General features: G+C 40.0%; 2 protein-coding genes and 1 long non-coding RNA gene across 10 annotated transcripts in view; all 3 read left to right on the top strand.

Moving 5' to 3' along the window:
- The first annotated feature begins 13,107 nt into the window (after positions 1-13,107).
- lnx1 (ligand of numb-protein X 1) lies at positions 13,108-57,083 on the top strand. 7 transcript variants are annotated; one of them, XM_077606721.1, is made up of 13 exons: positions 13,108-13,125; positions 13,191-13,315; positions 19,759-20,100; positions 21,463-21,897; positions 40,677-40,930; positions 43,649-43,780; positions 46,684-46,892; positions 47,872-48,267; positions 51,667-51,801; positions 52,205-52,382; positions 55,128-55,374; positions 56,067-56,225; positions 56,284-56,857. In XM_077606721.1, exons 3-13 carry the CDS (start codon positions 19,823-19,825, stop codon positions 56,417-56,419), a joined length of 2,559 nt encoding a protein of 852 aa, XP_077462847.1. In that variant the 5' UTR covers positions 13,108-13,125; positions 13,191-13,315; positions 19,759-19,822; the 3' UTR covers positions 56,420-56,857. The 7 variants fall into 7 exon arrangements, 6 of the variants coding, with proteins under 6 accessions (XP_077462847.1, XP_077462848.1, XP_077462846.1 ...); XR_013301250.1 differs by lacking the exon at positions 13,108-13,125 and adding an exon at positions 57,013-57,083 and having other exon boundaries at positions 13,179-13,315; positions 56,284-56,502; XM_077606722.1 differs by lacking the exon at positions 13,108-13,125 and having other exon boundaries at positions 13,179-13,315; positions 40,677-40,924.
- An 835-nt stretch (positions 57,084-57,918) lies between these two features.
- On the top strand, positions 57,919-66,281 carry LOC144078563 (uncharacterized). The gene is made up of 3 exons (XR_013301251.1): positions 57,919-58,242; positions 59,283-61,721; positions 62,375-66,281. It is a non-coding gene; the product is annotated as an uncharacterized LOC144078563 (long non-coding RNA).
- Positions 66,282-71,778: 5,497 nt separating this feature from the next.
- Positions 71,779-72,089, top strand: part of scfd2 (sec1 family domain containing 2) — a 105,877-nt gene continuing 105,566 nt past the window's right edge. The window contains exon 1 of one of the 2 annotated variants that reach the window (XM_077606789.1): positions 71,779-72,089. This exon is cut by the window's right edge and continues 23 nt beyond it. In XM_077606789.1, the coding sequence (XP_077462915.1) occupies positions 71,891-72,089 (199 nt within the window). In that variant the 5' untranslated portion in view covers positions 71,779-71,890. The other variant, XM_077606787.1, reaches the window with a different exon arrangement.

Below are 72,089 nucleotides of genomic sequence, written 5' to 3'. Positions count from 1 at the left end.
AAAAATTAAAAAAATTGTTTCACAATACGGCTTTTTAGCTCACATGCATGCCAGAATTTGTTTTTAAATTTAAAAGCATAGAATTATGACCTTTACTAGATTATGTGGGTATAAAATTGTCTTTTTTTCAGTCAAATATTTGTTTTTTTCAACGGATAAAAACAGGTTTTGCAGTAACCGTTATTGAAGAAAAAGCAACAACTGCATGAAACGTTTAGAAAATACATTAATTGATATTTATTTTTATTTTAAAAGCATAGAATTATGACCTTTAGTGGATTAGGTAGTTATAAAATTGTCTTTTTTTTCAGTCAAATATGTTTTTAAAACGGATAAAAACAGGTTTTGCAGTAACCTTATTGTAGAGAAAGCAACAACTGCATGAAACGTTTAGAAAATAAATTGATAGATTTTTTTTAATTTTATCTTTTATATACTGTATTTTCCAGACTATAAGTCGCTTACTTTTTAATAGCTTGTCTGAGCCTGCGACTAATACTGAAGTGCGTTTTTTTTTTCTCTTGTTTTTTAGGCTACAGTTATCTGAAAAACTGTTATTTTAAGAGATGCCTAACTACCCATTTGTTCTTCATTTTACTATTCTTACATTTAAAATAAAGAAATTGCCCACCCAAAAATGCGACTTATACTCCAAAAAATACGGTCATTAAAATTGACATACTGCATCAAAGTTTGATATCTTTCAAAATGTGCATTTATACTAGTAAATATGTTTTTTAAATAGAAAAATGAACATAGTAGTTAGCAATAATACTCTAATAAAAAACCCTGAAACTCACACACTATAAAGTGGCCCAAAATCAACGATCATTTACCAACCAGCACAAATGTCAAGATACCAAAACGAGTCATATATTTACCATTTTTTTTCTTACGACAAACAATAATTTCTTCTTTCCTTCCCATTTTAAAAACTAAATGCAATTTTAAAGCACGTCAAGGATGTACCGAGCAGACCCCGTCACCTCCCTTTTTGCTACTGTGGGAACAGACTCGCCCTTTGACCCTAACCCTCACCGCCGTCCATCTCATCCTCTCGACGTGCGGCCCCTTCATAAACACTCACCTCAAATGCACGGATCGCGTGACGGACCCTCGGTCGCAGGTTGCCCTTTCGGCCAGGCCGGCGCCGGCGCCGCCGCGTAACCCCCCCACGTGACCTGCGACGTGACCCCTCACGTTTACGATGCCGCTCATTAATACCCATCAAGTTTACGTCTGCATTCGGTGGCAACTCATTTGTGTCCATCTATTCAATTTCCTGTCACCTGAAGATAGAATATATTATTCTTAGTAAGATTCAGCCATTGACTGCACAGTCAGGTATTGCTTAGCAACCAGACCACCTTGCCTGTGTTCCATTTGATGGAAATGCTTCCTTCTCCGTGCATGTTGATGCATATATATGTCCATATATACCAGGGGTGGCGAACACTGTCTTTGCTTCTCGTCATATTTTGTATATACCGTATTTTCTCGCATATTAGCCGCCTCTGCGTATAAGCTGTACCCTTAAAATGGCCTTAAAATCATTGAATTTTACAATTTCCCTCGTATAAGCCGCCTCCTGATTCACAATTTTCACCTCCATATTCATGGTTTTAATAGGGAGTACAAATGTGTTACTTTGAAGGGAAAATTTTAAGAAAAATCATCGCACCTGCTATTTCTAAGATACTGTATGAATTGTACGTAGCCTGCACGTAGAAAAATTCAAAAAGAAAGTCATGTGAGCAGTACAACCAGAAAGTGTGTCCGTAGCGGTCAACTTTTCACCAAGTCTCTAGGTGCAATAATAGCATGAGATACACATTACGCAGGTATCAAGGCTGATATTTTAATGATTGACCGCAAGGCCTTCGATTAGTCTTAGCAACTATTGGGATGTGCTGACATGGTAAACACTACGGTCACATGTAGCTACTCGCGTCTGGCTAAGTAAGTGAGTTTTTTTCACGTTTTATGCAAAGTATGGCTTTTTTCTTGAATTTCATTCATAGACGTCAAAAGAAATTTTGTTCAGCGTTTTATCTATTTATCTGTTTCTTTATTTTAATGAAGTAAATGACCGCATTGTCTTGCGTTATGGCGTTTCGTCTTTGTGACCTTGCAGTTTCGTGCATGTCAAGTCTAATTTATGCGCGTATAAGCCGTACCCTTGATTAAGTCAACATTTTTTTACGCATATGCGAGAAAATTGTGGCTCTTAGCCTCGTTTACTTTTTCTTGTATTTTTATTCTCTCTTAAACACACTCAAATTCAACAGGGACCATTAAACACAAACAATAGATTATATTGTAAAAAATAATTTGGCCACCCTTGATATATACAATTAAGTCATGTCCACTTTTTTGGTGTCTTCTTGTTCTGGGGATATCAAAATAAAAGCTGATATCTCCTGGGGAAATGTGGCAAAAAGAGCAAATACTATTTAGGTGATCATGTCATTTGAAATGTGTTGTTTAGTGGTTCTAGTATTTGTTTACTTAAAAAAGTTTCCGCTGTGATGAATAATTTTATTTCTATTTCTCGCGTTGCCTTTTAATTTGTTTGCACGACACATAAATCACTAGCCGTCCCCGAGCGAGTGCGTTGTTCTTACTGGATGCTTGTCATCTTGCTTCTGCGCTTTAAGATGTTATCCTCACGGCGTCGTCTGAGCTATCAATTGATGCGCTTCCATGTATCCCTTGAGTGGGGTTATGCAACTAAACACCCCCCACAAAATCCACAAAGCGAGGGAGGTAGATAGGGGAATTTTAATCAGTGAGGAGGTTGGGATCAACATAGTAAGCCGAAGAAATATTAGCCTGTTAGGAGGATCAAAATTGCACTTAAGGATGGAAAAAATGGAGTTGAATATAAATGTTAATAATATGAATTCATAATTTTTGCTCAGAATAGATCCAAATACAAAAATCATATATATATATATATATATATATATATATATATATATATATATATATATATATATATATACATATACATACACATACACATACACATACACATACACATACACATACACATACACATACACATACACATACACATACACAAACACATACACATACACATACACATACACATACACATACACATACACATACACATACACATACACATACACATACACATACACATACACATACACATACACATACACATACACATACACATACACATACACATACACATACACATACACATACACATACACATACACATACACATACCGTAATTACTCGAATATAACACGCAGGTTTTTGCAAAATAATTAATTCCAATAGTTGGGGGTGCGTGTTATAATCAAAAACTAATTTTTTTTTTTTTTTTTTTTTTTTTTTTGTGTCTTGTTACATGGCCCTTAGCCTGGTGCTTTTTCTTGCCAAATAAATTGAATTGAAATTGAATTGAATAAAATAAATTACAAATTTTCGATCGAAAAAAGCATTGTCAAACTCACTTTGACGCACGGATTTTACGTCATCTCGTAGAGCCGAGACCACCACTGCCCCCCTCTAGCCTCGTACCCGTCTCAGTTCACCCTCTCTCAGTTCAGTGTTATAATCAATAACTAAAATAAATTACAAATTTTCGATCGAAAAAAGCATTGTCAAACTCACTTTGACGCACGGATTTTACGTCATCTCGTAAAGCCAATCGGATGATGTGTTGTGGGAGGAAGAGGAAGTGGATGAAGGAAGCGTGGACGTTGATAGGATTCTCAACGAAGAGATGTATGAGAGGACAGACAAAGAGAGAGAGGAACTTTTCATTTGAAGGATTCTAATGAATAAATTTGTTTGAACAAAACAATCGTGAAACGAAGAAAAAAAGGTAAGATTTCTGATTTTCGTCAGCGGGAAATTTTAGGTGCGCACTATATTCGAGTACTGCGTTTTTCCAGATTTTTTTGGCCCAAAGTTATACCTGCGTGTTATTTTCGAGTGCGCGTTATATTCGAGTAATTACGGTACACATACACATACACATACACATACACATACACATACACATACACATACACATACACATACACATACACATACACATACACACACATTCACACACACACACACACATACACATTCACATACACACACATACACATACACCCACACCCGCACTCACGCACCCACACACACACCCACACACACACAAACACACACACGTGTGTATATATATATACACATATATATACACATATATATATATATATACATACATATACATATGTGAATATATATACATACATATACATGTGTATATATATACATAAGCATATATGTGTATATATAGACATATATATATATAGACACATATATATATATACATACATAAGCATATATGTGTATATATAGACATATATATATATATAATATATATCTAGACATACAAATACATACATCATATATTCATATCAGTCTCAGTCTGCAGAAGGTCCCCACCTTACTGTGTGTGGCTCTAGTTTTTTTAACTAGGTCTACAATGTCTTGTGTGTCTTGTGTCTTTCTCGTTACTGCAACCAAGAAATTTCCTGAATACGGGATGAAATAAAGTTCTAATCTAATCTAATATTTGGTCTGTTTAGTACCAATTCATGTTTTAATGTTCAATTCTATATTTTTAAAGAGATTTACGACAGTTTTAATGCTTTTGCCCGTTGTTAATAAAACTCGCCGTCAGTTCTGATGCTCATTGATGTGCTTCAAAGACACACTCATCAGCAATAGATAACAAGTCGGTGCCTTTCCCGCGTTAAACGAATCCCCAGAAGCGGTCATTGTCTCAGCGACCGGCCTCAATGTTATTGAGCGGTCATTGACGCTAATTGATCAGTCCCTCACGCTTTCGACTGCCAATGCTAACGACCTAGCGCCTCACTTGGCAATAAAACGACACCGTCGATACGTCAGAACCTTTTGACAAGGAAAAGCGAAAACAATTACCTCTCCATAAAGATGATTTTCACACTAAATGAATCACTCCGACGAGACATTACAAATAATGACGACGTGCGCGCCATTTGTTACCTTTTCACCGCCCGCCGTGTTACGTAACGGCTTTGTCGCCGGCCGTTTTTATTTGAATAATTTAGCATAATGATTAGGGCTTTGATGAAAATGACACAGAGGGAATGAATAATGCCGTATTTTACCGTCGCTTTTGACTTGAACTCATCCGTCCGTCTGTTGAATTGTTAATGCAATCTGTGTGCACACGTCCAGGTTCGTAAGGCCGCCCTCTTCTTTCTCCTACCATTGATTTATCGATCCGCTTTATGTCTTCATTTGCGCTTCATCGTAAGCGTGGAGTCCTCTTGGATTAGGGAGGCCTCCAAAGGGATTAGCACATGTTTAAGGCCCTTTTTAATTAGTTAGTCACGGATCCTAATGATGAAGTCCTTATTGAAAGACCCAGGTACTAAATGCACTGCACGCCATTGATGATTAGTCTCAAATACACACGAGCAATGGCTGCCTATTGGCTCATTTTAGAGAACATCGTTTCTTTGGATTCTACGGTTGGCAAATTGATCAAAAAGCGTCATTATGCACTGGAGTATCGATTAATTACAAAAGATTGATTGTTTTTTGAGACACTACGACTCTTGGTACTAATTTTTACTTTTTTTTTGTTCACTTATTGGCTGCCATTGATGATGCTACTAGACGTCCAAGCCATTTGAAGTCGGAATGATGGCAGCAAATGAAGGAATGTTCAAATGGATCGGGCGTCTACCATCGATAAATTCATTTAAACAGTTTTAAGTTGAATTTTAAGAACGACATGATGAATTCGAGAGTTTTTGATTTCATTCGTAAGAACCACATCGCTTATCCGCTTGTCAATGGCACGGAAAAGTTCATTAAAAATATATTATTTCATTTGATATTGAGTATAGAGTTGAATATTTTAGGGCACATGTGTCAAAGTGGCGGCCCGGGGGCCAAATCTGGCCCGCCGCATCATTTTTTGTGGCCCGGGAAAGTAAATCATGAGTGCCAACTTTCTGTTTTAGGATCAAATTAAAATGAGAGTATAGATGTATATTAAATTTCCTGATTTTGCCCCTTTTAAATCAATAATTGTAATTTTTTAATCCATTTTTGCTGTGTTTTTAGTTGAAAAATCATTTTGTAAAATCTAAAAATATATTTAAAAAGCTAAAATAAACATTGTTTTAGATCTATAAAAAGACAGAATATTCATGGCTTTTAATCCAGTTCTTTTAATCCATTTGTTTAAAAAAAAATCTAAATATTATATCTAAAATGGTCCGACCCACATGAAATCCAGTTGACGTTAATGCGGCCCGCGAACCAACCCGAGTCTGACACCCCTGTTTTAGGGTGATGACAACAATACTGGAATCACGGTTTAATTTTTTTCCGAACAATTCGACAAAATATACTTGAGATCACGTTCATGCGGTCTAGTTAGTATTTTGTATGCGTCTATTTATGTCCACCGTCCACGTCCGACTGCCGCAGGCAAGATAGAGGAAGGGTGATGGAGCAAGACCCACCTGACCGAATCTAGCGTCCGTTTGGTTTCTTGGAATTAACCAGACTTTCAAAGCTGTTCACTTTTCATTCTGTTTATGTGCTGCTTATTAAGTCACGGTCTCACCAGGCCCTCAGGTTACAGCAAGATTGTTTCAGATGGGTAGTGACGCAACCACATGAAATGGCTGCAGCGAGCTAATTAACTCATTGGCTGCCGGTCAGTTGAGCATGAGCCCCAAAATTGGCAGAAAATGACCCGAAGGTGCCCCGAAATCCACAGGACGTGACCCAGATGGGCCTCTAACATAGAAAATGAATGCCAGAAATGACTTGAGGGTCCCGCTAAATCAAGGGTGTCAAACTCGGGTTGGTTCGCGGGCCTCATTAACGTCAACTTGATTTCATGCGGGCCGGACCATTTTAGATATAATATTTAGATTTTTTTTTTAATAAATGTATTAAAAGAACTGAATTAAAAGCCCTGAATATTCCGTTTTTTTATAGATCTAAAACAATGTTTATTTGAGCTTTTTATATATTTTCAGATTTTCCAAAATCATTTTTGAACTAAAAATACAGAAAAAAATTGATTAAAAAAATTACAATTATTGATTTAAAAGGGGGAAAATCAGGAAATTTAATATACATCTATACTCTTCATTTTAATTTGATCCTAAAACCGAAAGTCGGCACTCGTGATTTACTTTCCCGGGCCACACAAAATGATGCGGCGGGCCAGATTTGGCCCACAGGCCGCCACTTTGACAGGTGCGCTAAATGAACAGAAAGTTTAATTCCCTCAACTGAATTGAATCAACAGAAAAGTATTCCAAAACAATAGGAAATGCTGCTACGTGAAATAAAAGTAACCCAAATCAATAAGAATGTAATAGAACTGACCCAAAATCAACAGAGAATGCAGAAATGGCGATGAACCTTCTTTTGTAAACCATTCGACACGGTTAAACGTTAATTTCAGTGCCGTCTGATGTCATCCGCACTTTTTTTTCCCAGGTGTTCCAGATGTGATGGCAGGCTACCCCGAGGCGTTGCTTCACATCAAAGACGGCACCGTTATTCACAGGTGGCCGTCTTCGGAAGGCGCAGCGAGGACAAAGAACACGAACGCAGCGTCACCGGGTTGCCTTGGAGATACGTGGAAATAATGCCCTCACCACGGCGACTCACACACGGTAATAATCAGTGTTGTCGTTGAATGACTCAAGCAAACGTCACCTTAACGTTTAAACACGGGTGTCTAGCTCACGGCCCGTGGGTTGGATGCAACCCACTAGGGCACCCGATCCCAGAAAAGAAATTTGCAGCTCAATCATACTCACTTTTTGCACGGCGTTCGTAACATAACATGAACTAATTTAAATGAACCCTTCAAAATATTCCCAAAATGATGCACACAAATGTCCTTACAATAGGATAACGCACGACCACTTGCTAACGAGAAGTAGCATATACTCCTCTCGTATTAGCGAACAAGCTCCGCCATTCGCACTGACTAACAGGGAAAAAAAACACTGAAAAAATGCAACGCTCCGCCCAGTGCTCGTACAGTGGTACCTCGACATACGATCTTAATCCGTTCCGGGACTGAGATCGTATGTCGAGCTTTTCGTAACTCGAGCAGACGTTTCCCATTGAAATGAACTAAAAACAAATTAATTAGTTCCAACCCTCTGAAAAAACACCAAAAACAGGATATTGGATTGGATTTTTTTTAATTTCTTCTAATTCGCCATCTATTAACAAAGTAACACATAACTAGTGGATTAATAGTAATAAAATGTGTTTAATATAACTAAAATTAGGCGGTGTTGTGTGCACAAGTATACTTCATTACCCAGAAAGCCCTCTTTTTGCCCGCGCATGCGCGTTGTGCGTTTCCTGGTCGAAACTCGTCTGAATAAATCGTTCAGTGCTTGTAGATATTTGTTATTGGATTGGATAACTTTATTCATCCCGTATCCGGGAAATTTCATTGTGACAGTAGCTAGAAAAGGCATAGTTATAAGTTAGACAGTACAGTTGCAAAGGCCGCAGAACAACAAAGCAAAAACACAAAGTACAAAGCAAATCAAAGTCAATGGGATCATTAAGAATCACCAAATCAAATCATTAAGACCGAAAAGCAGCAAAAACACAAAACGAGCAAGAGTGGACGGAGCTACCGCTACACACGAAAGATATACACGAAAGAGATGCGGCAAAAAATACAATGATAAACAGCCTCTCATGTCATGGCCACCTGGCTTGGTCGCATCTCGAAATTTTGATCGTATCGCGGGCGAATTATCCGATGGAAATTTTCGTCATACCACGAGCTGATCGTAGGTCGAGGTACCACTACATGGAAAAAAAATTGAAAAGTTGAAAGTTTTCGTTTCTGACTTACATTTCAAAATGCGAGGTTGTGTTCTAAATAACAAGCACGTTCCATTATTTTGAAATTAGCGTGCTCACTACCTTTTTTAAAGACAGGTGTGCATACCTGTCAACCTGGGCCAATTCCTCCCCGTATTAATGATTGGAATTCCCTGTATTAAGCAATAGAAAACCGTACAAATGCAACGCGGCACATATTTACTCACATAGGGTGCACGTAAAAGTGTTATGGTCGCGCCGCGTTGTCGTGACGCGACCGTGAATGTATTCGGACCCAAGCGCTATGACTCATAGCTGCTTAAATAACGAAACAGGAAATGATTTAATCATTTCCTGTTTCGTGTGAAAGGGGAATGCGTGTGCGCATATCATGCTTAAAGCATGACAATATTAGCAGTTGACGATGACCTTTTCGTCTGCTACCAGTGACCGAGACGATCCGGATTAGAGCCGAAATGCGTAAAACGAGATCCGTTTTACAAAAAACGTACTTAAAAAAAATCCCGTACAAAAGTTGTTGTACGGCGTACACAATTTGAAATGATCAAAAAACGTATAAAATACGGGAAAAACGTATAAGTTGACAGGTATGGGTGTGCGTTCTCATCATGTCAACAGGTGTTAGCTAAAAAACGGAACTGGAGTGATAATTGATTGATTGGCTGTTTTTGTTTGTTATTTCTTGGCAAGAATATCCTATTGAAAAAAGCAAACTATTTGAAAAGCATTTTTTGGGGGTCAGAAAATCTGAAAATTGTCTTTACCAACTTTGAAAGAGGATTTTGATCGTATCGCGGGCGAATTATTCGATTGAAATTTTTGTCGTACCACGAGCATGTCGTACCACCAGCTGATGATAAACAGCTTTTTATCTCAAGATAAATATTTGCCCGAAATTTTACTCGTATCTCAAATTGCTCGTATATCGAGGCAAACATTGCATGCATGTCTTATTCCAAGTTGTCTGTACTAAATCACTCGCTTTTGGATCGAAAACCGGGACCCTTTGCTTCTGACAAGATGCAAAAATAGCTGGATTCATCTTCATTTGCCACTTGTCCTTAGTTGCGTCTCTGGAGTCGTGGTGACTACCGTTAAATACTCAAATTCCGATCTGGACACCCAAGGGTCTTTCTTTGAGCTTCCGACGCTACTTTCCCTCCTGTTCTTAGCCGCGACAGGTGACAAATTGCCAAATAAGTGGCAGTGGCCATGCGTGACCGTGTTCACAAGCAGGAATTCGGACACTCCTCCCTGGGTGGAAAGTCGACAGCAGACTGATAAATCTTTCAATAAACACGTTAGTACCACGAGAGTGTAAAATGGATTGGCCTAGTTTATCACCGTCATGCAAATGAGATGATAAGAGAGAAAGAGGGTTTATTAATAACTGGGAATAAACATGGGAAGTGTATGGAATGTTAAAGGAGCGCAAATAAATGGGCGGATACCAATTAATTAGGAATGTATTGGAATTAAGTGAGATTTTTTTTCCTCGAAATTATACTGATGTGATCACAATTGAAATTGATTGGATTCAAAAGGGAAGTGTTTTTTGTTTGAGTTATTTATTACATAATAATGAGGGAGGGGACTCGATTATATAAATGATTTAATTAATTAGCAACTTTGTGATTCATTCATTTTATTTTTCCGCAAAGTATATTTTTAGAAAATTTAAACCAATTTTAATGAAAGACTGAATCATCAAATATACACCGGCGAGAAAAATGTTAACACTTAAAAATGCATGCATCAGATTTCATTTAGTGAAATTATTATTATTATTTTTTTAAGTAAACATCCCTGGCAAAATCTGTTTTTTTTTCCAACTGTGCAAAATTATTATAAAATAACTTATATTATAACAAGAAATGTATCAAGTTTGAATGACTATTTAAAAACTTTATGTTGTGAAATTCATCACATTACAAAATAAAATGCGTCATTGATTTAACACGTTGAAATTGTGAAATATATCGCTATAAAACAAGATTTTGAGTGTTTACATAAATAATATTCCTATAAATTGCATAAATGTTAAAGTTATCCATTCATCACTTCAATTTTTAAGTATTATTACATAATAATGTGAAATTTGCTGTATTGAAATGAGTTTTTTTACATTGTAAAGGGAAATTTATTAAGGCAAATTAATTTGCTTAAAAACTCTCATGCAAACAAGATGATAAGCCAATTTTATGAGCTCATTGGCTGCCATTGACGGCCATATACATCCAAGACATGTTTTCTGGGATCAGGGAGCAAATATTCAAAACAGTTTGGACATCTATCGCCGCCATTGGAATCGATAGCCAAAACAGCAACCAAAACCGACGACATAAATCAAAATTGCACTGCCCCAAATGCGTGATTTCTATTCATACATCAGATATTTTTTCATCTTTTTCAATCTTCTTTATCACTCCCTTCGCAGAGATGGACAATGTTTATTTACTCTCTATCTTTTTATGAAAACTTTTTATCGTTTGCTTTCCTGCCTCCTCGGACAAAAAAAAAGATTTTTATCACAACGTGACCTTGAATGATTTAACAAAAAAAAAATGCTTGCTGCATTCAAAGTGATAAAAGGACACAAAACAATTGATAAGCGAATTAGGTGAAGTGGCATACTAAGCGTCATTTTAGAAATGGCATAAAGATGAGTAATGCAACGCTGTTGTGGTCCCGATTGCCGTTTCCAGATGGGAAACATTTGTCAATTTGTCACTTTTATGAGCCTTGGGTGCCCGCCTATCGTTTTGGATGCACATTTGGACTCAAAAACCACATTACTGACGTTATGTAGACAACATTTGTCCTGTGAAATGCCTTGTAAGCAGATCAGCCGCAATTGCGTTTGCAAACAAATAGTCATAAAATACAAGTATGTTTATTTCTGGCAGAAAGAAATGATAAATGTCCAGAAATATAAATGGGATTTTTAACCAATGAATTCAAATTACACGCCAAGTGAATTAAGATGGAACACGTTTTGTACATTTTGAATTTGTTACGAGTTGTCTGTCACTGTCAAAGGCAGCCAATGTTGTGTTTTTTTAAAGATATGATTATTTTTATTATTATTGTTATTATTAATTTCATTATTATTATCATTATGATGATGATGATGCTGCTGTTGATGAGGAGGATGATGATGAGGAAAATGAGGACGATGATGATGACGATTGATGATGATGATGATGATCATTATTATGATTATTATTGTTATTATTAATTTTATTATTATCATTATGATGATGATGTTGATGCTGCTGCTGATGATGATTATGTTGATGAGGATGATGATGATGATGATGATTATTATTATTGTTATTATTATTATTAGGATCATGATTATGATTAGTATTATTTTTTTATAATCAGGATTATGATTATTATTAATTGTATTATTATCATTATTCTTATTAATACTATTATTATTAATTTTATTATTATCATTATTATTATTATTATTATTACCATTATTATTATCATCATCATTATTATTATCCTCATCATTATTTTTATTATTATTATTTTGATCATTATTATTTTTGTCATTATTATTATCATTATTACTATTATTATTATTATCATTATTATTCTTATTATTACCATTATCATTATTATTATCATTATCATTATTATCATCATTATCATTTTTTATTATTATAATCATTATTTTTATTATTATTATTATTTTTGTTAATATTATTATTAATAAGAATAATAATAGTAATAATAATAAGATTACAGTGTTGCATCCTGCAATTGGTTAACCCCTGATTCAGGGTGTCCCCCTGGTGCCCATAGTTGGCTAGGATAGGCTCCAGCACCCCCCGCGATGCTTGTAAGTAAAAGCAATTTACGGCAGTCTGGGTTCGATCCCCAATCGGTTTCCACGTGGTTGCGAGCTTGAGTGAGTTTTAAAAAATACTTTCAAACAGAAAACAACCTGATAATTTTTGGGGGACTTTTAACATTTCAACTTTTTCACCCCCCTAAAAAAATAATGTTTGACTTTCCCAACATTCCTCAAATTCACCGTTGTTCCATTTTTCTTTTGTCTTCTATCTCTCCCCCGCTGGGCAATCAGGTCGGTCCAGTTCTCTTCTCGCCAACAGTATCACTAGCCCCGCCCCTTCAGCGCTTCTCTTCCTGCTTCGCACTCACCTTTCCAAGTCGCAGGTGAGCCGCCGCCTACGAAGTTTCTGCCGTTTTGACAATCCAGCCCCCCCCCCCCCCCCCCCCAGCTGCACCGTCGGGATAAAGTTTCTCATCCGCGACGGCCGGACTGGGACAAAGTCCTCCCTTTCTTCCGTGGTTTTGTGTTACAACTTTTACCTGTCCAGGTGAACCACCTTGCTCATGAAGTCATGTAAGTAGACTTTTTTTTGTTGTTGTTGCCTGTTCTTGACCATGACAGCGTTTCCGTTCATATTTGAGTTGTATTAAATCATTCTAAACGGTCTGAGTTGTAATGGCGTCTTGACATACTAAAATATTTGTAATTTTTTTGCCGTTTGTTGAGCCCAAAAAAGCAATGTTTCTGCTCAGAAATCATCTGTTTGAAATGGGTGGGTCGGCAGTATTCGTTCTAAGGAGTTTGCCGGGAGGAGACGTCTAATCCGTTTGAACTGGGGAGGGTTGGCAGCGATCATTTGAATGAGTTTGTCGATAGGAGATGTCCAATCTGTTTGGAAGTGGAACAGTGAATGAAGATTTGTTCTTGAAGTGCCAATCCTCCCTTTTTGAATGGATTGGACGCCTGTTGCTGTCACTTGCAGCTAATATGTTAGCATGATTGCTTCAATTATTTCTTGGGCTATTTTGACAAAAAAAAAACAGTTTTTAATGAAAAATAAGGTGTTCTCATTCTAAGTCACGTGTCAAAGTGGCGGCCCGGGGGCCAAATCTGACCCGCCGCATCATTTTGTGTGGCCCGGGAAAGTAAATCATGAGTGCCGACTTTCTGTTTTAGGACCATATTTAAAATGAAGAGTATAGATGTATATTAAATTTCCTGATTTTCCCCCTTTTAAATCAATAATTGTAATTTTTTAATCATTTTTTTCTGTGTTTTTTAGTTCAAAAATCATTTTGTAAAATCTAAAAATATTTTTTTTAAAAAAGCTAAAATAAATATGGTTTTAGATCTAGAAAAAGACTCAATATTCAGGGTTTTTAATCCAGTTCTTTTAATCGATTTATAAAAAAAAAATCTAAATACTATATCTATAATGGTCCGGCCCACGTGAAATCAAGCTGACGCTAAAGCGGCCCGCGAACCAACCCGAGTCTGACACCCTTGTTCTTAGGAGTCTGAATTATTTTGTTATAATAGATGACCAATCCGTTTGAACTGGGAGGTTTGGCAGCGAGTTTGTCATTAGAAGATGTCCAATCTTTTGGAAATGGGATGGTGACAGCGAATGAACATTTGTGCCTTAAAATGGATTGGACGTCTGCCGCTACCACTTGCAGCTAATGAGTTAGCATGATTGCTTCGGATAATTTTTTCCAGTTTTGACCACCAAAAAAACTACATTTTTGTTCAAAAATAAGATGTGCTCATTTTAAATACGCTGAATTATGGTGTTCACATCCAATCTATTTGAACTGGGAGGGCTGGCAGCGATTGTTTTTATTACCAGTTGACTTCCAATCCATTTGAACAGGGATTGTTCATTCGCTGCCTACCCTCCCTCCCACTTCCAATTGATTGGACGTCCTTCGCCATGGAGTTCATTTGTGAGATTTTTAGGTCTGCTTCTAATTTATGGGAAAGAAAAGAAAGGAGAAAATCAAGTGTGCTTTCCTGGAATTTTCCGTGATCCAAAAACATGCCCGGACAAAAGCGACTTGATTGCGTTTTGGCTCGCTCCACGTTCATTTGTCGCCGCGAGTAAATGTTTAGTTACTCATGCATCAAATAAACTGCCAGGTACTCCAAAAATGTACTTTTGCAAAATCCAATCTAGGGCAGCCATCTTGTTATCTTGTTGCAATTTTGAAGACTTTCTGCAATGATCTTGTTAGTTTCTCCTTGCAGTAAATAGCTTTCCAAAATGGGCTGCTCGCAATGTTTTCATCACGCGTCATTTTGCGTCCCCGTGGAAAAGAAATGGGGACCATAATACCGCAGATTTTTCTGGAAGGACGGCAAATTGTACCTTTTTATGTGCCTAGATAAAAGGTGTATTTTCCAGCCGCCACTTCTATTTTAGGAAACGGATTACGGCTCACGGGTTTGAAGTAGAGAGGTGTTTTCACATGCGTGTGTTGTGAAGAAGTAAAGCATAAAAAAAGGTGTTACTTAATTGACATATGATTAACTTGTCAGGTCGTTTCAGTTCACGAAAACATGGTTGACTTAATGTCCACATTAATGCCAACTATACGATTATGATTTATCAGTATGCTCACCACATTATGTCCTCCTGTAGTTCAAATTTCTCCTCTGTAGAGGACATTTGTAAACCTAAATATCATCCAATCGCATAACTCCTTTTGTGCTCTATAGAGGACATTCAAAGCTTTCCAATGATACCAAATTTCTTTGGCAGTATTCCAATTATACTTGGATTGGGGAATTTCAAAATAAATGTGATTGGACAACATTCGTCAGGAGGATAGTTGTTGTTACAATTGTAACTTCTTACACATCACATGATAATCACATCATGGTAATCATAAAGTTATACCAGAGAGCAAAAGCACCATATTTTGTACTTTGTTTCCATTTCTGTATAATATATAACTTGAATCTGCTATTCCCAAATCCACATTTGCACCCTCCACAACATTTATTAGTGTATTTCTTTGCATATACAGTGGTACCTCGACATACGATCTTAATCCATTCCGGGACTGAGATCGTATGTCGAGCTTTTCGTAACTCGAGCGAACGTTTCCCATTGAAATGAATTAAAAACAAATTCGGGGGGACTTCCCACGACAACGCACTTGTAACGCAACAAACAAATTTAAATTAACTTGGATTAATATATACAGACACACTCGAACATACGTTTAATGTAACTTTACACAAAACAGAATTCTAATTTTGTTTTAATTTTTTTTACCTAGGCGGTTTAGCTGTTTGCCACGCCTCCACCCTCACGTTCGCTATCGATGGGCTGTTTGCTGTTGTATTCCCTTCAAAATATTCCGAAAATGATGCACACAAATGTCCTCACAATAGGATAACGCACGACCACTTGCCAACGAGAAGTAGTCTTGAATGAGCGATCGCGGGAGCTAGCAGGCTAAGGAAGGAATAAAAGCCTACCCACGTATTGATTGTGGGTAATGAAGTTTTATTCTGAGAAAGGGTGCCATTGGCTATCGGTGTTGTGTGCACGAGTATACTTCATTAAAAAGACAATGATAAACAGCCTCTCATGTCATGGCCACCTGGCTTGGTCGCATCTCGAAATTTTGATCATATATCGGGCGAATTATTCGATCGAAATTCTCATCGTACCTCAAGCATGTCGTAGGTAGAGCTGATCGTAGGTTGAGGTACCACTGTATGCCGTATTTGTCGGTCATAAAAATGATAACTCAATCAAGGGTACGGCTTATATGCGCACAAATTAGACTTGTCATGCAGGAAACTGCAAGATTTTCCCTTCAAAGTAACACATTTGTACTCCCTATTAAAACCATGAATGTGGAGGTAAAAATTGTGAACCGGGGGCGGCTTATACGAGAGAAATTGTAAAATTCAATGATTTTAAGGCAATTTTAAGGGTGCGGCTTATACGCGGGGGCGGCTAATATGCGAGAAAATACGGTACTTATTTATTATTTCTTGATTTACTTAATTGTCTGTTTGTTGTTGTTATTTGTGCACTTTGTGGTAAAGCTTTAAATCTCATTATACTTGTATAATGACAATAAAAGCATTGAATTGAATTCAATTCAATTCCATTCAATTGAAAACAGGTCAAATTACAGCAAAGCATCAACGTAAGCACTCTAAAACAAAGTGCCGTCGGCCCGAAAGCGTTTTCCCCGTTTTGTTATTACAAATAACAAAGCAAGGAGTGTTTACTTTGCAGTCTATGAGTGTTTGTGTACGACATTGTAGGCTGAGTTATTGATTAAACGTCGGACTTGAACCACCGCGCCGATTTCTCTAACCCGCCCGCCCGCCTGCTCGGGGGGGCTCGCACGCTCTGCAAAGGCATGCGTGTTCACCATGTGCGTGTCTGGACTTGCGTTAGTGCGCTTGAGGAAAGACTTTTATTGCTTTATTTTCATTCCACATGCAGCTTGTAAGCCATTAAGCCCTCATTTTTAATTTTTAGGAGGGAGTTGAGAGTCGCAGAAATCTAATTGGATGCACTAATATTATGTTTGTATTGTGGTTTTTCATTAACCCGCACACTATGCGTAAAGCGGGTGTCAAAGGGGCGGGCTGAGGGCCAGATTCGGCCCGCTACATCGTTTTGTGTGGCCCGTAAAAGTAAATCTTTGTGTTTTATGATCAAATTTAAATGAAGATTATAGATGTGTAGAGAAAATTTTACTCTATTTTCTTTTTTTTTTTAAGTTTGAGACTACTGTCTTATGTGAAGGTAATAAAAAATATAATATATAAAAATAATGCTAATTTGTGCTTGAAATGGTAAACCAATTGATTACAAAGTCCCTAATGAGATTAAAATACTTAAATTTCTTTTTTACGGATTTTATTTGAGTTGGTAAATGAAACCTAAATATAAAAGAAATAATATATTAAAAAATATATCATTGTCAAATATTCCATTTCTTAATTTTTAGACAAAACAAACAAAAAATGAGGCCTTGCTGCATTCTTGAAGCTCTTTTTCTGAAACATAATTAAATATAAACTACAGTAAAATACATCATTTCTTTTATTTGTTATTATTTTGTGTTTAAGTGCATTTAAAAAAATAATAATCATATTTTAAAAGAATTGTTACAGCTTGTTAAATGGAAATAAATTAAAAATAGATATAGATTTTTTTTAAATTATCTGCTTCATCCCATTGGCTTCCATTTGCAATGATGATTCGATGTCAATTCTTGCACTCTGATTGGCTGAGAGCGAGTTAACGTTGTTTTTTTCGTATAATTAGAATGCCTATCCCTTCGGCGACAGCGATTTCAAAAAATCCCATCCCGTGATCGCGGGCTTGGAGCTTTTTAGGTTCAAATTGGATGGCCTCCCGTTTGCGCATTTGGCAGCAATTGAATTCAAACACGGAAAATCCCACTTAGCGTTTCATGTATCATCAGATCAGGCTGTCATTTGACAGCTTACAACGAGATCTTATTTCCTTCCTTCGGTTGACGGTGTCACGCTGCGGCCAAGTCCGAACCACGGGGTCCCGAAACCCAGCGGCATCCCGCGTAGACGCCCGTTGCCAAGGTGACGTTTGCCTAACGGAGCCCATCTGTTCGCGGCCCGCTTTCCGTATGACGTAAAGCCACGCGAACACACCGAATTGGCGTGTTGCTTACTTACGTGTTGCTTGGTGGATTAACGGAACAGCGAGCCCTCGCAGCCAGAATCTTTTGCAGTTATTTTTACGTTGGGTCACGGTCTTCGCGGTTGGGTTAAAGGGAGTCGAACTGCAACCACCGAGGGAGCTTGAAAAATTTAGCTGGCGAGGGCCTTGAAAGTTAAGCAGATGTGCTTTGATAAATTATCAAATTTCACTTAATTGGAGGAGAAATCTGGTTCATTTATCTATGCCCATTGATGAATAATGACGGACTGAGACTGGCTTGGAAGGAGGCGTCGTATCAGTTTCTAGCAAATTCTGCTAGAAGTAGGCGGTTGAATAAACTTTTTGGTCACTTGCGGTTCATTTTGGGGCATTCCAGGTCGCCTTCTGGTGATTTTGGGGCATTCTGGGTCACTTCCTGGTTATTTTGGGGCATTTGCGGGTCACTTTTTGATGGTTCTGTGTCAATTGGGTTATTTTGGGACATTTGCGGGTCACTTCCTGATGGTTCTTTGTCAATTCCAGGTTGTTGGGCAATTTTGGGTCACTTCCTGGTTATTTTGGGGCATTTGCGGGTCACTTTTTGATGGTTCTGTGTCAATTGGGTTATTTTGGTACATTTGCGGGTCACTTCCTGATGGTTCTTTGTCAATTCCAGGTTGTTGGGCAATTTTGGGTCACTTTCTGGTTATTTTGGGGCATTTGCGGGTCACTTCCTGGTTATTTTGGGGCATTCCGGGTCACTTCCTGGTTATTTTGGGGCATTGCGGGTCACTTCCTGGTTATTTTGGGGCATTCCGGGTCACTTCCTGGTTATTTTGGGGCATTCCGGGTCACTTCCTGGTTATTTTGAGGCATTTGCGGGTCTCTTCCTGGTTATTTTGGGGCATTCCGGGTCACTTCCTGGTTATTTTGGGGCATTTGCGGGTCACTTCCTGATGGTTCTGTCAATTCCAGATGGTTTTGGGGCAAATTTGGGTCACAATGCTGATTGGGGTGCGTTTTTAGGTTAATTATTGTAGTTTTTAAGTTATTTCATATTGATTTTAAGGCAATTCCAGGTCACTTCCTGATGGTTTTGATTGAGGTTTTATCTATTTTAGGTCATTTCGATACAAGGGTACTTTGTCTTGATTGCAGGTCACTTCATGATGATTAATGAAGATTTCACGGCCACTTCGTGTAGATTTTGGACAAAAATGGATTATAGTCGTGGGTTTGAATCCATCACAGTCAATTGAACCATGCAGACTTTCTTTTTCTAGCGAGCATGACGACTTTAATGTATACAAATTGTGTTTATTGCTTGACTGATGTTCCAAACCTGGTCTTTCCCTAGAAAAGTTCCCGGACTTCAATGTCCGCCTGCGTGGATCTAACCAGAAGCACATCCTCAACTCACAATGGCGGAGGCCTCGGCGCCGCCTCTGGACGAGGAGGCCGCATGCCACATCTGCCTGAAACCCCCGGATCAAACTCTAGACACGCCCTGCGGGCACACCTTCTGTCAGGAGTGTCTGTCAAGCTGCCTACTGGAGAGCGACCTTTGCCCGGTGTGCCATGAACCACTCCTGCTGAGGAACGGTGAGAAACCCAGCCTCCTGGTGCAAAAATTGCTGGACAGGCTGACTGTAACGTGCCCACGCACAAACGTCGATGCGCTAGCGGACTCTGACGACAGGTAGGAAAGTGGTGCCCAGTGTTTAAATGACCTCTTTTGGAGATTATTCTTTCCTGTGTATATAGATTTTTTTCCTTTGTGTGACTTTTCATTGTTCCATTTACTTTATCTGTTGATTTCCCACACTTACTGTCTCCTTATTCGCTGCCTCACAGCTGTTTCTCATTGTCTAGTCAACCCCAATCTGGGTATTTAAACCCCCTTGTCATTGTCAGACCCTTGTTGGATCGTCTGTTTATGCATACCTGTTTTCCTTGTGTCTCCGTACCCCCCCCTCGTAAGTTACCGTATTTCCCACACTAAAAGGTGCAACTAAAAGACTTCAAATTTCTCAAAAAGCCAGCAGTGCGCCTTATATATGGATCAATATTGGTTAATCATTTTTATGAAATTCCCTTTAGCACAGCCCCACTGAGTTCCTGTATAACATAACCACTACTACTATTACTACTACTACAGCTCCATCTCGTGGATGTAGACCACAATCCCCAACTACTACTATAGCTCCATCTCTATTTTTACTACGACTACTACTTCTACTACTACTATTACTACTACTACTATTACTACTACCACTACTACTTCTACTACTACTATTACTACTACTACTATTATTACTACCACTACTACTACTTCTACTACTACTATTACTACAACCACTACTACTACTTCTACCACTACTACTTCTACTACTACTACCACCACTACTACTACTTCTACTACCACCACTACTTCTACCACCACTACTTCTACCACCACTACTTCTACTACTACTACCACTACTTCTACTAACACCACTACTACTACTACTACTACTGCTACTACTACTACTTCTACTACCACTTCTTCTACTACTACTACTTCTACTACTACTCCTACTACTACTACTATTACTACTACTACTACTACTACTACTACTACTACCACTACTACGACCACCACTACTACTACTGCGTCTTACAATCTGGTGAGCCTTATCATTGCCTTATTATGAAAACAAATTTTAAGTTAGGCCAATCAATGAATGTGTGCCTTATCGTATGGAAAATACGATCGGTATGTCTTTTGCTTTTCTGTCACTTTGTTAGATTAGATTAGAACTGTATTTCATCCCGTATTCGGGAAATTTCCTTGGTTGCAGTAGCAAGACAGACACAGAAGATATTGTAGACCTAGGTAATAAAAACTGGAGCTACACACAGGAAGTCCCCAAGGTGGGGACCTTCTGCTCGATCCTCCTAAATTACTTCTCTCTGGTTTTGTGTTCATGTTTTGTGTTTATGTTAAATGACTCCATTCCTCCACTGACCCTCGCAAAGACCTAACGTCCCCGTTCTTAACAACTGATCCCTCCGTTTTCAGCGGGCGTTCCGAACCCAGCGTGGCGATGGACGACGCCCCGCCTCCGCCCGCTACCTCGCCGGACCCGGGGCGTCGGTCCCCACCACCGGACTTGTGCGCCTCGTGCGGCCACAGCCACCAGCTGGAAGAGAACCACGAGTATATTTACAAAGACGAGGTGGACAACGACCTGGTGTGCCACATCTGCCTGCAACCACTGATATGGCCGCTGGACACGCCTTGCGGGCACACCTACTGTCGGGAGTGTCTCACCAGCTTCCTGCTAGAGAGCGACTTCTGCCCGGTGTGCCGAGCGCCCCTCATGCTGCAGACCTGCAGGAAACCTAGCCTGCTGGTGCACAAGCTGCTGGACAAGCTGAGTGTCATTTGCCCTTTCAAGGATCACTGCGTTCAAGTCCTGGCCCGGGGGGACATGGAGGATCACATCAAGAGCAGGTAAGGAGGCCGGCCGGCCGGACCACCGACGCTTTGCTTCCTGCAGCGGGGGTGTCCAAACTATTCCACCGAGGGCCGCAGTGGGTGCAGGTTTTTGTTCCAACGGATCCGGCACAGGCAGTTTAACTAATGAGGCTTCTTCGGAAAACCGACAAAGAACTGATTAAACTTTTAAGACAGTAAGGTGAAAATGTATCCTCTTAATCGGGTGAAATGAAAACCTGCACCCCCCGCGGCCCTTTCGGACTGGTTTGGACACCCAAGTCCTACAGCCAAACTCTGAGGGCAATTAATTGGATTGGATTGGATTGGATAACTTTATGCATCCCGTATTCGGGAAATTTTGTTATCACAGTAGCAAGAGGGTGAGGATGCAGAAATAGGAAAGGCATTTTAGACATAAATAGATAGGTAATAAGTAAGTTAATAAATAAATACATCAATAAATATATAAATAAATAAGCATGTTGCTGAAATATATATATGTATACATTTCCACATACGTGTACATACACATATATACATGCATACATACACATACATATATAAGCACATATATACATACATACACAGATGCATGCATACGGTAGGTTTTAACACTCAGCCATTTGTTTTGTTAAAGAGCCTGACAGCTGATGGGAGGAAGGGTCTGCGGAAGCGCTCCTTCCTGCAATGAGGGTGCAGTGAAAAATTCCTTACTGTGGATTTTATAGAATACGTATTAAGTCATAAAAGAGGTTCATGCTTTGATTATAAAAGAAAGAATAGAAAGATGTTCATTTAATTGCCGCATTTACGGACTATAAGTCGCACTTTGTTCGTAGTTTAGCTCAGCCTATGACTTCATTGTCTTTCTTTTTTTTGCCAACAGCTTATATTTATTTTAGGCTATAGTTATTAAAAAAAAACTGTTAATATGTTACATTAGCAGGTGTTTATTTTATCTGTCGTTTATTATTTTACTACAAATTTGACGTATAATGTTGCATACTCCAGTACAACATTTCTTTAAATTTGTTCCCTTTCATTGTGCGTTCTTTGGCTTATGCAACTAATCCTCAAGATTTATAGTCCAAAAAATCCAGTAATTTTATTTGACTATACTGTTATTTATTTATATGACTATTTTTGTCTATTTTGGCTTTGCTGCGGTGACACGTGAGTTCATTTGTGCTTTCAATCTGGCGCCACGAACTAATCACAAAAAGGCTACTATATATACATAGAGAAAGTTTAAGCTCCCATGTAAGATAGTCGTATTTCATCCTATCTGGCCTGTGTTGCCCTGACGAAGCACTTTCCTGTAAATTGCACAACTTTTGCTGCTGTGCCCAAAAGGGAAAGCTTTCATCCAAACTAACACAGCTCCCATGTTTATCCAACATTAAGAGCACTGTGTTTTGGTTTCCTCTTGGTCGGGCTGTGTTTTCATTAACGCTCATTAGCAAGCGGCTGGCCCGGAGGCCTGGGAGATGATTAAGATAGTTTATCGCACACCAGCGAAATACCCAAAGAGTCTCGCCTGCTCGGCTCTTTTTTGAAAATGAGATTTTTGGGTGTTTTTGTCATTTGCATGTTTGTAAACTTTTTCCTCCGGGGGAAGAAAGGGCCAACTTGAAATATTTCCATTTATATTTGTTTGAGTTTGAGGTTGGTTTATTTAATAAGAGGCAGCACATATTAATGAACATCTTCATATTCATGTTAATGAACATATACGTAAATATGTAAGATTGTAGCCGAGGGCTAATTTACTTCTTTAGTCCCTTGTGTAGGTACAAGATAAACGATGACACACACAAAGCACAGTTTTAGACAGCGTTATGATCACAATTTTGTTCGTCTAACAGCCAGGCTTTAAAATGATTGGCCAAGAGGTATGTTAATGTGTATTGAGTTCCGGGTATGAAGGTGTTTTGGCTGAATGCACTCTTTTTAAAGGGAACTACACATTCACCTCTAGAGCCAGCCCTTGTTGATGTGTTGGAATTTGTTTGTACAAAATCTTGCAGTGGAGGAGGAGCTTTGTGTTGGAAGATTTTGTAAACTAAGGTGGCATCTGCGAGGCGGGCGAGTTGTTAGCGCGTCGGCCTCACGGCTCTGGGGTCCTGGGTTCAAGTCCACGTCTACCGGGTACTCCGGTTTCCTCCCACATTCCAATTGGAATGAAAACCTGCACCCACTGTGGCCCTTTGAGGACCGGTTTGACACCCCTGCTCTAGATCAAGGGTGTCAGACTCGGGTTGGTTCGCGGGGCGGTTTAACGTCAACTTGATTTCACGTGGGCCGGACCATTTTAGATATAATATTTAGATTTTATTTTTTATAAATGGATTAAAAGAACTGGATTAAAAGCCCTGAATATTCAGTTTTTATAGATCTAAAACACTGTTTATTTTAGCTTTTTTAAATATATTTTTAGATTTTACAGAATGATTTTTGAACTAAAAACACAGAAAAAATGGATTAAAAAAATACAATTAGTATTGATTTAAAAGGGGGAAAATCAGGAAATTTAATATACATCTATACTCTTCATTTTTATTTGATGCTAAAACATAAAGTCAGCACTCATGATTTAGTTTCCCAGGCCACACAAAATGATGCGGCAGGCCAGATTTGGCCCCCGGGCCACCACTTTGACACGTGCTCTAGATTGTCCCTAGTTATTGGTGTGAGTGTGCATGGTTGTCCTTTGTCTCCTTGTACCCTGCGATTGGCTGGCCACCGATTCAGGGTGTCCCCCACCTCTGGCCCGGACACAGCTGGGATTGGCTCCAGCATCCCCTGCAACCCTAATGAGGATAAAGCGTTTCAGAAAATGATATAAGATGAGGTGGCATCTACATATTTAACTGTATTGTCCCAGTTTTTAATATGTGACAGTGGTGCTGCGTTTTTGGTTTTCTGTCCAATACTTTCAGAGCTTGCTTATAAAAAGCCAATCGTAATCCAGTAAAAAAAAAGGTTGGGTTTAAAAATGAGTTTTAAGTCGTTCCTCGTTCAGCCCGCGCAACCCAAGTTTGACACCGTGCTTAATACCTCGCATGACTTCTCACAAAGTGACTGAAAAGAGAAAGCAATTATTAAAGCATTACTTCATACGACACCCCCTCACTCGCTCGCAGTGGGAGGGGCTGACGCCACCGTCAAGCCGCAATCTGGCAACGGGTCAAGTGTTGTCATGGCCCAGACCGCCGCGCCGTTCCATCTGTTCGTATTACTGCCTTCATGCTTGTTGATTCCTACTTGATACCGGAGTGTGGATGAATAGTTCGGATGGAACATGGGATGGATGTAAAATGGATGCCATATCTTCCCCACTTTTTTTGTGGGGGTCCATCATGCATTATTCAGCACACACATACCATAAATGGCTTCGATTTGCATCTTTTTTGTCAAATTGATGCTAATATAGCAACACGGCATGGTGATTATTACAGCAAAGTAAATTAGAGAAGGAATCGAGCTGCCCAGGGTGGGAAATTAACAAGGAAAATTGGGACTTGAGCACTTCCGTGTCGTGTTTCGGCGCGTTAATGTCGAAAGCTATTAAACGACTCCTCCAAGGGCCGCACTCCAACTGCGTCCTGTCCAAATTTCCATTTCCACGTGTCCCCCGCGGACGGGAAAATGCAATGTACCCCATATCCACACATTCAGCCTGTCTAACGGCCCATAAAATATGTTATGCTACATCTGTGTTAGGTTTAGCAATTACGAAAACCGACGGCTGTTATTGTATAGATTCCGATTGGCGTCCAAAAATTCGAACAAAACCTCTGGCACGAAACTTTCATTCTTCATTTTCTGAACCGCTTATCCTCACAAGGCTCGCGGGGGTGCTGGAGCCTATCCCAGCTAATTACAGGCACCATCTGGGGAACGCCCTGAATCGGTGGCCAGCCAATCACAGGGCATACTGAGATGAACAACCAGTCACGCATACCTATGGGCAATTTAGAGTGTATCATTCAGGGGGTGCTGGAGCCTATCCCAGCTAACTACAGGCACCATCTGGGGAACGCCCTGAATTGGTGGCCAGCCAATCACAGTGCATAATGAAATGAACAACCAGTCACGCATACCTAGGGGCAATTTAAAGTGTACCAGTCAGGGGGTGCTGGAGCCTATCCCAGCTAATTACAGGCACCAGGCGGGGAACGGTGTCCAGCCAATCGCAGGGGCACAAGGAGACAAAGGACAACCAATCAGACCTAGAGGCATTTTCAAGTGTTCAACCAGGCTCCCCTGCATGTTTTTGGGAGGTGGGAGGAAACCGGAATACCCGAACAAAACCCACACAAGCCCGGGGAGAACATCCAAACTCTACACAGGAAAATCCGGACCTAGGATCGAACCCAGAACTGTGATCCCCGACGCCCTAAACACCCATCCAATGAACACAGTCCGTCAAAATAAATCGACCGTCCCTCATCCAACGACCGAATATCGTTTGACTGGATTTTAATCTGCAATTCTAACACCTGCGCTCCCCATCGTTGCCTTTGTGTTTCACCCCTGTCGTCTCTTTCTCACATCCACTCCGTCCAATAGGCAGGTTCATTCCCGCCATCAATCCAATCTGCTCCACAGTGAGCGGCCCATCGATGAAGAGGCTGCGGGGGGGGTTTGATTCCATCCTCCTCCCTCTCTCTCCTCCGGAGGCCAATGCGGAGGTTGCACACGTGTGTGCGCCTGCCTCCGCGCGTGCGTACGCGTGCGAGAAAAGAACCAATAGCGACCTCGTAGCAAGGTAGCCCCCCCCCTTCCTTCTTCTTCTTCTTCTTCTTCTCCCCTCTCGCTTGGTTTTGGTCCGCTCCATCTCATCAGCAACCCCCACCCCCCTCCCTCCTCCTCATTGGTTTCTGCTGCAGTATAAGTCACAGCCTGCGCTCTTGTCTGGAACACACACAGACAAACACGCGCACGCATACGAGCGCAAATCCTCTTACAACTGGCCGCTGCCCAGAGCAGATTAAACGGGGCGGCTGCACATCCCCGATTGTCGTCCAAATGTGCCACCTTCCTCCTCCTTCTTCTTCTTCTTCTTCTTCTCCTGGTTGCACTTTGTCCTCCTCTAACACAGTGGGACCGTCTTCTTCCTCATCATCTGGCATCCTCTGGCCCGCCTGAGGCTGAGGAGCAACCCGGTCCGGTTCTGCGGGGAAGGAAAGGATTTCCATTCTGGCCAGATCAAGGGGGCCGCCGGAGCTTCTAGAAAACGGGGGGTCCGGTGTAAAGTAGTGGAGGTGGAAGAGGAAGACGCGGAGGGGGGGCTGGAGGGTGGCAGCGCGGGGGGGCGGGGAGTAGTAAAAGACCAAGAGGGAGACAGCCAGGGAAGGAGGCGACCATGAAGGCTCTGTTGCTGTTGGTTCTGCCCTGGCTCAGTCCGGCCAACTACACGGACAATTTGGGCAATCTGCATATTCTCTATTCCGAGCTGTGAGTACTAAACCCCAACCCCCGACCTCATGATATCAACATCCCAACCATCTACCCGCCATCCTTCCCATTCCATGCCAGCGTGACCGCCCGGAACGTCCTCTCGTCCGTCCGTGCAATACGGCCAATCGGAGCGGGGCGCCCGGAGTAGACGCGCTTTTCAGCCTGCGGGTAGAGCGGAGCGCTCTTGGCGTTTGTTTGGATGCTGCAGATTTTAGCGGCGGCAAACAGACACCTTTCATGATACGGCGCTTTTGTCCCAAAAACAAAAACAAAATGCAGATTTGTTTTGGGGTCGTTTCTATACATGGTGTTCGCTATATTCAAAATCAAGTGTGGAAAACACAGTGGATGAGTGGTTTACCTTTATTGCCAAATAACAATTTTTCATCCGAATTGGAACCTACATACGTGAGCATCATATTTTGGGGCTTAATATTTGGAATATGAGGATAAAAGGGTTCAGAAAATGAGATGAGAAGAGAATATTTGGAATACCGTATTTTCCGGACTATTAGTCGCACTTTTTTTTCTGAGTTTGCGACTAATCGATGTGAGTGAAGGCAAAAATAGGGTTATATACTAGTTAAAGTATACATTTGAGTATGTAACAACTTGCTCTGAGTTTATCCAACATTTTCCCCAACATCAATATTGCATGTCAATCACCAAACACACCATACAAAATATAACATATCAAACCACTGCTGTACTCTTGTTAAATGAAAAAAAAATAGTCCAAGTGTCCAATCATTATGGTGGCAACTGTAAGGAAATGGCATCCTTTGTTTGGTAGGTCATTTTTCCTTGGAATGCTGTTGTCAATGCATTTAAAAACCGATGAATTGCTTGTGGAATGTAAATATAGTTGTTGGCCCATCGACTTCCTTGACATCCCATGGCGCATCACCACTGTGTGGGTTTGATCTTGAGGTCCACAAAGTTCCTCACACATTCCCGAGTCATGCCTTTTAGCTTTCTTGAACACTCTAAATTGCCTGGAGGCGCTAATACGAGCGTTATTGCCACCAGTCTGAAAGGAAAAAGTCCATATTCTACTTGGTACATGGTCAATTGGTCGCCGGTCTTTTGGTCACTGATCTTTTGGTCGCCCGGAAGGTTATTGATAATTACCATTTAAATCGTTGCTCAAATTCCCTAAATACAAACTGTGAATTACTATTTAGTCATACTTAATGCCATATTAATTATTAGGCTAAAGAAAAGCTCCAAATTTCCCGGACTTGTATTGTTTTTTGTTGGAGAACTTGTTAAGACCCTGACTGACGTCGCTTCTTAAAGGGACAACACATGTACATACAAACTCTTCTACACTCACACGTCGGCTCAGTGAAACTGCTCATGGCCATTGTTGGCTTTGATTGATGTGTAGACCGTGTTGTTTTACCTTGTTTTGTCGCCGGTCTTTTGGTCATCGGTCTTTTGGTCGCCGGTCTTTTGGTCGCCCGTTGTTGCGGTCCGGGCGACCAAAAGACCGCGACCAAAAGACCGGCGACCAAAAGACTGGCGACCAATCAACCGCACACATTCTACTTCAACTACCGTATCCTCAGATGAGATTAGACAAGAGGCTTTAAGGTCACTTCCTGTACATTTTACCCTCCATCTGCCAGCACGCACACCCGCTTGTCTTCTAATGGCACCCGCTTACTGTATGTGGGTCAGTTTGAGCCAGGCGAGCTTCGGGGGGGGAATTGTCGGAGTCGGCAAGGGGGAAGCGTCTGCCTCCCGTGACAGCCGCGATCGGTCGATTATGATGTGACCAACGAATGCGGACGCCGTGTTTTTCCGGCTGACTTGAGAGAGTGACCGCACTCCATTTTTCTTCGTTGTCCAAGCTGACATGTTTGCCCCTTTGTTTTGTTTTTTGCTTGGCTTTCGCCTTTCATACAAGTCCTCGATGATGTTAACATCGTGTAGAATGATCACGGACAGGTGAATATGAGATCCAAGAGGACCCAGAGGGCTATAGTGGAATTTCGCCAAAGAAAAAAAATCATTTTCGAAATAGAAAGTAATTGATAGGTTCATTAATAGTTATACTTTAATAAAAGAAAGACATCGGAGCACATAATCCAGCGTTATCTTGCAAGTGAGAATCAATCCTGACTCGTCCTCGTCACAGATCATTCTCCAGAAACTAATTCTCTCCTGCCCATTTAGTTGCATTACAATCAAAACAATTAAGGTTATTTTATTCAAAACAATTGCATAAGTGTTAACCCGAATAACACAATTAAGGTCAAAAAACAACTGCAACAACAATTGCATATCAGGTATTCAAAACAACAATTAAGGTCGGAACTCAAAAACAACTGCATAAGAATTTAAACAAGCAAGCCTCCATTCAGCAAAATAATTACATATTAGGTGAACCGAGCAACAGTATTTTAAAACAATTTGCGAGTATTGATTCGATGGTACACGGTCAATTGGTCGCTGGTCTTTTGGTCGCCCGGAAGGTAAGTGATAATTACCATTTAAATCGTTGCTCAAATTCCCTAAATACAAACTGCAAATTACTATTTAGTCATACTTAATGCCCTATTAATTATTAGGCTAAAGAAAAGCTCCAAATTTCCCGGACTTTTATTGTTTTTTGTTGGAGAACTTGTTAAGACCCTGACTGACGTGGCTTCTTAAAGGGACAATGCATGTAGATACAAACTCTTCTACACTCACACGTCGGCTCAGTGAAACTGCTCATGGCCATTGTTGGCTTTTATTGATGCGTAGACCGTGTTGTTTTACCTTGTTTTGTCGCCGGTCTTTTGGTCGCCCGTTGTCGCGTCGGGGCGACCAAAAGACCGCGACCAAAAGACCGGCGACCAATCGACCGCACACAGATTCGATAGCCATCTGCTGAAGAATTCCAAGTCAAAACAATTTAAGAGTCCTTCACAGATCATCATTGCGAACTTGCGACTGGGTAAAGAGTCGAGGTTTTAATCCAGGTCAACAGTCCTCGGGTCCAGGGACTGGGTGAGCTGTCAAGTCAACAGTCCTCGGATCCAGGGCAAAACAATTAATCGTCCTCGGAGCCGGCTGCAGTGGGAAGTGTCCTTCGGTAACAATCATACTAAGCGTTTGTCAAGCTTATAATGCCTAATATTTCACATATACATATAATGATTAATATTCCACACATACATATAATGAATGACTAATACTTCTTCGTTGTAAGCACATATATAATAGTACCCAAAATAACTCCAACAGTAATAATATAAAAAAGGCAAATGCAGTAGAAGCCCACTGATTCACAGGCAGCAGTTACCCTAACAATTACATTCTTGTTGTCGTCCGTCTGTAGTTTATGAAGTCAGGTTTTATGTGTGGATTGGAAAAAATCACAAGCCTACATTTGGACTCAAACATAATCCCACTGAAAACGATAACTCAAAATCACAAATCGGCATAACTCAAAGAATTGCACTCAAACCTACACAATCAATCACATTGGAAATGGCAACTCCGAGTAATATGTTGCATAACAATGACACACCCACTCAGAACAGTTGCACTAAAAGCCTACATCTGGCATGACAATCTCTCTCAAATACAATAGCTCTTAAAGTTAAGGATGCCATAATCCCAAACCTACATAATCGTAATCAAAATTATTGCTCTCAAAGATGGACATGGCATAACATTCTCACTCAAAACGGCAACCTTTAAAATTCAGTGTGGCATAACAATCACACACAGGTACATTCGAAACATGTCATAACAATCATATTCGAAAACAATACATTAAAATTTTGTGTGCCATAACAATCATGCACAGGTACAATCAAAACATGGCATAATAATCACATTCAAAAACAATACGCCAAAATATTATGTGCCATAACAATCACGCACGGGTACAATCAAAACATGTACTAACAATCACATTAAAAATCAATACATTAAAATATTATGTGGCATAACAATCACGCACAGGTACACTCAAAACATGGCATAATCACATTCATAAACAATAAATTTAAATTTTGTGTGAAATTACAATCACGCACAGGTACACTCAAATAATGGCATAATAATCACATTCAAAATCAATACATTAAAATATTATGTGGCATAACAATCATGCACAGGTGCACTCAAAACATGGCATAATAATCACAATAAATCAAAATTTTGCGTGAAATAACAATCTTGCACAGGTACACTCAAAACATGGCATAATGATATCATTCAAAAACAATATGTTAAAATATTATGTGCCATAAGAATCGGGTACAATCAAAACATGCATAACACTCAAAACATGGCATAATAATCACATTCAGAAACAAAAAATCAATTTTTTTTGTGGCATAACAATCATGCACTGAAATAACGCCATAATAATCACATTCATAATCAATAAATCAAATTTTTATGTGGCAAATAAAGTCATAATAATCACATTAATAAACAATAAATTAATTTTTGTGTGTGGCACAACAATCACACACAAGTACACTCAAAACATGGCATAATAATCACATTCATAAACAATAAATCAAACTTTTGCGTGAAATAACAATCATGCACAGGTACACTCAAAACATGGCATAACAATCACATTCAAAAACAATACGTTAAAATATTATGTAGAATAACAATCACGCACAGGTAAACATGTCATAGCAATCACATTCAAAACAATAAATGTGGCATAACAATCATGTAACTACGTCCTTAGACAAACTTCCCAAAATAGGTGTGGCATAAGAATGTCACACTTGTGCACCAATAAGAATTCCAACTCAAGCCAGGTTTGAAATGTGTATTATTAATATCGTCATACAGTCCTTTTCCAAGCCCGCCCCAAACTCCAAATGTCTTTTCCCCTCAAAGGCACAACTTTTTAAACGCTACCATTAACTTGGCAACCCAGCCGACCCTTCATCCCGCATCTGCGGGGCTTTTGATCAGGCTTCAGCATGGACGCACCCCAACACGATTAGTAACCCCAAAGGCACGCGCTAGCTCGATCCCGACTGTAACGAGTCAGTGGTTCTACAGCAGAGGTTCCGGGTCATAAGGTCAAACCATCTCATGACTCGATCTCTAAACTAATTGGACTTTTTGTCTTTCCTGTCTCATTGCATTTAAATGAGATAAAAGGTTACCAAATCCAACATCTAAAAAAGAAACCCTTCAAACCTAATTTCCGGCAGACGCTCGCCCGATGACGTACGACTGACGTCCTCGCTCGCTGCCTGTCAAATCGTGTATTCTGTACTCATTTATTCCTGGCGCCCAGTTGGCCCGTTTCCCTCGTAAAGACACGCGGCGACAACGTATCAAAACTCTAATGCCTTCCCCTGATTCATTTAAGTGCTTTTCGTCACCCGGAGGGCTCAGGAAGGCTAAATCCGTCAACCTCCGCCCGCAAATGTCGTCTCTTTTGCGCTAGGACGGAGCGTTTTCGGCAGCGGGGTGTAAGTGACAGCGGTCCCGCTAATCCCTCACGCGAGTCCCGTGAGCGCCGGGACTACGGGGTCAGGGTTGGCCGGGACTGACCGCCCCGTCAGCACGTGGGAGGGCGGTGGAAAAAAAACAGGATGCCGCACGGGAGGGGGGCGGTAAGAGGTAGAGATGAAGGCCAAAGCATTTTCTACGATTGGTCTTTCTCTGTTGAGAGGATTACGGCAGTTCAAGTCTGGGTAATTTGGCACAGTTGCACAGACAGGTGGATGAATTGGCCAAGGGGTAGGATGGGTGCTAATGCAGAGCTGCCAAATATTACGCTGGTTTTTACCAAACTACAGTGGTACCTCTACATACGAGCACCTCTACATACGAGCACCTCTACATACGAGCACCTCTACATACGAGCACCTCTACATACGAGCATTTCGAGATACGAGAAAATTTCGAGCAAATAATTGTTACGATCGCGCCGCGTCGTCGGGAATGGATTAGGACCCAGGCGCGGGAAGCAGGAGGGGAATCGAGGCAGTTCAAACAAGCTTCAAACAACATCTTTTAATAAATCAACTGGGATCTACAAATTAACAATGGTTTGGAATCAAAATTGCAGCATGCTGGGCGCATGCAGGAACAGAAGTAACGATCCGACAATGGTACTATGACTCATTGATCTTTAAATACCAAAACAGGAAGCAATCAGCAGATTGACCGCAGCTGCTCTCTGACGGCACGTCGGGAGGGACAAACAGGCCGCTCCTGACAAGAATTATCTCTAGATACGAGAAAAAATTCGAGATTTGAGAAAGCCAGGTGGCCAAGACATGAGAGGCTGTTTATTATTGTAGCGGACTGTCTTTTTTGCCGCATCTATTTCGTGTATAACAGATATCTACAAGCACTGAGCGGAGCGTTGCATTTTGTTTTTAGTTCATTTCAATGGGAAAACGTTCGTTCGAGTTACGAGAATATCGACATTCGAGCTCAGTCCCGTAAGGAATTAAGCTCGTATGTAGAGGTACCACTGTACTACGTACGCATTTGTATAAAAATTGCGAAAAATCGAGCTGTTTTTTGAGCAATTTACATGAAAAAAATTGAAAGGTTGAACGTTTTCGTTTCTGACTTACATTTTGAAACGCGAGGTTGTGTTCTCAATAACTTTGGCACGTTCCGTTATTTTGAAAGTAGCGTGCTCACTACCTTTTTTAAAGACAGGTGTGCGTTCTCATCAGTTGTTTCAAGCAGTGTAAATGGGTGTTAGCTAAAATCCGAAACTGGATTAAGAATTGATTAGCTGTTTTTGTTTTTTATTTCTTTGCAAGAATATCCTATTGAAAAAAAGCAAACTATTTGAAAAGCATTTTTTTGGGGTAACAAAATCTGAAAATTGTCGTTACCAACTTTGAAAGAGGATTTTTGACGTTTGGCATCGCTGGTATTGGGTTTGGAAAAAAAATAGTTTTGTTGCTCTCTTGCAGTGTAGAAAATGAATGGATGGCTAGTTTTACTTTTGTCGTGATGGTCACTTTTCAATCTCATTTGACATTAGTGCTGGTCCATTAAAAACAATTTCTCATTTTGTTCTTGTGATGGTGGAAGTTTACGATGTTTTCGTGCTTCACTTCACTGACGATGAAAAGTCACAATCTCGTCCTTTTTTAACGTTTTTATTTGATTTCATCTAATGATGGCCTGAAGCATATTCACAGAAAAGCCAGGGTAGCAGACTGGGTTTGATTCCCATCCACTCCCAAAACCAGGCAACCACCCGTACACCGTGCAGTCCTTTAAACGAAATTAGCAAGAACTTCTGGTACTTCCTGCGCTCTTCCATTTGGTTGACAGTAAGCCGACACCCTTGCCATCTCCCAGTGCAATGACGAGGCCAGCTTCGTTCATGATGGGACGTATTGATTGGGCGGAAAAGCCATGAGTCAGTTGAGCAAGCACGCCAAAACCTGCTGAGAACACAAACACGCCTTTTGACAACGGCTGTTTGCACTCATTTTTTTAAATTACATTTTAAGTCTGTGTGAATACATATAGATCGATTGGTTGATGTACTGAAATCGGCGCAGTCATTTCCAATGGTTGTATATTCTACATAACATGCGTCAAAGTGGCGGCCCGGGGGCCAAATCTGGCCCGCCGCATCATTTTGTGTGGCCCGGGAAAGTAAATCATGAGTGCCAACTTTCTGTTTTAGGATCAAATTAAAATGAAGAGTATAGATGTATGTTCAATTTCCTGATTTTCCCCCTTTTAAATCAATAATTGTAATTTTTTAATCCATTTTTTCTGTGTTTTTAGTTCAAAAATCATTTTGTAAAATCTAAAAATATATTTTAAAAAGCTAAAATAAATATTGTTTTAGATCTAAAAAAAACTTAATATTCAGGGCTATTAATCCAGTTCTTTTAATCCATTTATGAAAAAAAAACTATTATATCTAAAATGGTCCGGCCCACGTGAAATCAAGTTGACGTTAAATCGCCCGCCCTTGTTCTACATGCAAAAAATAACATTGTATTTTTTATACTGTATTGTCTTTTCCGATTGTAGTTTCGACCTACACGCATTGGTAGTTGAACATCCTGACTACTGAGCTAATGAAGACATTTTCGACAACATTAGCGGGCTGTCAGCTAAAGATAAACTCAATTAGCTCAGTAGTCAGCATGTTCGACGACCACAGTGGAGCACAAACAAAGAAGCCCATCGACATCACTGTCATGGTTAAATTGTAATGCTTTTTACAATAGTTTTTGGTTCATTGGACTGAAAACGTATTCACGTTTCATGTTTTTTTTATTAACAACAATTCTGGCAACCACAGTTGCCCATGCGTTACGGTAAACTTAATATTTGTACGGTGTAGTGGTCGGCGTGGCTTAGTTCTATTCTTGGAGACTAAAATGAATGAAGAGTTAAGGCGGAATGTAAGTACTGTACCTGAAGGTCACCTGTCCGATCGGTGCCTGGAACCTCATCTCAAATGCCAGCTGCTCCTCGTGCAGCAGATGGGACAACGTTTCGGATCCAATCAAGGCGCCGTCCTCTGATTAACACCTCTCTAATACGCCATTAACGGGATTACCCTGCCGTTATCTCACTCCCGGCGGCCGTCCCAACTCGACTCGGTGCATCTGGCGTGTAGCCGTGTGTCCAGTGCGTGATCAAGAAGCCACCGTCCCGACTAATCCAACTAAGACTGCTTTTTCACCACCTGCAGTCTTGTTTTGCACTTTTTTCGATGAGGCTGGCAGCTTCTGCCAGGCAGTCTTTCGCCGTGTTTTTCAGCGAGCAAACGCCACGGGCGTCCTCCAGGCTGGCAGGGACACTGCAGCTGTTTTTTTTCCCCCACAGTATTTTTTTTAAACTCCCATTCAACATTCTACATGTCAGGGGTCACTGATGCATTCGCCGGCAGCGCCAGAAAATTGGCCGTCAAAGTCTCAAATTGGCAACTGCGGGTGCTGATTTTTCCAATCAATAAATGTGAGAGGGGAAGTAGTGGGATGCTTTTAGAGGATTTATGTGTTGATTTGTGATTGGCTGGTGGCGGGCAAAAGACGCAATTTTTTTAGATGTTGAGTCATCTGGAAATAGAGGAAGGTATTGATGGGAAAACTCAATGTGAGGGGAATTTCTAAATGATTAATCGAGACGATTGATCGAAACGATTGACCGAAACGATTGATCGAAACGATTGATCGAAACGATTGATCGAAACGATTGATCGAAACGATTGATCGAAACGATTGATCGAAACGATTGATCGAAACGATTGATCGAAACGATTGATCGAAGCGATTGATCAAAGCGATTAATCAAAGTGATTAATCGAAACGATTAGTCAAAGCGGTTAATCGAAACAATTAATCAAAGCGATTAATCAAAACGATTAATCGAAACGATGAATCGAAACGATGAATCGAAACGATTAATCGGAGCGATTAATCGAAACGATGAATCGAAACGATGAATCGAAGCGATGAATCGAAACGATGAATCAAAACGATGAATCAAAACGATGAATCGAAACGATGAACCGAAACGATGAACCGAAACGATGAATCGAAACGATGAACCGAAACGATGAATCGAAACGATGAATCGAAACGATGAATCGAAACGATGAATCAAAACGATTAATCGAAAGAGTTGTTGGCGAATTTGATACTCAATTAGTTGCCGATGTGGCGGGCCGATCAACAAGAAACAATCGTGTTTCCTCTTTTTTGACACCGAATCCAATTTCTCACCGTAAAAACGGACACACTTTCCATTTTAAACCCCCGAGCGCTTTCCAAGCACGCCCCCAGCTGCGGCCATCAGCGGGTAATTTGCCACGCGGTGTCGTTCGTCAACCGGAGAGCAAGAGTATGTGGGTTAGGACGGATAATCCGTTGGCGCCCCAAAGCCGATTGGAAAGTCTCACAGGCTTTGATGACTTGTGAGCCCGCTGTTTATTTCCCATCTCAAGAACGCCACTATGTACTTGTGTTGCATCCGGCCACGCCCCAAAGCATTGTGGGTCATTCCGATTTCCCCCGGGGGGCTCCCGCAGCGTAGCTTTTGAGCCTTATCCCGCCACACGTTATATAACGAGACAGGGATGCTTGTTATGGATGTCGTGCACAAAAAAATTAGTTTTCAAGAAGTGTAATGTTCAAAAATATGCGTCCTTTCAAAGCAGACACCATTCAGTCAGTCATACATTCCTTCTGATAGGCTGTGGCTTTAAACTATGAAAAATAAAACAGGAATATGGCTGCTTGAAAGATGCTCTCTTCCCTTCAATATGAGAAAAAAAGCTATTAATAAAGGCGTTTTTACACAATAGCTGAAGAAAGCGCTATTTTGCTTTGACGATGCTAAATATATCGCTTTGCTGATTCTCCAATCGTGCCAATGGCAGAATTTACATTTCGCATATATCAAATACATTACAAAAACATTTGGGGAATGTGTATAGTCGTAAGTATATGTAGATAGAAATATAATTAAAAAAAATATATTAAAAACTTGTAATTGAAAAAAAATTCATAATATAATAATTTCAAATCAATTCTAAAAATCCAAAATCCTCAATTAAGAAAAAGGAAAAAAAATATAGAAAATGTAATTGAAAAAAAAATCCTAATATAATAATTTCAAATCATTTCTGAAAATCCAAAATCCTCAATTAAAAAAAAGTAAAAAAATATATAAAAAATGTAATTGAAAAAAATTCATAATATAATAATTTCAAATCATTTCTAAAAATCCCCAATCAAGCAAAAGGAAAATAAATAGATAAAAAATGTAATTTAAAAAAATCATGATATAAAAATAATTTCAAAATATTCCTAAAAATCCCAAATTCTCCATTAAGAAAAAAAAATCCAGAACATTAATTAGAAATAAAATTCAAACACCATTCTGACTGAAATGAGCCAATGAACAAAACGAATATTTAGCAATGATTTTGTAACTTGAATCTTATTTTCATACATTGGAGCAGTTAAATTATATATCAAAGGGTTTTGTAACCTGAAAATTTCACAAGTAGAATCATTTGTAAGTAGAGGTACCACTGTATTTAGGTTCAGAGAAAGCCAACTCCACCCCCAATCCTTCGCCATCGACAGTTAAACCCGCTTTCCCGCCACGTCGATAGCTCGTACTGCCTACGAACGAAAAAAAACTGCTATGCGCACCCCTTCAGCTCTGAAGTGGATTGACATATTGCTCTATTCAACCACTTTAGCGGGTTAACTTCCATGTTGGCGCACCGACATGCTTGATGGCATTCAATTTACTAACTGAACGAGCAGGAATAACTCTCTCAGGCAGGCAGGCTGTTACGTAAGAGTGCGGCGGTGGCGGCGGCTCGATGGGATCGATGGCGACTCGCGGAGGGGGGCTTTGTGTTGCGCTCCCTCCAACCCGCTGTGATCTCTGGCTGAAAGTAAAAGATGGGAGCGATATATAGAAGCAAAGGAGCATTTTTTTCTACCACCTGTGAAATATGGATGCTGTCAGGGCAGCCGCTTCTCACTCGGCCTTCGCTTTGTCTTATTTATTTTTTTTTACCGTCTCGTTGAGCTGGCGGAGTGGGCCTTTTTTTCCCCCTCCCAGCTTGGGTTTGATCCAGCTCATTACGGCCCAGTTAATGTCCACGCTGATGGCTCCGCGGGGACGAGTCGAGGGAGGCGAGGCTGAGCTATTTTCTGTCTCAGATGAAGCGGAGATGGAGTAAAAAAACGGTTCCACTGGGAAGCTGGAAAGTCTTTTTTACACGCTGTATACACGTAGGAGTTGATTACTGTGGAGGGGTCTTGTTTACGTGCTTGAAGACTTTGGATTTGATTCGTTTTTCGTCATTTGGAGCCGTCATGAAACCTTGAATCGCTGTTCAGTGTCACCTATCTATCTGTCAAGGAGAACGGTTTTCCATTTAGAATCATTTGGCTGAATTCCCAAATAGGATTTGGCCCAAGAATACTGTATGTGTGAAATGGCCATGTTATCTATTTTGGGAACGGATCCCTGAGACTTTTTGTTTTTTGTACGTCCGACTGTGAGAAAAATGTACACCAGAGTTTGTGAATTCTTCATTAGCTGTTTTACGAGCCGAGTTTTTACACACTAGTTAAATGAGAGAATCTTGTCAAACACTATTTCCATATAAATGATCACAATGCATAAGTAATGCAATTGTAGAATAAAAATCATTGATGCAACAGTTTGCTTTTGCATAGATGCTTTAACCACTAAATAAATGCACGTAGTGTAGATAGATTGTCGAGCTGAACGCAACGATAACGCCACAATTTCAAAATAAAAACACGGATAGAGAAAATGTTATGACGTTTTGCGGAATTTTGTAACTTGGATCTTCTTTTTGTAAAATGGAACAGTACTTGGAATATGAAAAGGATTTCACGACCTAAAAATTTTGACCCTTCAGCCCATTGATTGTGCATTCTTTGCCTAGCATGACTTATACTCAGGTGCGGCTTATATTCAGGTGCGGCCTATACTCGAGTGTGATTTATACTCAGGTGCAGCCTATACTCGAGTGCAATTTATGCTTTGGTGCGGCCTACACTCGAGTGCGACTTATACTCCGGTGCGGCCTATACCCGAGTGCGACTTATACTCGGGTGCGGCCTATACTCGAGTGCGACTTATACTCAGGTGCAGCCTATACTCGAGTGCAATTTATACTCCAGTGCGGCCTATACTCGAGTGCGATTTATACTCAGGTGCAGCCTATACTCGAGTGCGACTTATACTCAGGTTCAGCCTATACTCGAGTGGGACTTATACTTAGGTGTGGCCTATACTCGAGTGCAACTATACTCAGGTGTGGCCTATACTCGAGTGCAATTTATACTCCAGTGCGGCCTATACTCGAGTGCGACTTATACTCAGTTGCAGCCTATACTCGAGTGTGACTTATACTCAGGTGCGGCCTATACTCGAGTGCGATTTATAGTCTGAAAAATACAGTAATCAAAATGCAGGATTTTCTGCCCAACCAATTTAAATCCCTGGCTGCCACTGATAGCGCTAGACATCTATTCCATCTGAAGTAAACGGGCTAGCAAGGAATAAACCAAAGCATATTAGAGCTGTTTGCTGTTGAATTTTCTCCAAGCTTGCAGTGAAAAACCAAATTAATTTTCTATGATGGCGTGAAATGCAAAACAGGCACTTTAATCCCACTCACTTGTTGATGCTGACCTTTTCAGGCTGCCTCATGAATGTGTTGACTTTTACTCCGAGCTGTTCGCTGCTTGCACGCATTGTTCATTCCAAAACTTTCATAAAAATGGCGTCATTTTCCCACGACGCAGTTGTCTCACACGCTTCTTTGTCCCCCCCTTTCCACGAAGGTGCAAAGGCGCGTCCCACTATGGATTGTCGGCGGACCGGAAACGGCGCTCTCAGGAGGGCGAGTGCACCGACAGCACGTCGGAGCTCACCATCGCCACGCTGCCGGGCGACGGGCCCACCTCCGCCGCCGTGGCGCTGTTGTCGGACGAGGCCGGGCTGGTCAACCCGGCGTTCGAGGGCGGTATGGAGGAGCACAGCCAATCGGGAAGCACCGGCAGCCTGGCGGCCCGTTGTGGCAGCAAGAAGAGTGAGTGTGAGTTGATTAGTGATTTTCTAAAATTTGAAGTGAGCTCATTGGGTTGCCCTTGACGGCGATAGACGTCAAATTCATTTGTGACTGACAATGCCATCAACCCCATCTTTCAAAATGGATTGGACCTCTATCCCTGTCAATGGCAGGTCTTGAGTGAAAAATGTACTAAAAATCGAAAAAATATTGAAAACTTTTTTTTAAGATGCTTGAATGTGATTGATTACCCCAACTATGCTTAATAGTGCTATAAAATATTGTGGTTTTTGTTCATAAATCGTTGGGAGCAACTGACTTTCGGGTTTATTCTTAGAATTTATTTTATTTATTATAATTTTTTAAAGAAAAAAATAGAATTTTTTATAAAAACAAATTTCATATAATTAAATGAATAAAATCAGGAAATTTCTCTAGTTATAAGCCCTATTTCTATTCTGAAGTTATTGTTTTTTAACTTAATAGTATTTATATTAATTACCTACAATGGGTTTAATTCAATGCAAAGAGCATTTTTAATGATAATTTGAAAACTGAATGCCATCATTTGAAAACACTCAATTATTAGATTAAAAAGCATGATATTTTTTTTCATAAGCGTGGCAGATTTGAAAAGAAACTATTTACGAGCATTATTTCTAAATCAAATTGGCATTTTTCTGAAAAACGGATTAAATTCATTTCATTTTGTTAAATTTCAAAATTGTACTTCATTATTATGATGATGATAAATGATTTTTCTTATCTTGTATTCTATTTAAAAGAAGACTTTGACTGTATTTTACTTCAAACATTGAAGATTAGAACCAGAAAATGCAGAAAATGATGCAGAAATACATATTTTTGTCCAAACAAATTGGACTTTTGGCAGCATCAATGGCATCCAATGAGTTAAAAGTCCATCAGCCATTGCCCCGCCAAGACATTATGAAGTCAAGGAGAAAGGCAAGTTGATGGAGTTTAAATATAGCCGACGCTAACGTGCCTTTAAAGTGCCAACATCTCCCACCTGGACGCAATGAAACATCTCAGCCAATTGCGCCAGCGTTCTGTCATCGGGGAGTCCAAATGACGTCGCAAAGCACTTTGGGTCGCGGGTCTTCGGCACCCTGCGCGTCACCAACGCTGAGCAAGCTGTCACGGCCAGAAGCCACCGCAGCTTTTAAAGAATAATGCGCTTGTCAAGACGCATCGCGTCGCGGAGGGAAGTAGCCGTGTCCAAGTGGGTGACATTTTGTGCTTGAAAACTTGCAAATAAATCCGCTTTTTTCCTCAGACTTCCTCAAAGTTGAGCTAAAACTTGAGTAAAATTGTAAAACACATTTAACACTATATATATTTTCTAAATCCTGACTGGGATTCCTCTCTAGTCATTGAATGTAATGCCTTTATTGCCATTGTACAAGTATAATGAGATTTAAAGTTTCAATAACAACAACAAACAAATGAACTGATAAATAAATAAGTAGTCAACATAATAAATAAGTAGTCAACATAATGAATAAGTAGTCAACATAATAAATAAGTAGTCAACATAATAAATAAGTAGTCAACATAATAAATAAGTAGTCAACATAATAAATAAGTAGTCAACATAATACGTAAGTAGTCAACATAATACGTAAGTAGTCAACATAATACATAAGTAGTCAACATAATACATAAGTAGTCAACATAATACATAAGTAGTCAACATAATACATAAGTAGTCAACATAATACATAAGTAGTCAACATAATACATAAGTAGTCAACATAATACATAAGTAGTCAACATAATACATAAGTAGTCAACATAATACATAAGTAGTCAACATAATACATAAGTAGTCAACATAGTAAATAAGTAGTCAACATAGTAAATAAGTAGTCAACATAATAAATAGTAGTCAACATAATAAAAAGTAGTCAACATAATAAATAAGTAGTCAACATAATAAATAAGTAGTCAACATAGTAAATAAGTAGTCAACATAATAAATAAGTAGTCAACATAATAAATAAGTAGTCAACATAATAAATAAGTAGTAGTCAACTGAAAACAGGAATCTCAGGGGGGTCAAATATAGGGCCCGTGGGCTGGAAGTGGTCTGCCAAGGGGGTGGGGCTAATCCGGTTCAATCTGCTTTCATTTTTTACATGCATACATTTAAAAAACACAAACGCCTGAATTGGGACAATACTGTTAAATATGCGTCTCATTTTCTGAACCGCTTTATCCTCATTAGGGTCGTGGGGGGTGCTGGAGCCAATCTCATCTGTCTCCGGGCCAGAGGCAGGGGACACCCTGAATCGGTGGCCAGCCAATCGCAGGGCACAAGGAGACAAACGACCATTCACGCTCACACTCATACAATTTAGAGTGTCCAATCAGCCTACCATGCATGTTGTTGAAATGTGGGAGGAAACCGGAGTACCCGGAGAAAACCCACGCTGGCCCGGGGAGAACCTGCAAACTCCACACAGGTGGACCGACCTGGACTTGAACCCAGGACCCCAGAGCTGTGAGGCCGACGTGCTAACCATTTGCTCCATACTATTTCCATGCTAAAAAATAAAAATGAATGTTTCTCGAAATGTCAACCAATCAGGTTCAAATGAGGACTGCCCTTTCCAGACATGTCCAGACATGTTGACACCTCGGGCGTGTGTGTGTGTGTATGTGGGTGTGTGTATAAAATGCTGCTCCCATTTTCACTATTCAACTGTATTTTCCTTTCCCCAGTGCGAAGCCGTTCTTTCCGGAGGCTCAACCGGGCGTTCAGCGTGCTACGGAGAACCAAAAGCGGCACAGCCTTCCACCATGAGACCTCGGAGGAGCGAGACAATGCCAGAAATTCCAGCGTGCCGCAAGGAGGTACGGAGCAGACAAGTTTTTTTTTTGCTTTAATTTGCCTGAAATTTTGGCATTTTTGGGAGTTTTTACCCAACTTCGGTTGAGGCCATGAGTCTTAAAATGCTCCCTTAAGTACCGGGGTCTCAAACTCCAAAACACATCAGATTGGGCATGTACTCAACAAAAAATATTCTGGTTCCTATATAGCAAGGGTGTCAGATAATTTGACAGCGAGCGAACCCGGCGACCAAACGTCTGTTCTACCAAACGTCCGTTCTACCAAACGTCCGTCCGGGGACCAAATATCTTTCGACGAAACGTCCGGTCACGATCTGGTTGAACTCTAAATTGTCCATAGTTATGTGTGTACGCATGATTGGCTATTTATCTACATGAGCCCTGTGATTGGCTGTCCACTGGGATAGGCTCCAGGATGAGCAGTACAGAAAACGAATGAATAAGTATATATATGTTTGAAATGTAGCCAGTTTGAGGAAAAGTGGGAAACAGAATAGAGTAATAGGACTCACTCATCCAATTAATGGCAATAAATGTCCATTTTGGGGGGATTCGGGCGATCGGGAAGTGAATGATCAGCTTCAATGACTCAAGAGTTGAAGTTAAACCACCCGACCGACTTCCATTGGGAAGTTCAATTACATCTCCATCAACGCAGCTGAAACGGCAACTGATCTGCACCCAAATGGCGCCCAGAGGGCTTAACTGCCTCATCTGCACTTTAGCGTTCCCTAAAGAGCACGTCCACGTGTATTCGCGACGTCCCCTCCGCCGAAACAAGGACGTCGACACGACTCTCAGCACGAGCAGATGTTCCTTTTTAATAATTCAGATCCACATTGCATAAGACCCCGCATCGCGAGAGAAGCCTCCCATCCATTTGAATGGCTCCCATCCCTCCCATTCGAAAGAGATTGGACCTCTATCACCCCGCCGATGGCAGCCATTGAATCGAGAAACCTTGCGACTCTTTTAAACGGTCCCCTTTTGATATTCGCACCCTGGCGACGGTGCGACGCCGTCAATTCGGAAAGAAGGAATGACAAACGAGCGCGGGATGAATTGTCAGCGGAGGCCGCCATTAAACATTCATAGGGAGAACGAGCAGAAACACAAGAGAGATAACAGGAATGTGAGAGATGAGTGCGCAGCCTTACATAATCGCAGCCAAGATACGGTACGCGCTCCCCCTTCTCAGAAGCCGTGGCAAAATATTGACTCGGGAGCGGAGAAAGTGGAAAGGAAAAGACATTTTTCATCTCCGGTCGGCAAAATAAAAATACGTATACATCATTTCTGCCGGGGCCGCTGGCCAAAAGTGGTCTCCGTCACGCCAGGATGTGACAGCTGGAGAAAAGGAACTATTTAGTTTCGGGCAACGGCCATTGTTAGGTTTTTTTCTGGGGAAAGTCAATAAAAAGTTTATTTTTTTAAGGAAGTATAGTTAGAATCAGTATATATGTATATGTACATGTACATGTATATGTATATACATATGTATATACATATGTATATACATATGTATATACATATGTATATACATATGTATATACATATGTATATACAAATGTATATACATATGTATATACATATGTATAAGTATGTGTGTGTATGTATATGTATATGTATGTGTGTGTGTGTGTGTGTGTGTGTGTGTATGTGTGTGTGTGTGTGTGTGTATGTGTATGTGTATGTATATGTATATGCATATGTATATACATATACATATACATATGTATATGTATATGTAAAAATATTACATTATAAAATGATTATTGTGATTTTTGTGATCGCTTTGGGGAAAATTAATCAAAATGTGTTTTGTGTTTGAATAACATTTGCCATTCATTGTATTTTTTATCTTTTTTTTTTGTGTAGACCAGCTTTAGTCCAAACCTGCTTAAATGCAGGATTCAAAATATGAAAAAATACTATTCAATAGTGTTCAAAAAAATGTAATAATGTCAGTTTTTAATTTTTCTTTAGCATATAATATTCTAAAATATTTTTAAAAGCACAGCAATCAGTTATCTTTCACTTTAAGTTCCATATCAGTGGTTTCTTTTTTAGAAAGTGTGAAATCAATAGCTATAAGTTTTGCCTTTTTTGTGGAAATTTCTTTTAGCCTTTTAGAAAAGTAGATCATCAAATGTTTCTCTTTTCTTTTTAAGTCTAAAACCACACCATCAAACATTTGTATTTTTAGGATAGTGACATAATAGTTGACATTTCATTGAAACTGCAACACGAGTTATCTTATTTCTTTTAGAAAGAACAATATCAAAAGTATATTATCTTTAGAAAGAAGCCAAATCTGCTCTTTTTGGAAAGTATGACATTAATAGCCATTATTCTTCTATCACTGTCCTCAGAAGCATTGAAAAAAAAGCATCACCCAACATTTTTCTTTTCAAGCAACCAATCACATCACAAGCTGTACTACTAATCCCCTCCAATCAGAGTTTGAGCTACCCTACATTTTTTTTGCGGAGTACATGTGCGAAGCAGTACGACTCCCCGCCGAGAAATACAAACAGATTTCCATTTTCTTAAGAAACGCATCCAAAGTGACACATTGCACGCAAAACCGAATAAAGGACGTCTTTGTTTTTTTTTTTTAATCAAAGCTAGCCAACACTTTGTTGTTCCCCCAACAAAACTGGCGTGTAACAGCCACGGAGATTTAGACTTAAGCGCGTTCCCGTGCACATTGCACCCAGATGTATGTGACTAATCGCACAAACACGGCGCGATGACAATCAGCCCAGTTCGTTTTTCATTTTTCTTGGCTGGCGGCGCCCCGTTTGGGTCACCTGAGGGAGACCAGGCAGCTGCTCCGCCATTTTTTCAAACTTCTGCTCGGGTTTTTTCCAAATGTGACTCCAATTTGGCCTCTTCTTTTCCAGTGTTGGCTCTGCCGCAGCTGCACCACCTGATCCCCGACGGGGAAGTGACCAGCATCAAAATCACGCGGGCGGAGCCGGCCGAGCCGCTCGCCATCAGCGTCGTCGGCGGCAACGAGACGCCGCTGGTCCGCATCCTCATCCAGGATATCTACCGGGAGGGGGTGATCGCCCGAGACGGGCGCCTGCTGCCCGGGGACGTCATCCTCAAGGTACCCCCATCAGTGATTGCACTGAACATGTGGCTCATTTTCTGTCGAGGGTCGCGGGGGGTGCTGGAGCCCATCCCCAAAACACGCTAGGCTGGTGGAACACTAAATCAAGGGGTCAGGTTCGCGGGCCGCTTTAACGTCAACTTGATTTCACGTGGGCCGGACCATTTTAGATATAATATTTAGATATTTTTTTTATAAATGGATTAAAAGAACTGGATTAAAAGCCCTGAATATTCTGTTTTTTATAGATCTAAAACAATGTTTATTTTAGCTTTTTTTAAAATATATTTTTAGATTTTACGAAATGATTTTTGAACTAAAAACACAGAAAAATGGATTAAAAAATTATAATTATTGATTTAAAAGGGGGAAAATCAGGAAATTTAATACACATCTATACTCTTCATTTTAATTTGATCCTAAAACAGAAAGTCGGCACTCATGATTTACTTTCCCGGGCCACACAAAATGATGCGGCGGGCCAGATTTGGCCCCCGGGCCGCCACTTTGACACATGTGCTCTAAATTGTCCTTGAAAATTAATTTTGAGCCTGAGTGGTTGTCTGTCCCCTTGTACCCTGCGATTGGCTGGCCAGTATTTGGGTGGGATGGGCTCCAGCAACCCCCCGCAATACAGTACGGAAAATGAATGAATATGGAAAAATGGAGGCGGCCCAGCGACTGAGTGGTTAGCGCGTCGACCTCATAGTTCTGGGTTCGAGGTTTCAATCCCAGCATGTTTTCCCCAGGTTTGCGTGGTTTTTTTCTGGGTACTCCGGTTTCCTGCCACATCCCAAAAACATGCAGCATAGGCTGGTTGGACACTAAATTGCCCCCGGGTGTGAGTGTGAGCATGAATGGTTGTCCTTTGTGCTAGCTGAAATAGGCTCCAGCACCCCCCGCGACCCTTGTGAAGATAAGCGGTTCAGAAATAAATAAAAGGAATGTATTGACTTATATGAATGACGTTTGTCAGGTGAACGGCATCGACATCAGCAACGTGTCCCATTGCTACGCGGTGGCCACCCTCAAGCAGCCGTGCCAGCTGCTGCGCCTCACCATCCTCCGAGAGCAGCGCCATCGCTACCGCCACCCGCACGTGGCCGGGGGCCCCCCGCCCTACGGCCCGCCGCATCACCACCGCTTCCGGGACGACAGCGTCCACGTGGTCCTGAGCAAAAGCGCGCCCGATGAACAGCTGGGCATCAAGCTGGTGCGCCGGCCCGAGGAGCCCGGCCTCTACATCTTTGACCTGCTGGAAGGCGGTTTGGCGGCGCGGGACGGACAGCTGTGGGTCGGAGACCGCGTGCTCGCCATTAACGGGCACGACTTGCGCTACGGAGCTCCCGAGCACGCCGCTCTGCTAATACAGGTTAGCGCGCCGTGTTTCCTAACCTTTTTTGAACTGCCGCACACTTTTTGCATTGAAAAAATCTGGACACCGCCATCTGAAAATTAACTATATTAACTACCGTAATTACTCGAATATAACGCGCACTCGAAAATAACACGCGGGTATAACTTTGGGCCAAAAAAATCTGGAAAAACGCAGTACTCGAATATAGTGCGCACCTAAAATTTCCCGCTGACGAAAATCAGAAATCTTACCTTTTTTTCTTCGTTTCACGATTGTTTTGTTCAAACAAATTTATTCATTAGAATCCTTCAAATGAAAAGTTCCTCTCTCTCTTTGTCTGTCCTCTCATACATCTCTTCGTTGAGAATCCTATCAACGTCCACGCTTCCTTCATCCACTTCCTCTTCCTCCCACAACACATCATCCGATTGGCTTTACGAGATGACGTAAAATCCGTGCGTCAAAGTGAGTTTGACAATGCTTTTTTCGATCGAAAATTTGTAATTTATTTTAGTTATTGATTATAACACTGAACTGAGAGAGGGTGAACTGAGACGGGTACGAGGCTAGAGGGGGGCAGTGGTGGTCTCGGCTTCACGAGATGACGTAAAATCCGTGCGTCGGCTCTACGAGATGACGTAAAATCCGTGCGTCAAAGTGAGTTTGACAATGCTTTTTTCGATCGAAAATTTTTAATTTATTTTAGTTATTGATTATAACACTGAACTGAGAGAGGGTGAACTGAGACGGGTACGAGGCTAGAGGGGGGCAGTGGTGGTCTCGGCTTTACGAGATGACGTAAAATCCGTGCGTCAAAGTGAGTTTGACAATGCTTTTTTCGATCGAAAATTTGTAATTTATTTTATTCAATTCAATTTCAATTCAATTTATTTGGCAAGAAAAAGCACCAGGCTAAGGGCCATGTAACAAGACACACACAAAAAAAAAAAAAAAAAAAAAAAATAGTTTTTGATTATAACACGCACCCCCAACTATTGGAATTAATTATTTTGCAAAAACCTGCGTGTTATATTCGAGTAATTACGGTATATATTAGTCATTTTCATCAAAGTTTTATCAGCAGGAATCACATAAACCTCCACAATTACTCCAAAATCAAATTTTTCACACTGACGTGATGTCACTAAAAGTTGATGTTTGCAAACCCTGAACAATTTCTGATTCGAGTGATGCAAAAATAAGTCATGTAATATTTTTGATCGCATCATTTTAGGACATTTCTCCAAATATTACTTAAATCTCCTAATATTACGCCCAAAAAGGTGCTCACACAGACTTTACGTTGCCAAAAGTTGATGCCCTAGAACACGCCACATGTGTCAAAGTTGCGGCCCGGGGGCCAAATCTGGCCCGCTACATCATTTTGTGTGGCCCGGGAAAGTAAATCATGAGTGCTGACTTTCTGTTTTAGGTTCAAATTAAAATGAAGAGTATAGATGTATATTACATTTCCTGATTTTCCTCCTTTTACATCAATAATTGTAATTTTTTTAATCAATAATTGTAATTTTTAACCATTTTTAATCAAATTTTAATCAATTTTTAATCAATTTTTTAATCATTTTTTTCTGTGTTTTTAGTTCAAAAATCATTTTGTAAAATATAAAAATATAAAAAAAGCTAAAATAAACATTGTTTTAGATCTATAAAAAATGAATATTCAGGGCTTTTAATCCAGTTCTTTTAATCCATTTATTTAAAAAAAATCTAAATATTATATCTAAAATGGTCCGGCCCGCATGAAATCGAGTCGACGTTAACGTGGCCCGCGAACCAACCCGAGTCTGACACCCCTGCCCTAGAAACCAAACAACATCTGGTTCATGTTAGACAAAAATAACAGACAAAATGACTGTTTCACAATTTGAATCTTGTAATACTCTAATCTTTAATTTAACATTCATTATATTTTGGTTTAAACCTTGTAATAGTTCAACTTTAATCTCGTTATATAAAGCAGGGGTCTCAAACATGTGGACCCCCATCTGGAAGTGGCCTACGGGCAAAAACGAAGATCTCAGGTTCATTTATCCAAGTGGGACTCGGCGTCGGTTATATCAGGAACTGCGATATTGTTCCAAAAGTTGCGTTTCCTCGTGGTATTAAACGTAATTGTAGCGATTTGCCACAATTGCCCGGCTGTCGTCTACCCTTGATTGCGCCGATTTCCCCAACGCTCGTCTGCGGCGGCGCGTTTGCCGGCTAATGGGGTTTAATTGCCGATAAGTCGTTCGGGGTCTTTGGGCCTAAAAGTTCCAGACTGACTGACTGACTGACTGGCTGGACGGGGTCTCCCTGTTGGTCTTTTTTCCTGACTGAGATTAACAGCCAGTGGGTCTGAAATTAAATTAGGCCAATTAAGATGATAATGGGCCGGGACTGGCTAATTTGAGGAGTCGAGCTCTGCGCCGCTGAGGCACGGGCGACTTTGGTGGAGGAAACCAGGCACACGAAGAAACACAATTGGAAAAATATCTGGAAAATTATGGCTTGAAATCAGACCATTTAAAAAAAAAGGGAAGAAACGAATTCTAACAGTAGAGAAAATAAGATGACAAATAGGGTTCGGAAATCAAATCTGACAGAAATGATTAAGGTTGGATGAAGGTTGGGAATTGTGTTGAAAAATAGACAAACATAAAATGTAGAGCACCCAGACACTCAAAAGAACAAGCTAAAATGAGAGCATAATTTCTAAAAGAGGGATCCAAACGCATTTGCTAAAAAAAAATAACAAAAAGGCAACAAAAAAATTGCAAATATTTGTCAATAACATAACAAAAATTTCAAAACTCACCAACACCAAGAGAAAAGCTAACCAACAAAAAGTGATATACTTCACCAATATCAAAATATACCAGCCCCCAAAAAATGAAGGGCGGGGTCTATATATATATATATATATATATATATAGATATATATATATATATATATATATATATATATATATATATATATATATATATATATATATATAAAACCTGAAAAGACAACCTTTTGGTGGTCAGGCAAAAGCACAATCAACTGCCAGATTAGATTAGATTAGATTAGATAACTTTATTCATCCCGTATTTGGGAAATTTGACTGTCACAGTAGCAGGAGGGTGAGAATACAGACACAGGAAAAGACATTTTAGACATTAATAAATAGGTAAATAAGCGTGTTGCATGAAATATATACACATACATATACATACACATATACACACACATACACATACACACACACATACACATACACACATACACATACATATACATACACGCATATACATAGTTCTATTGAACTGGACATCATTTGTTGTCAATGGTCTCCACTCTAACGAAAGTGCATTGGTTTAAATATTCCAGATCATTTGAATTGTCAAACTTTGCTCATTTGAATCATTCAGGCGAGCGAGGAAGGCGTCCACTTCGTGGTGTCTCGTCAGATCTGCTTGCCAACGCCGGACATCCTCCAAGAAGCCCCGTGGGCCATGGACGGCCCCCCGCCGTACTCCCCCGTGGACATTGAGCAAACACTACTGGTCAGTTCGCACAAAAACACTCAAAAAAAATACTAAATTGAATGTGAAGAGGGCGAACCAGTGGACAAGTGGTTAGCCTTGGCCTCACAATTCTGGGATCTAGAGTTCGATCTCAGGTCCAGACCTTCCTGTGTGCAGTTTACATGTTCTCCCTGGGCTCGCGTGGGTTTTCTCCGGGTACTTCGGTTTTCTCCCACAGCCCCAAAACATGCTAGCTAGGCTAATTCTGAGCTGAATTGCTCCTAGGTATGAATAATAGTCCTTTGCCTTTTCGTGCCCTGCGATTGGCTGGCCACCAAATTTAGGCTCCAGCACCCTCGTGACCCTTGTGAGGGATACGGAAAATCAATGAAATGATGTGAATAAGATAAGATATATTGATATAATATTTTTGTGATGGTAGGACTCGTGCCAGAAACCGGCCTGCTACGAGAAGACGGTGACGCTCAGCAAGGAGCCGTACGATTCGCTAGGCATGGCGGTGGCCGGCGGCATGTCGAGTCGCGGGTGGGACCTGCCCATCTACGTCACCAACGTGGACCCCGACGGTGTGGTGGGCCAGGAGGGCTCCATACGCAAAGGTACGCCTTTGACTTGAAAATTATTATACTTCCATATATTTGTCTCTTTTGACATTTTACGGCAATAAAATACTTGAAATGTCAACCCAAATTTAGATGTTACTCAGATGATTCGCCTAAAGACGTTTTGCCGACGGAAGTTTGACAGACGGACAGGTCGCCGAATGGACGTTCCGCCGAGCGGCTGAACGGAGGTTTCGCCGAAACGGGATTCGCGCGCTGGCCCCACCCACCCGCGGATCGTGTGTGTACAAGTTTTTCAACCTCGGCCCGCGGGCCATATTCGGCCCGTTAGGATTTTTAATCCGGCCCGCCGCTGACGTTGTCCAAATTATAGTAAAAATCAATAATTCATTTCCCTTTGCCACTCATCAATCTCAATTTATGCTCTCAAATTCGGTCAAATCCACCCGAAAACAGCGTTTAATGATTAAATACAAATACTAGTATTAGAACCGAGCCCAGGGAAGTGAATTCCTCGGTAAACTGTCGCGTTGATGTCGCGATGGGGGCAAAAAAACGTCTATATACGTCCATTCGCCAAACGGCTCAAAATGCTCTCAAATTCGGTCAAATCCAGCCGGAAACAGTGTTTAATGATTAAATACAAATACTAATATTTGTATTTAATCATTAGACGCGAACCTCCATTCGGCGGAACGTCCATTCGGCGACCTGTCCGTCTGTCAAACGTCCGTCGGCGAAATGTCTTTAGGTGAATCATCCGGTCACGAATTTGGATGGTTAGACTTTGTTAAATATATCAAAATATTCTGAGATCTAGGGTTCGATTCCAGGTGTAGGGACTTTGCATGTTCTGGCCATGTTTGCATACACCAACAACAACAACAAAAATAGCTTGACATTTGCTATTCTTGTTGAACTGAACCCGTGGTTAAAAAAGTTCAAAGGTCACCGGACCAATCAATCAATAAGTACTGAAGAAAGTACACAACGTGTTAAATACAGGGCGACTGGAGTACTTTGTGATGAATACTAAGCACATTTGCAATTGATGTTGTGCAGGCAGGCCTCGCCGATGGATTTGCGCCGTCTGCTGATTGACGAACACATGTTTTAATTATTGGAGTTAATCGTGCAGCGGCGGCGGTTCAGCGCTTCGCAAATTGTCTCCAACCCGGAGAAAACACAGGATTGGTCGCGCCGTGGTTTTATGTCATGGCAACGGTCGGTGGGGAGATTTTGCTGACTGGGCTTTCTTCAATGCATATTAAGCATGTCATTGACCCTCCGTGTGAATCTCTTTTATGGGATTATGAAGGCTGAGTGCTTTACAATGCCGCAACGTGCCAGATTGTTGCTCTTTCATCATCCTCTTATGTGTGTTTTAAACCATTTGACTACCATATTTTCCGCACTATGAGGTGCAACAAAAAACACTCTCAAAAGCCGGCAGTGCGCCTTATAATCCGCTCCGCCTTATGTATGGATCAATATTGCTTTTTCATTGGATGAAATTCCCTTTAGCACAACTCCATCTAGTTGATGTATAACACTCATAGCCACTACTACTACACCTCCAACCAGTGGATTACTGTATAGCTCTATCTAGTGGATCTTTTTCACAACCCACTACTACTACTATTGCTACAACAACTACTACTATTACTACAACAACAACTACTACTATTGCTACAACAACTACTACTATTACTACAACAACAACTACTACTATTACTACAACAACAACTACTACTATTGTTACAACAACTACTACTATTACTAACAACAACAACTACTACTATTACTACAACAACTACTACTATTACTACAACAACAACTACTACTACAACAACTACTACTACTACAACAACAACTACTACTACAACTACTACTACTACAACAACTACTACTACTATTACTACTTCTACAACAACTACTACTACTATTACTACTACTACACCAACAACTACTACTACTTCTACAACAACAACTACTACTACTATTACTACTACTACAACAACAACCACTACTATTACTACTTCTACAACAACAACTACTATTACTACTACAACAACAACTACTACTACTATTACTACTATTACTACTACTACAACAACAACTACTACTACTATTACTACTTCTACAACAACTAATACTACTACTACAACAACTACTACTACTATTACTACTTCTACAACAACAACTACTATTACTACTTCTACAACAACAACTACTACTACTACAACAACTACTACTACAACAACAACTACTACTACTATTACAACTACTACTACTACTTCTAAAACAACAACTACTACTGCTACTACTACTACTACTACTATTACTACTTCTACAACAACAAGTACAACTACTACTACTACAACAACAATTACTACTACTACTACTACTGCAACAACTACTACTACTACTACTATTCCGACCACAGCTACATATAGTGGTTGTATAACATAATCCCCAGCTACTATTACTACCACCACCACTACTACTACTGCATTTTATAATTCAATGCACCTTATATATGAAACAGATTTTAAGATAAGCCACTCATTGGCGGTTTATAGTGCAAAAAATACGATACTTTTAACACTTCTTTCTGACTCAAATGGCTCCATTGGACATAGAGCACAACAGGAGGCTCAATCCATATTCATGAATATTTGCATATGCACACGCGGCAACACTGTCAAAGGACCTTTTGCTCTTTTGTCAAAAGCACAGGTGGCGCTTTAATCTCACCTTCGCCTCGGTTTCCCTCCGCAGGCGACATATTGCTCAACGTGAACGGCGTGGATCTGACAGGGGTGACGCGGAGCGAGGCCGTGGCCAACCTGAAGAACACATCGTCGCCGGTGGTGCTCAAAGTCCTGGAGATGCGACCCCCCGACGAGAGCCCGCCAGAGGGCGAGCCGCCACCCTGCCTGGCTTCCTCGCCCGACGGAAGCGCCAAGAACTCGCCCTCTAATAACGACTACTCCCCGCTGTGGGTGTCGTGGCTGCAGCTGCCCAGGTTTGTTTTGGTGGGCTTTCAAAAAGATGATGTCAACACGGTCGCTATTTCCTAAAATTGAAAGAAAACATGAACAAATTTCTCTTTAAATTTGGGCTGAAATCTAATGCAAAAAATTGTGAGTAGCTAAAAAAATTGATCCCCCCAAATATAACAATTTTGAAATTAATCCACAAAAATCTGACAATCACTGTTTAAAAAAAATGACAAATGTTGAAAAAACAATCTAACAAAATTTGCAAAATGTAAGTGAAAATTTGAGGCAAAAAATCTGAAATTCAATAAACAAAATAATAAATCTAACAAAATGAGCAAAATGTGAGTGAAAATTTGGGACAAAAAAGTGAAAAACTGAAATTCAATCAACAAAATAACTAGAAAGAACTACAAAATATTGTTAGGAGTAGTTTCGCTGTCCCAAATTAATTATTTATATTTCTAAGTGTTATCTTCATACATGATTTTTTGCAAGTTTCCATTCAGCTTATTGACAAAGCAGGGATTTACTGTATTTTATTTTTTCACGTAAAGCCAAACTAAAAACGCAAAAAAATAAATCTCGCACTAACCCCATCGACTTACATCTCAAATTAAAGGCAACGACGAAGCCTGTCTAGCTGTGCCATTAATATCCCCAAAAGTCCTTGTCCAAGAGACAAATGTCCTCAAAAAGTCCATTCTTAAATCCACAGGCACCTGTACAGCTGCAAGGACATCGTGCTGCGACGGAGCGTGTCCGGCAGCTTGGGCTTCAGCATCGTCGGCGGCCAGGAGGAGGTCAACTGCAACCAGTGCTTTTTTATACGCTCCATCGTCAAGGGTACGCCGGCCTACAATGACGGCGGGATAAGGTAAGATGCCGTTCGGTTTTAGCTTTGTCCGCCGCGTTATTTACTCGCCATTCGGTAGGTGCGGTGACATTTTACTGGAGGTGAACGGCAAGAGCACGTGGGGAATGACCCACATGGCGTTGGTGCGCCTCCTCAAGGAGCTTCGGGGAAGGATTACGTTGACCATCGTGTCCTGGCCGGGAAGTCTGATGTAGAACGGGTACCTGGACTTTGGAATGGCGCCCCCTTGAGACTCGGACATGTTTGTCTTTGGGGAAATGGACACGGAACCTTCAAGGTACCAATGTTGTAAATTTCGGATGTGTATATATAAAAAAAAAATACTGATTGAAGCACTTGTACTAAATCTGTTTATCATACAACACGTTGCCAAGTAGTCGTCTGTGTGGTGTGACTCATTTCTTTCAGATTTCAAGACGAAAATGTGTTCATAAGATGTTACAAGGTACTATTTAAATAATGAGGTGACTTTGTGGAGGCCTTACTCATTTTCTTACTTTGAAGAGAAAAATTCAATCGGTTGCTGTGTACCCGTCGGCGGTTGTTTATGTCCGCTTCGGCCCGTGTTGTCGTATATCTGATATCGGTACACTTGGTTCAGTGGTCAATAAAAGTCTTGGGGAAAAAAAGTGGCACTTGGTGGTTTTGTTTTGAATTTGTAGCACATTTTGAAAGACCATTTGTTTCAGCACATTTCAATGTCGCTCATCTTATTTGGGAAAATGGATTTGCTGCTTCATTGTTTTTGTCATTTTGTATTTTCTCATGTTTTATGTTATATTTCCAGCAAAACTTCGCGCTTGTGAAAATCATTTCATCTAGAAAATGGATCGAACCTCGATGAATTTTCAAGAACAGGTAATCATTTTATCATTTAGTGTGTCTTTTTCATTCACTTAGAATGACCTTGCCCGAATGTGACTTTTTAAATGACTTATTTATGTTTTTACTGGAGTAGCACCACTAATTTCGTTATACACAGCTGTTGTATAATGACAATAAAGGATTTTGATTGATTGATTAAATACATGCAAAAGATAGAGGCAAAAAATGTTGATTTTGTTAACTCAATTTAACTAAACATTCATTTGCCCTATCCCAGCACAAATGGATTGGACGTTTAACCCCGTCAATGGCTTTATACATGAGTAAATAGTATCAGAAAAAACAGGCTGTTAATCATTATAATCATTTCTTACCTATTTATTTATATCTAAAATGTCTTTTTCTGTGTCTGTATTCTCACCCTCTTGCTACTGTGACAGTGAATTTCCCGAATACGGGATTAATAAAGTAATCTAATCTAATATAATATAATCTCTAATCAATCTAATCTAACCTAATCTAATATAATCTAATATCTAATCTAATTAATCTAATCTAATTAATCTAATTTAATCTAACCTAATCTAACCTAACCTAATCTCATCTCATCTTTAATCTAACCTAATCTAACCTAATCTAACATAACCTAATCTAATCTCATCTCTAATCTAATTAATCTAACCTAATCTAATCTAACCTAACCTAATCTCATCTCATCTTTAATCTAATCTAACCTAACCTAACCTAATCTAATCTAATCTAACCTCATCTCATCTCATCTCATCTCATCTCTAATCTAATTAATCTAACCTAATCTAACCTAATCTAACCTAATCTAACCTAATCTAACCTAATCTAACCTAATCTAATCTAATTAATCTAATTTAATCTAAACTAATTACTGAAAATGTCCCTCAACGTACAAACGCCACTGTCTTTGTAGTTCATTTCCATGTGGTATTCCATGTATGTCCTTTTAGCTTTTGATGAGCAAATCCAGTTTCCCTGTGCCCTACATGATGGTATAGGACTTGTGGGAAGCGTCTCCCGGGGGCACCGATGTCCACTTCACTCTTATCATGGCAGCCAGATGACAAATATATACACAGTGGCCTCACGTGAGAGGACGCAGTGACATTTTGCTGCGACCGAACAATTCTCACAATAACACGAACTTCGAATATAGAAGAAGGTAAGATTGTCACTCCACACTATTTTTTGCCACTTGGATATTTTTGCTAGTGTATGTTCTTTTAGGTAAAGGATGGTCGTTTTTGGTTTTTAAATGGGAGAAGGATTTGGGACTCTGAAGGGGGGAAATAAAGTGGGAAGATTATGATATTGTTTTTAAGAATTGTGACATTCTCACACATTTTTTTGCTTAGAAAAGGTGGATTCTGACGTTAAAGTTAGAAGAATGCTTAGATTTAAGTAAACATTCTGAGGCTATAGTTAGAATTAGGCATAGTCATAATACTGAGGATTAAGACGGAATTCTGAATGTTTGCTTTTTTTTCTATGAATTCTGACGTGATTTTTTCAACTTTCATTTTTCTTTTAACCAGAATTCTGATTTTAACTTTGTGACTTTAAAGTCAGAATTGGAAAGTAAGAATTTTCTGAATAAAGTCAGCATTCAGAATTGGGATTTTATTCTCAGAATTATGACTTGGCAACCTTTGTTTTATTTGTTCAAAAAATAAGGCTGGAATTCTGACGGTGTTTTCTAACTCTGGACTTTTTTCTCAGAATTCAGATTTTAACATTGTGACGTTAAAGTCAAAATTATAAAGTCAGAATTTTTCGAATAAATTCAACATTCAGAATTCTGATTTTATTCTCAGAATTATGACTTGGCAACCTTTGTTTTATTTCTTCAGAAAATGTGGCCTGAATTCTGACGGTCTTGTCAAACTCTGGACTTAATTCTCAGAAATCAGATTTTAACATTGTGACTTTAAAGTCAAAATTGTAAAGTTTTTCGAATAAATTCAACATTCAGAATTCTGATTTTAATCTCAGAATTATGACTTGACAACCTATCCTTTTTTATTCAGAAATGGTGGCCAGAATTTTGATTATATCCTCCGAATTTTGACTTGTCATCAGAATTCTGCTTTAAACATTGTAACTTTAAAGTCAGAATTCTGATAATAAAGTCTAAACCTTGGCCACCTTTTTTTCACTGGCTCTAATCTTCTATACTTAGAGCTTCTTGTTTTTTTTCTTAAGGAAATAGGGTGCTCACAATCCCATGTGGCTGTCTCAGGAGGTTAACAAGAAGCCGTTCCCCCTGTCAAACACTAAATATGAATAGCAGTTGCGCGCCAGAGGAACCTGCTGCTGTTCCTAATATCCCGGTGGGACAAGTTGAGCAGAAGCAGCCATGAAGGGGGGGAGAAAGGTGGGCCTGAGATCTTGCACACGTGTGTGTCAGAAGGTAAAAAGGAAGTGATTCATATAGAATTATAAAGTCCTTGTCGGATGCGAGGCCTTGGCTGAAGGGAAGGAAAACACGCGCACGAAGAAAACCATGAAGAAAACCAGCGTTTCAAGGGCAACCAATGCGGCGTTTCTTTATTCGGGAATGTTCCGACGGGTTTTTGCGCGGACCTTGACCGCGTGGAAATCGCAATTCGAGACGGAAGACAGCCGGGGAAGAGGAACGGATAAATTGCTGATAAAACCAGAATCGGACATGCAAACGATGCAATACGCCTTATTTGGGCTTTTTTTAGCGTTGTGGCGTATCGGGAAGGCTAGACGGGAAGGAAGCGTAAACAGGAGAAGATCCAAGTTCTAACTTTGCTTGTTTACGTTTAGACCACCCCTGAAGTCGTCTTTTAGATGCTTTAGATTTCCCGACTAAAGCTAAAACGGTCTGACGTTTGTCACAATTTATTTCAAGGTTTCCCTTGAAAAATGGTTTTCAACTTTAATAAATGCCAGGAGTGGATATTAACGGCGTTTTAGGGTGTAAAGGGCCGTGGTCGGGTGGGAGAATTCACGTAAGACAAGTTGGTTCGTGGGCCGCGTTAACGTCAACTCGATTTCATGTGGGCCGGACCATTTTAGATATAATATTTAGATATATTTTTTTTATAAATGGATTAAAAGAACTGGATTAAACGCCCTGAATATTCAGTTTTTTATAGATCTAAAACAATGTTTATTTTAGCTTTTTTTAAACTATATTTTTAGATTTTACAAAATGATTTTTGAACTAAAAACACAGAAAAATGGATAAAAAAATTACAATTGTTGATTTAAAAGGGGGAAAATCATGAAATTTAATATACATCTATACTCTTCATTTTAATTTGATCCTAAAACAGAAAGTCAGCACTCATGATTTACTTTCCCGGGCCACACAAAATGATGCGGTGGGCCAGATTTGGCCCCCGGGCCGCCACTTTGACACACGTGTTCTAGGGCATCAACTTTTGGCAACGTAAAGTCTGTGTGAGACTTTTTTGGCGTGATATTAGGAGATTTAAGTAATATTTGGAGAAATGTCCTAAAATGATGCGATTAAAAATATTACATGACTTATTTTTGCATCACTTGAATCAGAAGTTGTTCAGGGTCCACAGACATCAACTTTTGGTGACATTACATCAGTGTGAAAAATTACATTTTGTAATAATTTTGGAGGTTTATATGATTCCTGCTGATAAAACTTTGATGAGAATGACTAATGTTAATATAGATGACATTTTTTTAAATGAAAAAAAAAATCCAATTGATTAAAAAATTACAATTATTGATTTAAAAGGGGGAAAATCTGGAAATTTAATATACATCTATACTCTTCATTTTAATTTGATCCTAAAACAGAAAGTCGGCACTCATGATTTACTTTCCCGGGCCACACAAAATGATGCGGCGGGCCAGATTTGGCCCCCGGGCCGCCACTTTGACACATGTGACATAAGATGATATGCTGAGGAATAATGATGTTTTTTAGTCTGAAATATTCCAATTGGGACTCTTGTAAGGGCTCACGCGTTACGCCCGTATCACAGTTCTGAGTATGAGGGTTCAATTCCAGGTTTGGACTTTCCTCCGTGGAGTTTCCGTGTTCTCCATGTGCCTGCGTGGGTTTTCTCTGGGTACTCCGCGTCCCAAAAAAATGCATGGTAGGCTGATTGAACACTCTAAATTGCCCCTAGCTAAAAGTACGAGCGTGAAAGGTCGTCTGTCTCCTTGTGCCCTGCGATTGGCTGACAACCGACTAAAGGTGTACCAGCAGTTTCCAGCGCCGGAAAATGAGTAAACGAATGTTAGATTGAGACAACAATTGGACCTAATCTGGTTCGCCTGAATGAAAAACTTCAATATCGTTATTTTTCAAGGCGCGTATGACAATTACGACTCGTGAAGTCCTAAAATCCCGATTCCGCCGTAAAAATATCTCATAAAAGGGCCGATTTTAAATCTTACGCGGAGACGTTTGCTGACGTTTAACGCCGTATGCGGAGCAGCTGCGAGAGTCCGCTCGTGAACCCGCCATTTTTTTTGGTGCGGGTCCATCAACGCACTCTATTCTGGGTTCATTCAATCCAGGCATGTTGGCAGACAGCCTCGACGTGGACACGTGCATGCAAGATTTTCAAGAAGAAGAAGAACAATACGAGCAGGAGTGCAGGAAGAATTGTAGTGGCATCACAAGTGAGTTTTTCTGTTCTTACATTTACAAAGCTGCTCCCGTTTTGAGTCTGACTGAAGACAGGTGGGAAGGAAACGATAGACTTTCAAAAATGTATACTTCTTAGAATAACTTTCTATCGTCTCCTATAACACAAAGGCAAGAAATATGACTTTCTGGTGAAACTATACATCAAATAGATACCGTTTTTGTGAGGAAAAATAACTTGTGACACCGTAAACATCAATTTGTTGAGAAAGAAATACATAGAAAATGCTGTTGAATAAGCCATGTAGGCAATTGACATTTATCTTAAAGCAGGAACACGAAGCTCTCGAGCCGCATGTGGCTCTAAAATGAATGAAAATAAATTATATCTAAAATATAATTTGGCAGATTGATTTTTTTAATGCTTTTTGGCTCTTTGACTCCCACAGTTTAAAATTTTGGCTCTTTGTGTCTAACTTGTTCGCTAAAGTATGAATAGATTTTTGTTAATCCGACATTGGTGGCCATTTTGGATCTTTTTTCTTTTTTTAAGACTGAAATATTTTTGAATTAGGGTTTTGTATGACCTTTTGTAGTGATGTAAGTTTATTCAAATGATGTACGTATCCCCATTCCTGTTTCTTCTCCCCGTCTTTCGCCATTTTCAACACCAAACCTAATTTTTTAGGTGAAGCTGGAGTGAAGTGGCAGTTAAACGGGACAGAATCCAGATGTTTGAGGTTGAAGCTGGGTGAAGCTTAACAAAAATGTGAGTGTTGAAATAAGTCTTAGGTGGAGATTTAATCATTTTTAAGAAGGTAAGCTCATTTCCATGGCTATTTTGGAGCCTGAATATAGAACACTCTAGAACAAAATGACTTCTCTCATCAGTTGAAATATCGCTAATTCCGCATGTGCCTCAAAATGTATGCGAGTTATAGTTTTAGGTTGACTTTTAATAGAAAGCCCTGTTTGCCTTGTACATACCTGCCAATTTACATGTTTTTTTCCTGTATTTGATGTTTTTTCTTTATTTCAAATTGTGTACGTCGTATGACAGCTTTTGTACAGGATTTTTTAAGCACGTTTTTTAGTAAAACCGATCTCGTTTTAGCCATTTCAGCTCTAATCCGGATCATTTCGGTAACTGGTAGCTGACGAAAACGTTGTGGTCGACTGCTAATAGTCATTCTTTAAGCATGATATACGCATGCACATTAATTCCCCTTTCACCATATAAATATAGCGCGCCAGCAAGCAATGTACCCACACCATCAAGCTGTTAGCGTCGAATTGAGTGCATACTGATTTGGCAACCCGTCCACTTTGGAGAAAATTTTAGACTTTTAAATGTGCCCTATGCGAGTAAATCTGTAGAACGTTGCGTTTGTACGTTTTTTTATCGCTTAATAAGAGGAATTGCAATCATTTATAAGGGGAACAATTAGCCAAAGTTAACAGGTATGACATCTTATTTTTTAAATGTACAATGTTTGATTTCCTTTTGTTTTATGGGTCAGTTTTACCGTAAAACTTCACAGCGACATCTACAGAATCTTGAATTGAGTGCATACTGATCTGGCAACCCGTCCACTTTGGAGAAACTTTTTGACTTTTAAATGCGCCTTATGTGAGTAAATATGTGGAATGTTGCAATTGTTTGTTTTTTATGGCTTAATGAGGGGAATTGCAATCATTAATAAGTGGAGCAATTGGCCGAGGTTGCCAGGTATGCTTGTAGTTGCTCACAGGAGTTTTGACACCATTTCCACCTTCTTCTACGGGTTAGAGTGGTCGCAATATGTCTTTCATTGAAGGAAACGCCATAAGACAGAGGTTGCCAGGTATGCTTGTAGTTGCTCACAGGAGTTTTACTACCATTTCCACCTTCTTCTACGGGTTAGAGTGGTCACAATATGTCTTTCATTGAAGGAAACACCATAAGACAGAGGGAGCGAGCCAACGTAGGAACAGATGACTCCAAGACTCCAACAATGGCCTTCAAAGCTCTTCCGCTTTTGAAGTGCCTGGCTCCAAGTCAAAGGGTCTCCGGCGGACTAGATGGATGGCGCATCAGCTACAAAATCCGCTTCGGAGTCAAATGCAGGTGATTTGAAGCCCCTCCGAAGTAATGTTTTCCAGCACGTGTCGAGGTGAATCCTATTAAGTTCTCCGCCGTCTCTTTTAGTTTTTGTGGGCTCGGAGATGGGTTCCAAAACAGAAAGTCATTCATCTTCCGATATTTTTAGCCCTTCCAGGTCGTAAATGATTCTGTGCATCCTCACGTCCACTTCTTGGAGCGCTCAGCTACTGCGGCACGTCGCTCTGGTGGGTCAAACGAGGGGAAGTGGGCGACCAATGTGCGTGACAAACACTCACAAGAGATATTTATAGATTGTTCTTCCCTCCTTTCTAATGTCACCCACTGAGTGTGTGTGTGTCCTACATTATAGTCTCGTACGTCGTTTATAACTCCGCCCCCCAACATACTCACACATCCATACAGTATGTCGAGTGTGTCCGTGTTCTCCTCTCCTGCCACGACGAATAAAAGTGATTCTTATTATTTTTTAGAGAAGAAACGTGGGGGTTTGCTGCTGTAATTTTTGTTTGCGTGTTGCATTTTTTAAACGTTCTAAGACCCAGACTCTTGCAAGGCGTGCATTTTGATTTTCGCTTTGATATTTAGGCTAATTGGGACCTGATGAGTGTAAAAACAAAGAATTAGCTTTTTATATGATGGAGCTTCTGAGAAAAAATGATATCCACATCATAAGTGTAGTCCAAAATTTAACATTGTAGTCTTGTGACAACCAGAAATGTGATGTCCACACATGTGGATGCTAGGTCCTAGGTTTTTAACTAGGTCTACATTGTCTTGTGTGTCTTATGTGTGTCTTGCTAATGGAACCAAGAAATTTCCCGAATACGGGATGAAATAAAGTTCTAATCTAGGAGGTTAACCTTGTCTACAAAAATGGAATTTACAGTAGAGCAAGTTATAAGGAATTTTTTGACTGCTGCTAATTAAAAAAAATGTTTAAAGAGTTAAAATTCCATCGTTGGCAGTGAATATGTTGATTTTTTTGGAAATTAAAACAGCTAGTTTGCCATTAGAATAGTGATTTTGTATGTGTTAATTTCTATTTTTTTAGGCATTCCTGTCGTGAAAGGAGACTCAGTGAGTTGACAATGTACAGAACATTTTGTGGTATTGATGTCAACATTTTCTTAACCTGATTCACGTGTACCATCAAGAAAAAAAAGGTATTTTCAGTGCCTTAACCTTAAAATCATTGTTGTTTTTCACCTGAACCCGTAATTTATTGGTTAGATGTGTAGAGATACTGCAGAGTCATCCCATTCAAATGTATTTCTTTATCCATACATGAAAGAGATTTAAAATTTAAAGTGGATGAAAGGGTGAGTGCTGATTGGCTGCGGATGACCATGCCCTACAAAATTCTAACACTAAAATTCTATTGTGTTTTCACCACTGTGCATTTTTTGGGGCAAGCAAGTCAACTCGCATAAACGTACTTCATCCCTGTGGTCCCAATAGGTGTAATAATGTCTTCTTTTCAAGTACAGCGTATAAATGTTGCCTTTAGAGCCCTTCGGGGGCAATTTGGACATATTCTAGGGTTCAAAAGACCCATTTGGAGAACCTCCCGTGGGTCAGTTCATACATTCAAGCAGCTGCAAAAATGACTGATTTGCAATTTGGGGAGCACAAGCTGCAGTGTCATAATAAACAATCATGGGAAGGATGGTATGCATTAAGGGGATGTTGGCTTGGATGTCTTTCTGAAGCCAGGTGTGCATTGAACCTCTCACAAACGAACCAGGAAGGTTTCACAGCGAGAGCGCATCTTTATCTTCAAAAGATCCTGAAATAGAATCTCTATTTTTATCTCATCCGAGCCCCCTTCACCCTCTGTCGGCCGCCATGTTGCCAGCAAGTGATGCCGTGCCAAAAGTGCGCTGAATGAAGAACATAAACTGCCAAACATCTTGCAGAAGGTACTTTTTAAAGAGCCTTTACATCGCTTTTATCCATAACAGCCCATTTTCTTTAAGTTATGGTGCCTTCCTCCTTTTTCTTGTCGTGATAAAAATAGCTCCCCCCCCTGCAACACACACATAAAAGTGCTGACGGTGTCATTTTTTGCCAGGAGAAATGTGCTGAACAGGCCGCCACAGGGATTGGGCCAGAAGCAGAATAAAGGAAAGGAAAATTTCCTTTTTGTCAGATGTTCTTGTTTGTGTGTTTGGTATACATGTGTCACGCAAGATTTAGCTTGTATATTGCTAATTGTAGTATCATCCCAGCACGGGATTTCTTTGTATTGATTTTTTTTTCCCACGGGAGATTTGATGAAAATAAATCTTTAGCCAGAGTGTCCACATGGGATTTGGCATGAGATTCAAATTAGATTCGGCGGAGAGACCAAGACCTAGAACCTTGGTGGAGCTTTCCCTGGTCCACTTGGGATTTTGCTCCAGATCCATGACAGAGCAAACTAGGGGTACACAAAGGAAAGTGTCCAGGTCCAGATGGGAGTCTTTTCAAAAGCCACTTATAGCTTTGAAAATATCTACAAGGAACATAAACCAATGTCTTAGTAGTTCTTTCCCATCTGAATTGACGGTTAGGTTAGGGTAGGTTAGGTTAGGGTAGGGTAGGGTAGGTTAGGGTAGGGTACGTTAGGTTAGGTTGGGTTAGGGTGGGTTTGGTTTGGTTAGAACTTTATTTCATCCAGTATTCGGTAAATTTCTTGGTTTGTAGTAAGCAAGCACAGGCACAGAAGACATTGTAGACCTAGGTAAAAAACTAAATACCAAAATGCTATTTAATACAACTACCGTAAGAAATAAAAACGTTTATCATTTAATACCTGGACTCGGACCATTGGTTGTTTCTTACCCTCACTCGAAGAAGACTAGTTTAGGTTAGGTTAGGTTAGAACTTTATTTCATCCCGTATTCAGGAAATTTCTTGGTTGCAGTAGCAAAATGAGACACAAGACACACGACATTGTAGACCTAGGTAAAAAACTAAATACCAAAATGCAATTTTAATACAACTACCGTAAGAAATAAAAACGTTTATCATTTAATACCTGGACTCGGACCATTGGTTGTTTCTTGCCCTCACTCAAAGAAGACTAGGTTAGGTTAGGTTAGAACTTTATTTCATCCCGTATTCAGGAAATTTCTTGGTTGCAGTAGCAAAATGAGACACAAGACACACGACATTGTAGACCTAGGTAAAAAACAATACCAAAATGCAATTTTAATACAACTACCGTAAGAAATAAAAACGTTTATCATTTAATACCTGGACTCGGACCATTGGTTGTTTCTTACCCTCACTCGAAGAAGACTAGGTTAGGTTAGAACTTTATTTCATCCCGTATTTGGGAAATTTCTTGGTTGCAGTAGCAAAACAGACACAAGACACACAAGACATTGTGGACCTAGGTAAAAAACTAAATACCAAAATGCAATTTTATACAACTACCGTAAGAAATAAATACATTTTTCATTTAATACCTGGACTCGGACCATTGGTTGTTTCTACCATTACCCTGACTCAAAGAAGAACCACTACGGTAGATCAATTCCTTGCTGCGACCAGTAGCACTACTGGTCCAAAAAGGGTTAGTCTCGAGTCTCTGAACCCAAGGACCTAAAATAATGTAGCCACTGGTCCAAAAGCTATTTTGTTCCTCGTCCATAAAGGATTTAGACCCCAGATCCAGTTGGGATTCATTCCTTTCCTCCAAGGGATTTGGCTTTAGGATATCATAGAACATGGGCTTGGTTCCTCATTTAATTCAGCCTTGGGCGTGCCTCATCTGGAACAGATTCGTAGAAGCCATTGTTTTCAACTGGAATACATTGAATACATTCTTGAATTAATCGGAACCACGATTTAGCGTGTGTCGATTCAACTATCCTAAAATTCACTTTCAACCAAAGCCGTAAACACGCTGCCTCAGCGACGGTAGCGCTCACCTCGGCCCTGCTTGAAATCTATCAGCGCCATCTCCAAGTGGGCTATGTGGTGGAGCATTTGTAACCAGTGCGCCAAGAAGCCACGCAAGCACATTTGGACGGCAATTAGCCCTGAGCACTGAACACTCTCATACGCTGCCAAGCATGCAACTTTGTGCCCCTCATCAAACATTCACTGCAAAAGCACCACAGGTAGAAAACAATTACTCACGCTAACTGCATCGCGTGTGTTTGCGTGCGTCTATGTCGGTACTCCACAAGCTAAAACCTTTCAAGTTTTACGGTAAAACTGACCCATAAAAGGGAATCAAACATTGTACGTTTAAAAAATAAGATGTCATACCTGTTAACTTTGGCCAATTGCTCCCCTTATAAATGATTGCAATTCCTCTTATTAAGCGATAAAAAAACAACGTACAAACGCAACGCGGAACGTATTTACTCACCTAGGGCGCATTTAAAAGTCTACATTTTTCTCCAAAGTCGACGGGGTGCCCAATCAGTATGCACTAAATTCAAGATTCTGTAGATGTCGCTGAATGACGCTGACAACGTGACTGTCTGGGTACATTGCTTGCTGACGCGGTATATTTATATAGTAAAAAGGAGGACAGGTGAAAGGGAAATCTGCATGTGCATATCATGCTAAATGCATGACAATATTAGCAGTTGATGACGTTTTCGTCAGCGACCGAGACGATCCGGATTAGAGCAGAAATGGCTAAACGTATAAGTTAAAATACGGGAAAAACGGAAAAGTTAAAATACGGGAAAAACGTATAAGTTAGAATACGGGAAAACGTATAAATTAAAATACGGGAAAAACGTATAAGTTAAAATACGGGAAACCGTATAAGTTAAAATATGTGAAAAACGTATAAGTTAAAATATGGGAAAAACTTATAAGTTAAAATACGGGAAAAACTTATAAGTTAAAATACGGGAAAAACGTACAAGTTAAAATACGGGAAAAACGTACAAGTTAAAATACGGGAAAAACGTACAAGTTAAAATACGGGAAAAACGTACAAGTTAAAATACGGGAAAAACGTACAAGTTAAAATACGGGAAAAACGTACAAGTTAAAATACGGGAAAAACGTACAAGTTAAAATACGGGAAAAAGGTATAAGTTAAATTACAGGGAAAACGTGTAAATTAAAATACGGGAAAAATGTATTAGTTAAAATACGGGAAAAACGTATACGTTGAAATACGGGAAAAACGTATAAGTTAAAATACGGGAAAAATGTATAAGTTAAATTACGAGAAAACCGTATAAGTTAAAATAGGGGAAAAACGTATATGTTAAAATACGGGAAAAACGTATACGTTAAAATACGGGAAAAACGTATACGTTAAAATACGGAAAACGTATAAGTTAAAATACGGGAAAAACGTACAAGTTAAAATACGGGAAAACGTATAAGTTAAATTACGGGAAAACCGTATAAGTTAAAATAGGGGAAAACATATATGTTAAAATACGGGAAAAACTTATACGTTAAAATACGGGAAAAACGTATACGTTAAAATACGGGAATAACGTATAAGTTAAAATACGGGAAAAACTTATAAGTTGACAAGTATGAGATGTTTAACATAACCATCTAACTGAACATATTGTGTGCATTGCCATAGGTGATCTTATGAAATGGAATACAAATTTAACAGATTGAAAAAAAAAACATTTAAACTGTTGATTTCTGAAAGAAAAATACATCGCCCCGGTGGGTATTTTGTTTGAAAACCTTGTTTTAAACTCTGCAGGACAGTTTTTCCATGTTCACTATTGAACCTCTATTATTCTTACTCTGGTTCCAAGCCGTTTGGTGCACATCGTGTGGTCGAAAAACTGCAGTAAGTCCCCCCTCACCCTCCTCGTGCTAAGCAGGGGTCTTTGTGGGGGGAGAAAAATAAAAGAGAAGGATGGTAGCCAGATGTGAATGACTGTTTGTGCCTTCAAAGGAAGCTGTGTGTGTATGTGTGTGAAGTGATTGTGTTGCAAGGTGGGCATTAGTGGAGACTCAGGGCCGTTTAACAGGCGAGACTTTGACTCTGTCGACTTCTTTAGAAAGGAAAAGTGGGATAATATATTCAGTATGCAAGATCGTCAAATAAAAAAAATATATGTCGTATTTCTACTCACAATTGATGTTCGCGATCAAAAAAAATAAGAATAGGTTTTTGAGTACTTGATCTTTCTGTAACTTGGTGGACTTTCCAGCAAATTGCCTAAAATACGTTAATTTAATTCATTCTATTTGAGTGCTGCTTATCCTCACAACAGTCTGGGGGTGCTGGAGTCTATCCCAGGTACCATGGAAGATACATTAGATTAAAAAAACAAAACATGAATGACTGGCAGGTCAAGACTGCCCTCCTATTTTTGGTTCCTGTTCCTTTAAATCTTAACTCATTGGCTCCCATTGACATTTACTGGTAGACATCCAATTCCTATTTTCCCCTTCAATTTGATTTATTACCGCTTTTAGGGACGCATTTTTCATTCGTCAATGTTTGTTGGCTCAGTCCCTAACTAGCCACAAATAGCTAGCATCCACTGTACTCAAATTACCTCAATTATTCTATTATAGCTAAATATGGGAAGCTCCAAAATCACATGCAGGCTGTGAGAGGTGTTGCAAAATCACAAAGCTGCGACACAATAGAAGCAAACCCATTATTGCAAATTAAATTGGCCACTGCACATCCACTTTAGGCTGTTTATGTTCATCATGGCTGTTTTGTTGCCAGCGCTTACTGTATTGTAGCTACTCTGCATTCATATTTATTACCTATTCATTTATGTCTAAAATGTATTTTGCTGTGTCTGTATTCTCACCCTCTTACTATTGTGACAGTGAAATTTCCCGAATACGGGATGAATATTAATTTTGACTGTGGAAGAGGATGGAATCAAAAGATCCCTGCCAACCTTCCCAATCAAAATGGCTCGGACAGCCAATGAAATAAATAAATAAAGCTATTTTTGCCCAGATAGAATGCAAGATGTAATGTAATCTTACAATCCCCAGGCTCCATTAACGCATTAAAACTCCATAACTGGGTCATCTTGGCTCATCTTCTCCAAAGAGGCTCTTTATAGTCATCACATTCACACCCCCACCATGCAAATTCGCAAGCACACACATAGATGGGACACTAACCTCTTTCTGTCACGAGGAGTTAGTCAAGAGCAGAGTATAAAAATAAATCTGGCAGTACCTCATTTTTCATGTGGCGTGAGCAATTATTATTTTTTTCATATCATTCCTATTGACACATATTTCTCCCACAATCTGACACAACCTGAACATAGCACCGCTCTATGGCATTCCCATTTGGAAGTATTACGTGTAAATGGAATGGGGCCCCGTACGCAAGATGTAATGAGGCTTGAATTTGCTCGCATTGTTCCACGAATGATTGGTTTCACTGTCGAACACATTTCGCAGGACTGCAGTTACTCACATTTACTGCAAATATAATGAGCATTATAGTTGAAATACACTCGACTACAAGCTATTTATGTTTTGAAATGGAACAGTAGCAGAGGGAGGGCATGTTGATTACAATTAGGGCCTCTTAGCGAATACCTATGAGTGTTATTATGGGTATAAAGTCTGAAGATATTCATATTCTAGAGAACACACTGGCTAAAACATAATCTGAATAATTTACATTGGTTTAACCCTGTCTGATTTTCTCATATGCACATACGTATTGTGTTTTATTGTTTCAAATATTTTAGCTTCCTTCTGGAAACGTCTGGCGTCCAAATAAAAAAAATGAATTTCTGGTTAATGTAATGCATTTGAATAATAATAATAATAATAATAATTCAACTGTACATACTACTATTATATTCCAAATAATACTTTAATACATTATCCTCCCAAGGGTTCCCAATCATTCACAGACAAATAACATTTTACTAATGCATTCACAATAAAAAAAAAATGCACGTATTTTAATACATCTTTATCTCTCGCTTTTCTTTTTTTCTTGTTCTCTTTCTCTCAAGGGTCAATCTATCTGTTGCATAATGCTGCTTCACCATGGAAACAGTGCCACGTGTTGTGACGCAAAATACTCGCGACGCAGTATTGACACGTCATCAACGCGTTTGTTTTCTTCCGGGCTGCTCCACGTTCTGCCACCGGCTGTTTCGTTTGGCCAAAATGTCGACTCCGGAGGCGTTATGGCACTTCCCGGTGCAGATGTGGGACCGGGTTCTGTCCAAGGTGAACCGGGCGGTGGTCTTTATGGACGATCCGAGCGCGGAATCCCTCCACTGGAGCGCTGGGGGAGCCGCCGCGTTGTTCGAGGCTGGAGCCCGAAACGTGAAGCAGTTCTCCAGCTTCGAGTCTTGTAGCGAGG

The sequence above is a fragment of the Stigmatopora argus genome, chromosome 8 (genome assembly GCF_051989625.1).
Source record: "Stigmatopora argus isolate UIUO_Sarg chromosome 8, RoL_Sarg_1.0, whole genome shotgun sequence".
Lineage (NCBI taxonomy): Eukaryota > Metazoa > Chordata > Actinopteri > Syngnathiformes > Syngnathidae > Stigmatopora > Stigmatopora argus.
This window is presented reverse-complemented; position numbering and strand designations above follow the sequence as displayed.

Excerpts from the sequence above, each read along its gene's own strand:
- lnx1 (XM_077606721.1), top strand. The coding sequence starts at position 19,823 with ATGGCGGAGGCCTCGGCGCCGCCTCTGGACGAGGAGGCCGCATGCCAC. Across the intron at positions 51,802-52,204 it reads ACATTGAGCAAACACTACTG|GACTCGTGCCAGAAACCGGC; the intron begins GTCAGTTCGCAC and ends TTGTGATGGTAG. Across the intron at positions 52,383-55,127 it reads GGAGGGCTCCATACGCAAAG|GCGACATATTGCTCAACGTG; the intron begins GTACGCCTTTGA and ends TTCCCTCCGCAG.